We start from the raw sequence: 51,688 nt of genomic DNA, 5'->3' as shown, positions 1-51,688 counted from the left end.
GTTGTGCACAGCTGAAACAGTCAGACTCTGCTGCATTCATCATGGGTTCATCTCCCGGGGTTTTCATTCTGTGCTTTATAATATGTTCAGGTAATGAATCTGATTTATTTAACAGGAAGATCACATTTGGTGCTTCACTGCTTGTTTTAACACTGAATCTACGCAACATTTTTGACACTTCAGCAGTATCTCTGTAGGTTGTGAAACATAGCTGTGTTTGAAAAAGTCAGCTGACACGTAATTGTTCTCAATGTTTCAAAAATGAGAGAAAAAATGTTGTAGGAAGCATTGTCCTGAGTATGTAAGACAATTCTAAGGCTAAACTATACAGTTAAAAAAACAAAGTATAGATTAAAGACATTTTTTCTTTGTTAAAACAATAAACAAATTACTTATATTTAAATTATGAGAATTTAAATGATGAGAATATCAATCTTATGTGATTTCTATCCATGAAGAAATGTTTTTTTTTTTATGTCTTTGACTCCACCTTCTGTGTGAGAAATATTTTTCCTACATCTTTAATCGCCATGTACAGTTCATTCTGTATGTTTGCTCCGGTTGTTTGCTTTGGAGTGGTGTTTGTTTATCTTCTTTTCTTTTACCCAGACATGTCCAGAAGTTCACAAAGTACATGTGTGTGTTCTTGATGTGTGTTTGATGGCTCTGCTTTTCTGCTCAGTGGCTACTCAAGCTCCCGTTGTCTCTGTGGAGCCTCGAACCGCCACGGTGCGTCAAGGAGAGTCTGTTAGTTTCAGGTGCCAAGTGAGGAGCACCGTCCAACCAGTGCAACTGGAGTGGACTAAAACCAATTCTCAAGCATTGCCAGGTCAGAGCTGTCCTAATATTTTCACAGTCAGAACACTGATCAGTTTTAAGGTTTCATATACCCCGAGTCAAAACACAATTAAAAAGTGCAAATTGATTTGCATTGGGTGGAAAACTAAGTACCCCCTCATTCTATTTTTTGAACAAATGTAGTTTTATGCATTTAGTTTTGTGTCATCTTTCCAAAGTAAATTGGTCCAGAAGTCTTGGGGTTTGTTCAGATGTATCATTGCAAACTCAAGTCCGGAGTCCTTCTCCTGGTAGCCCTTCTAAACAAGCCACACTCGTTCGGTGTTCTTGCAGAAACTTTAACATTTAACCTGCTAACTGAGGCCCATTGAGTCTAGAGAAGTTTTGGGTTTCTGCAATTTTGTGAACTGGAAGGTCACTGGTTCCATCCGCTGTGTCCCTGTGTGTCAACGTCTCCTTATGTAAGACACGCGTCTGATATGCTGGTTATGTGTGAATGAACTCAAAGGACAATCAGCATGGGGGCGATGTATAGAGTGTGTGTATTAGTGAGTAACAATCACATGAAATTGTTCATTGAACAAAGTTCAATTAGGTACTGTAAGAGTGGAACAATTCCTGTTTTATAGTGTAAACTGGCTGTCATGTCCAGTTCTGGAAAAATTTACTGCTTATTTTGAATGTTTGATGTTTGTGAATAATTTTTCTCACCGTAAAGTGATTAAGTTATTACTTTATTAGTTATCACTTCATAACCCCTTTCCAGATTAAAGGACAGGAACAATTACTTTCTAATGCTAATGTCTGATGAAGCTGATGTGTCAGACCATCAAGGTGTATTTTTTAATATTACCAAGTGAGGAAACACTACATAACTTCTGAGGTAGTTGTGAATTTTATTGATATTTTATACCAAATTCCTGCTCATCTTTGAACAAGTCCTCCATGACATCATCAGGCGCTGCTTGCGAGGACTTTGCAGAAAACTTCAGAAGTAAGATCAACGCTATTAGATCCGGCATTTTATCTCAACAAAATGTTGAATTTAACATATGTCAAGCATTATTTTTACCTGAGAAAAAATGTGAGTTTTTTTCCTCGTTGATGGCTTTAATTGGGAGAAAACTTGACCAACCAACATCTGGCCTCTTATATCCAGTTTACACATTGCTTTTAAAAACAGCTTATGTTTTTTCTTTTAACCTTTTCAATATAGTAAATTATTCTCTTCAGACGGGTGCCTTCCCATTTGCTTTCAAAACAGCAGGTGAGGTCCCCCCTGAAGACAATATAATTTAAACCCCACCATTTTTTAAAACTACTGACCAGTATCCAACTTACTATTTTACTTAAATAATAGATAAATAATAGAAAAATATGTTTTTATCCAATTACATGAGTTTATAAACAAGGCTCACTCAGGTGGTAAAGCTGCTTGTCTTATGACCTGATGGTCTGTGCTTCGAGTCCGGCGCCCCTACGCTGCTGCAACTGATCGTTCACTGAGGGCCAGTCCCAAGCCTGGATGTATGCGGAGGGTCGCATCAGGAAAAGCATCCAGCGTAAACATGTTCAACACAGTTAAACTGTGGGCTGATTCGCTGTGGCGACTCTTTTAGAGGAACAAGCCAAAAGCAGAACAACAGCACCATGAGGTTTTTAAACAAACCCAGTAGTTTTTTTGAAAATTTGCAGTCTCAGACAAAACACGGTGCTGGGAAAACACAGAGAACCGGAATTTAGGAGAAGACCTTGAACCACCACTACAGCCCTCGACTGTGGACTTGCCTGTGAGAACATCTCAGGGCTGCAGAGGCTGTTGATGCTTTTAAAGAGACTGAAGATCTTTTTAGCTTAGCGTTTACCTGACTTTTTATTTGATTTTTGTTTGTCTACTCTATTTTACTTTGTTTATTTTATCATCATCTTATTGATTTATTTCATGCTTATTATTCATTATATACTTTTTCATTTATTTTAAATTCCACCTACTTATGTGACTTATGTGGCTTTCAGTGTTTTGTTTTATGCTTTTACTATTTAATGATTTATTCAACCTTTGAACTGAAAGAAGGCGTTTTAACATGACTATTTATCTGCAAGGTTTTACTGAACTTTTTTTCTCCCCCAACTAGACAATGTAAAGATTGGTCCTGATGGGTCTGTGCTGACAATTGCTAACGCTCGACCAGGAAACCAGGGCCAATACCACTGTGCAGCTGTAAGCCCTGCTGGTCGCAGTTCTGCCAAAGCTGTGCTGAGCGTCAAACGTGAGCTTTGTTTTAGTTGTTTTGCCTTTTAAAAAAGTGTTTCCATTTCTCTACATGTTTTACACCAGTGTGTTTAAGTGCAGCTGGACTCTCTCCATTTCAGCGACACAATTAGATATGTGAAAATAATATTAAATGGTTTGTAACACAATACATCTTCTGTTATTTTATAACGTTGCCCTGACAGTCAGCAAGCAGTGTTTTTATCATATGTCATGCCAGTGCATAGCTGATCACTTTCTAGATTTGTTTTGGCTGTAACAGCTTAATTTATTCGACTAAATTAAACAAAGCTCATAAAATGCTTAACTGTCATCAGATGAGAGCAGGTTGCTTCTAGTCAGTGAAGCAAATGAAAGTCAGATTATGGTACCAAAATCTTGCTCCTTGAGTTCATAATCTGAATATTTATCATGAAATGAGAGTTTTAATGCACTTTGCTGCCTTTTCAGATGCTCCTAAATTACGTTTGACGCCGGCAGGACCCCTACGGGTCAGAGTGGGGGATGCTGTCTCGGTGGAATGTCGCTTCTCAGGCAGGCCGCGTCCAACAGTGACCTGGAAGCGCCAAGACTCCACCCTGAAGCTGGTCTCCACAGAGACAAACGATGTCAACACTATAAAGGTGAAATATTAAACTTGTACTTGAAACTATTTCCATATTTAGGATAATTGTTAAACATGATTCGTGACTGTTTTTTTTTTTTCCTTCAGTGGTCTGCAATACACCCAGAGGAATCCGGAGTGTATATTTGCCAGGCTGAAAACAATGAGGGGGTCTCAGAAGTCAAAATTGAGATCATTGTCGAGGGGTCGCCTGGATCGCCTGTGGCTTCAGTGAACTTTGAAGAAATAACAGCGGTGGAGGGGCAAACAGTCACAATGGAGTGTCAGGCAAAAGGTAAGGTGCCAATATGGCTGCAATATGTTACAATGTCTCTTACATCTGCTCCCGTTTCTGAAATTTATGTCACTGTAGGTTCTCCTGCTCCTGACATCTCCTGGTCCAAGCTACGTGCACCATTGCCATGGAAACACACTGTAGTCAATGGAGTTCTAACTCTGACTAACGTGGGACGGCAAGACTCAGGACAATACATCTGTAATGCAACCAACATACATGGCTACAGTGAGGCGTACACGCAGATGGAGGTGGACAGTGAGTGGATGACACAGATATGAAACAGCCCCAGAATTTTATCCTGGGTCCAGATTCTCGGGTCTCTCTTCATGTTTATAGATTAATGATGTTCTCCCTCATGCAGCCCCTCCATACGCCACCTGCCTGCCTGACCAGGTGAGGCTCCAGCCTGGAGATGCCCTGCAGGTGCAATGCCTCTCTCATGGCTCTCATCCCATCCAGTTTTCCTGGAGTCGGGTGGGCAGGTCTGGTTTACCTGCTGGAGCAGAGACCACAAAAGATGGAAAGCTGCTGATAGCCCATGTGAGACAGAGTGACAGCGGAACATACAAGTGTGTGGCCACCAACCATGTTGGCTCCAGTGAGGCTCTGGCAAAGGTCGTTGTAAAAGGTAAGCTGGTAAGGATTAGTGATTTTGAACACATTAAAATTGTTTTTCTGTTTCTCTTCCTGTCTAATCTTTCCTGATTTTTGTTTTTGTCTGTTGTCTTTGCAGCATGAAACAACCGGTTCATACAGTGTGTGGCTCACAAAAAAACATCCATGCAGTAAAAATGATATTTAACAAATCTGTATATTTAATGTATATCATGCTACTGCTTCTTGCACATTTGCTACTACTGCATACAGGTTAATTTTGTCCTGATAGTGTTCCTTTTGTTGATGTGATGCTTCTAAATGCATGCATGTGAGGATTTTTCTTCATGGATTACAGCTTGCTCTCTTTCATACATATAATCAGTTCTACTATTATTCCAACTCTTCTGACATTATGACAACCGCATAAAATAAACCTTAAGACTAAGGCTGTGTCTGAATGTCCACCCTATTCCCTACATCAGGCCTCTTCAAATGGCGGCCTGCGGGCCACATGCGGCCCAGAACCAACTTCTATGTAGCCCAGGTTATGTAAAAGAATAAAGATATTAATCAAGAGCTTTCAGTCATTCCTACGCTGATTAAGTTGCCTACAATCCTACAGTTGTGCAGACCATGAATGCAACATCTGGTTGCCTAGCCACATCAACCCCAGCGTGTGTTGTGTTTTGAAGTTTCAAGAGTAACGAGCATGTAGCTCTCTGTCCCAAAACGCAAAATTGTCAACAAAAACAGCAGATTTAACCCCGCCTGGACTGATAAGTATTTGTTTATTTTGCCGTCACATTCGAGCACCAAACCGATGTGTTTAATATGCAATGAGTGTGTGGCGGTGTTTAAAGATTTTATTGTATATTGGACCTTTTTATGTTAAAAGTTAGGAAAAAAATAGGTTCTGACTGGAATTTTCATTATTTTATTTTGTGCATTTGCCCTTGTCATGTGGGACTGAATTTAAAATAGAGAAATTAATAAACTACTTACTTTTCAAAATGCAAATGTATCTTATTATTTATTTATTTATTCATTTTGACTGATTTATTTTACCTTACTGTATATACTGGCTCTGATTATTATGTTTTTTTTTTTTGTTTTTTTTTTTTACTTGAAAATCTGGCCCATCTGAACATCTAATTGAGTAGCCCTGCCCTTCATAGTGCCCTATATAGTGGTCATGCCATTTTCTAGAGGTGTCTGAATGTCCAGAGAGAAAGAAGTAATGGACTCAAAATGACCCACAATGCATCTTGAAAATTAGTGAGCGTTGGTGGTTGCCATTGTGGTGAATATAGGCCACAATGCATTGGAGACTGGAGCTTAAAGTGGCGCAAGTGACACGAATGTCAAAGCAGGTAAAGAAAAAATTTTTTCATTATTCATTTTACATCCTTATTTGTTGAATAAACATGCAACAACAAAAGAATAAAATACAGTTTTAGAAAATAATATTTTCATACAAGTTTGGATTGGATTCCCATGGTAGTTGTCATGGCGACAGCCGGTAGTCACATGATCAGCAACGAGAAAAAAATAGCCAGCTTTGGGTCCGAGTCACCAACAGAATGGGTGCACTACATAGTGTGCTATAGAGTTTAGTCCCATATAGTAAATGAAGGTTTGGGACGAGTGTGTACATTAAGACACAGAGCATATAAAAATATAGATTAGTGTGAGTCTATTACGTACTCCTAAAGTGTGTTTAATGACGAGGCTGTGTAAGTTAACAGTAAACACTTAAAAATTAAAAGTAAATTTTAGGAGTGTTATTGCTAATGAAATATATGTTTTTGTATATTCCTTTGAATTTTATTGAATTTTTTATGTATACGTGAATAAATGGAAAAGACAACAAAGTTGTAAATGCTGATAATACAAGTCAAACACTCAATAATTTAAATCTTGGCCCCTTGTAGATCAATCATCCCAGCTCAGACAACTCAACATCAAAACAAATCTGTGAACCCATCAGTAAATATCCCTTTGTTATAATATAAGACATACAACTGCTGTGAAATAAATCATATTCAGAGTAGAATGATTTATCATTTTATTCAAACTTGTCAGCTTCTTGTCGGTGTAATCATTCAAATGGTCGAACTGAGCTCATCATCACATTTGTATTCCATTTAGCTGGCAGTTTTGGCCTTTTAACTTCATTAGCAGCATTTATTATCTTGGAGTTAAAAAAAAATCTTTAAAAAAATTTAATGACTGGGATGGATTTGCTTTTCATACATTTCTTCTCTGCCTCCTTCAAATAATGATTTTAAATCTGTTGATAAAAACTAATTTCTTCCACCACATGGTGGCAATATTTTCCTTTAAGATACCCACACACACCCACATTGCCTTCAGGCCAATGAAATTATGTTAGCTGTCACACTGGTAATAAGTGGAGGGACAAATGCAGTCCACATTTAATCTTTTTTCTTGTCTTTCAAGGTAGCTACTGAAACATTTATAAATTACAGAAACCTTTGACCAAAAACTGCAGCTCGCTGTGTAAACGTGAACTATAACCCTCCCCCGGATAAAGTTCTTCTTGACCAAACAAACGTGTTGCAACATGTCTTCATTGACAGTTGAGCTCTTATGCAACATTGAGAGCAGCTCTGCCTGTATTAGGTGGCAGTTTCACATTAGGGGTTTGTGGTTATGGCAGAAAGAGGGACTGTGACCTACCATTTCCAAGTCTGCTGCCAGAATGAAGCTGATATCTCCTGGGCGTAACTGTGACCTACCTCGTAAAACCTCCATGGAGAAAAAGGCTTTTACCCTTTCCACTAGTCCTTTCTGCTACTTTACAAGCATTTCAAAGCTGGGGAGGAAACATCTGCCCTCCTGCACCTCAATCCAATCCCCCCACTGCACAGATAGTATGAGGAGAGTTGATTTTAGAGAGGATTTCAAAAGAGGGATAGTTAGATTTATTCTTTTTTTTCAAATTGATAAAAAGTCTTGAACCCTTGAAGAAAAACTAGGAAGAGAAGTCAAATTTTTAAACTCTGAAGTTGTTATTTGGCCCTTTCGACAGAATTAGAATTTTTTTTTTTTAGCATTTATTACTATGTGATAGGTCAAAATTGTAACGTTGTGTCTTCTGATTCTTAGTATCTATTAGGAGACAAGAATTAGATTGTGTCCAACAGGGTTTTGGCAAAGTGATGAAAAATGTCTCAGAAAATGTATGTTTTAAAAATGGCTTCATAGGGTTAAAGTGGAAAAAAAGAAAGAATGAATGTATCAACAATGAAGAGGAAATACAAATTCATTAAATCCTTTCCCCACTCTGTGCTCGGTCTTGCATACATATTAACTAGACTTGAATTTATGGTCTCTGATGGACCTTCATATAAACAGAGAAACTCAAGATGATGTTTCGCAGAAGCCATATTAATGCACACTCACACAGACCACCACCTGTCACAGCTTCAAAAACATTACAGATACAGCCACTTAGAATGGCTGGCTTCTTTACGCACAAGCAGAGGTATCTGAACATTATACTTTTTCATTTCAGTTGAGAAAGAGAGAAAGAGCGGGAGAAAGAAAGACAGAAAACTGATGTTGCATCAGCCCACAAGGGCAGTAAAATCCTCTTTCTTGACATCATCATGAACTTTTACTGGATTAGGATGAAAACCAGTGAGATGTTCCAGCAGTAATAACACCGTCAGAACCGACCATTCACGAAGGAAAAAATGAGACAAGAGCTTCCCCAGGAAGCGATAGGTGGAAGAGTGGGCGTCTGCTGAATCTGTTGCTATAGGTTTCCACCTGGTGGAGTAGGATAAGCCATTGTGGGGCACTTTATAGAAACAACAGTTCATTCAGGATGTAGGAGGGGAAGCTGATGGGGCAGATAATCCTTTGAGTTCCTTTACTGTGTTGGCTGCAGAGCAACATGAATACCAGAGAGCAGAAAATCACAACTGTGTCTGATCTTACATTGTGTCAGAGTATTTTTCCTGTTTTTACCTTGTGAAGCAGGACGCGGCAACAATATACCTTGTTTGCTATTCTGAAATTACTTCATATACAGCACTGTGTGAAGTTCTTGAGCTACCCCTCAGTTTATTTTTAAATTCCGGCCATGTATGTTTTTTTTTCAGGTGCCTAATGCTGAATCATTAAAACATACAAAAGTTAACTTCTTTTAGACATATATTCTTAGCTCTAATTAAAATACCACTATAAACCAAGTTAGTAACAATGCCAATATTCACTTCTTTTAGTAGTAAGGTTCCTTGGTTCATTTAATGATTTTGCAGTTTCAGTTAATCTGGACATAAACTTTGAACTGATGTTGCTTTTATTCATTCGTTTTATTTATGATTTTACTGTAATTTTGGCTATTCATGCTGGATTTTCTTCACCACACTTGTAATGCTTTTGATGTTTTTTATGTAAAGCCCTTGCAGTTGTTTTGGACATGAAATGTGCTATACAAATAAACTTGCTTTTCCTTAAATGAATGTTTTGCAGCGACTATGGTACTGACACATGAACTGTAATTACAAGACATTTACAATATCTAAACTTGAGAAAAGAAATGACTACTGGTTCTGAGTCAACCAAATATAATTTCATTTTGAGGATTCATTAGCTTAACATGTGACCCTGAACCCACTAAAATTTAATGTTTTTGTATCTTGCAGTTTTATATACCTGTGCATTGTTCAATCTAGATAATTAAATAAAAGAAGTAGCATAAAATAAAGGAAATGAATCACAATATTAAATGAGGGATAAGGATACTGAACTGAGTGGGGGTCAACAAGTTTTCAGCTTGTAACATATTGTTCGTTGTGCTTACCGACTGGTACAAAATGAAATACGTGTGTCTCAGTTTGTAAAAAGCAACTGCAACTGTGTGGTTATGATCCATGCATTTGTTTTCCATGTCAAAGCCCTGTTTGCAGGTGTGTGTCGGCAGTTCACTACACTGAGGTTTCTACATCTGTTATTGTTTCCTTTTGGTTTGTCCCTCTGAAGGGGTCACCACAGCAAATCATCGCACATTGCCACATGTTTTACACCGGATGCCCTTCCTGATGCAACCCTGTGCATTTATCTGGGCTTAGGACCAGCCCTCAGAGAACAGTCGTGTCCCCCTCAGAGCTGCAGCACCATAGGGGAGCAGGACTCAAGCCACAGACCCTCACTATTGTGATGTAATAGAAAGGCAATGCTATCAGAGGCATGGCAAGAGAAGGAAAGGAGGGGGGTATTTCTGTTAAATTTTGCTGGCACAGTGACAATGTTCCAGCAAAATTTAGCTGAATTGAGATGGATTTTGTGAGTCTTTGTTACAGTGGCTGGAGGGAGGTGGACCCAAATGCAGGAGTCGGGGCGCCAGTCTACAGAACTCAGGTTTATTCCCAGGGCAGAGCAACAAAATGACAACTAACAGAATGACAATTAACAGAATGGCAATGAACCAACAAACACAACTGAAACCGAGGGGTATAAATACACAGAAAAACCAAACAAGAAACAGGTGAAGCAAATTAACTAAGTGAACGCAGGTGAACTCAATGACCAGGAAATCAATAAAGCTAAACAAACAAACAAGGGAACCAAACAGGAAATACTACCAAAATAAAACAGGAACCCAGAACCAAGGAAAAAGCAAACCACCACATCATAACAGTACCACATCATAACAGTCTTGACTTACGGACACCCATTATATGAAGCTCCCACCTTGAGTTGGTCACATGACTAGATTTAGTTTGATTGAGCTGAATTAAGACAACGGTACACTATGTTTCGGACGGTGGGTGTTAGGACCACTGTTTTACAAGCGGCAGTGTTTAAGGATGTTCATTTTCTACAGTGAAATATGTCAACAGCTATTTGTAGGTTGCACAAGTGTAATTGTGAAATAAAAAATGACACCAACATGGTGAAATCAGTTGTGGTTGAACACACAGCTGTGCATGCAACCGTCCCTTCTCAACTTGGTCGTGAGGTTGACCATCGCCGCAAGCGCCTTCTGACTGTGGCTTAATTATATTAACGACTGCAGCATTGATTCTCATATCATGAATTATATTTGCAGTACTATTTTAGGAGAACTTGAAATGTGATAGTATTCCATATTATTATGTATTCAAAACATATAATTTTACTTACCTCACTCTTTTGATGGAAACAATTTTCAACCCTTTCCCATGTTTTATATTATGGTTTTTCAAACATATTTGACTTTATGACGGAGAACAATGAGATTGTTGGGATAGTCACATCCCCGTATGGCTCCACCCCTGCTCACACAGTGTGCAGTTGCATTATATTCCGCTGTCTTCCCAGAGAAGAGCTTCAAGAATGAATGAATTATTCCAACAAACTTTGCAGACAGCTGGAGAAAAACAGATGAACATGTTTCCTTTGAACCATTTCCAAACTCGTTTTATTTGCCAGTTGACATTAATGTTGCACGAAGGCAACTCCCACTGTGTGCTTTGACAATCCATGCTGGATTTAATGATTAATGCATTAAAGAGATAATCCAGTGATTTACTGGAAAAAAAAAAAAAAACAAAAACAAAAAACTGCTGGGAGAGTTATAAGACATAGGGGTATTTTGACTTCCAGTCCCTGGTTTTCATTATCTTTGAAGCTGGGAATTCCCATTTTCCTCGGTAGCTTCCGAGATATCTGGAGGATCATAAGCATAAAGCTTCATCAGATCTACCAGGGAACTGAATGTCTTTTTAAAGACTGAACTGAAAATTTTGCCTGTTACAGACTAAGAGTAAAGCTAATTCACTCTTTGGAGGTTTAAACAACATTATGTGCATCTTTTCACTTTTCACACAAGCACAGTGACACATGTCTCATCTGAGATCCAAATGAGCTGGTTCCTGAGTTGAAATCAGAAACAGCTGTTGACACTTCATAAAATGAACTTTTCCAGGATAAAATGGGAAAATGAATCAAAGGCTGGACATGAAAACATTACAACACTGGACAACATACTGAAAAATGTAAGAAAACAATTGCAGTTGACTTGAGTTTGTTGTGTCTTAAGTAGGTGATGCTTCTCTCTAATAAAGTTATTTTGTTCTGAAATATGTTTTGATATGTTTTTGTGAAATGCTCCTCATGTTTTCTAAAAAGTCTGAAAAGTTTGTTTTTAAAATGCCTCTAGTTACATCACTTTTCATTGCAATGTGTGTGACATGTGTGACGTGGTGCTGCAGGTGGTTGTCTACACATGGATACTAAAGATTAGCTCACTGGTCAGCTGTTTTGTATTCACACACAGACCGCTTCTGTCAAGAGGGCGACGAGAGGATTGTTTCAGTTTCTGCTGTTTTGGTCAAATGACAGTGTGTCACACACTCACATGCAAATCACAACTAGAAAGTAAACTAAAGGCCAACCACACATCTTTTTGAAAACAGCTTAAACTGCTACATGTATAAATAACATTTTCCCTATGACAGATCACATTTTTCCCACACAGCTCCTTCTTTTAGATGACTGATAGTCACAATGCACAGACGTCAATAAAATGCATGTGGGATTAATGTTCAGTGGTAGCCAGCAAAAGTACATGCACGCACACACCCTCACACACACACACAAGCTAGTACAACTATCCTTATTAGGACATTACGTTGACTTCCTTTCACTGTGTACAGACTAACCTCCACGCTGACTTAATTTCACATCTTGGACTTAACCAGGACCCCCAAATGCTGTTTGGCATCAGTGGATTTGGGCTTTCATCTTAATAAAGATGAGTCATCATTCCAGAAAAGGACCTAACGTGGGAACTAAATAAAAAAATAAAAAAAAAACACTCACAGTCTGGATCTTTCTTTATAGGAGCAAACATAAGATATAAGAATGCAGTTATGGATAAAGGTACTTGTTTTACACAACCATACCAAAGCCCTCCCCCAGCAAAGGCAGACAGACAGATACACACATACACGCACACACACACACACACACACACACACGGGAAAAAAAAGTCTGCTTTCATTTAGCCTTTTGTTTACTGAAGATGCTGAAGAAACATAAGCTCATCCTCTTCCTGCTTACATGTGCGTGTAATTTGTGTGTCTCCATGTGTCTCTTCATTTGTCTCTATCTGTCTGGCCCTCTGTCTGCGCTAACTTAATAAAAAATGTGAAAATTAATGAGACTCAAGATGTTGATTCAGAAAGCCAAAGCACAGACAGACAATGCCAAACCAAAAGGAGGAGAAAATAAGTTACATCAAAAAGCTTTCTTTCTCAGCTCAGAAAGAGATGAAAAAGAACAAGCAGTTGTGCACGTAAATCTTTCTGTGCAGCCCCATTGCATTCGCCAGAAACCGAAAACTTCTCATCTTCACCTATCATTTGCATGACGCACTTAAGAAAAAGACTGGTGGTAGGAGATGTTTTTGTACACAGTGCCGTAACCATGACAACAGAGATAATCTCCGCACTCGTAAAATGAAAACTGTTTGTAAGTTATGTCTTGATCTTAGTTTAACCATCATTTTCCTCTCATTCTTACTTGTTAATTCTGTTTCCTTCCACATTTTCATATAGCTGCTTTTCTTCCCTTTGCAACTGAGCTTGTTAGTATTCTGTCTTCTTGCAACAGATTGGAAGCTGAAGCAGACCTCTACTGACAGTTTCATACACTTCCCTATCAACAGTAATTTTTTAATCAACACCAAGCAGGCGTTCAGTTGTCAAGCTTTGAATTTCTCCACAAGATAAAGATGCATATGGGAACTTGTAGTGTGAATAATAGTCCGGATATAAAAAGTTCGATGTGCATCTTACCATGTCAAAAACCGAAAATAACAGGAGGAAGTGGTTGAGCCGGTAGTAAAACAGGCACACAGCTGATAGGTTAAAAAAGCTTGTGCAGCAAGCTTTTTTTTCCTGTTTTCTTTCCTGGTCAATCAGCTCATGTGACTACAGGGTTATCCCCAGTACAGAACCAGCTAACCTAATCAGTTTGCTATTGCAGCCTCTGACTCTGATGCAGCTGTCCCTACAGATAATTGCAAAGCTGGTTGCACTATCCACGACATGCTGATAGAAGAAGTGCAGCATTTTGGTGCAGGCATTGAATGATCTTAGTTTCCTTAATGAGTAGAGTCTGGCATGTCCCTACCTTTTAGATGGCCTGTGTTGCATTTCCAGTTTAACCTGTTGCCTAGCTAAACTCCAAGGTGCTTGTATTCCTCCACCTCCCGCCCCTCCTCATCTTTTCCCAGGATGTCGACAATGTTTTGTGTACTTTTCTTCCTCCTGAAGTCAAACTGACTGACCAGTTCTCTGTACTCCATGTATGCTTCATGTCCATCACTGATACAACCCACAACTGCAGCATCATCAAAGTATTTCTGCAGATGACAGGACTCAGAGTTGTCTTGCGGAATGAGTGCAGACTAAAGTGAAATGGTGAGAATAAAGTCCGGTGTGATGCTCCTGTGCTGCTGACCAAGCTCTAAATGATAAGCAAGCTGTAATGGGTTATAAAAGCTGCTTACCTGCAGGTGAGCCAATAACAGTCTCTCCAGGACTTTCATGACGTGAGATGAATTCAACAACTGATCTGCAGTCTTGAGAAGATTTAAGATTTAAGGTACCGTACTGGAACAAGGCACATTTTTTTCCATGGCACAGACTACAGGTGGAAGCAGAGGAGGTCTCAGAATGTGTGGATGTGGAGGGAGATGAGTCTGTAGTGAGGTCCACGACCAAGTGGAGATGTAACAGAAAAGCTGTGTGAAGCTGGTGATCTTTTTCCTTCCCGACCACACAGCCTTCATGTTGTTCTGCTTTTTAATTTTTTCCTGTAGTCCTTTTTGTACTTCTTAATCTTTGTATTGAGTTGCTTTTGTGTTCTTTTCTATAAATCCCCCCCCAACTCCTCCAAAAGATTTGTTTTCAATATTTAGTAGATTGTTAAAAGCTTTTTTAATATTAAAAAATTATAATAAAAAAATTAACGGTGTTCAAACAGAACTTCATACTTCATACAGAGTCAGTAAGAAACAAAGACACACGGCAAAAGCCAAAATCTTGTAAGCTCATCAATCTTGGCCGCAGAAGGAGCTCATATCTTATTAGCAGCCAAGGTTTGAGGCTGCACCCGTTGTGCTGACTGTATCAACTCTTATCTAACACAAAAAGCACTTGTGAAGCAAGTAACACAACATGATAAACTAACAAAACAGTCGATGTTTAAAACTGAGCCTCAAGCAGATGTTTTTCCCTTTCTGACTGAGCTGCGAGTCTTTAGGCCATTAAAAGTTAGTCGCCTCATATGCTTCAACTGTTGTTTAATAATGCAACAGTTGTTTTCTGCATAGGAATGGGATTGCAGATAATTAGCCTCCTAAACAATTAAACAGTAACATTCATTTAATGCTGAATCCAGCTTTTGGGATGCATACAGAAAGTGCTTTGGCAATTTATTGCTGAATTGGAAAAAGACTCAGCACTGAAACCAAAATGTCCTCATTTTAGTCAAACCTCCTAAAAAGCAAGAACTTTTCTCTCATATTTTCACTTAGATGAAGACTTTAAATGATTTGCAAATCCCAGAAATGTCTTTTTTAAAATAATTTAACTTTCTTACATCACAAGTTCATAACTGCTTTTATAACCTTTAAACTACACATAGGGGTCTTGTAAGGGTCATCCTTTACATCCATCATCAGTGTAGTGTCTGGGGGTGGTGGGGGTTGAGAATACACAGAGTTTTCCTCTGGGAATGGGTGAAGGGCTAAGTCCCGTGGAGGGAAGGGGGAGGAGAATTTGGAGCGGATATAACATTACTTACTGGCAAAACTCAAGTATAGCAGCAGCTGTTTGGACTGAGTGTTAGTCATGTCCCTCTTTTCAGACCCCCCTCCTGCTTCTGTCTCTCATGAAACTGTTGTGAATAGCTTCTGAAATAGAGGCCACTGCAGTGTACAAAAGGGAAATGTGGAAAAATGGCGTAGACAGAGTGGGGGTTTGTGTGTGCAAGCAACGTGATACGGTGCCAGTGTGAGAAACGTGCTCACAAGAAAAGATTTGGAGTGAAAGAAAGAGTGGCGCAAGGGGCACAAACCCACAGAGACAAGCGTGGGGGGGGGGGGGGGGGGGGGGGGGGGAGAAAGTAGCAGAGGCAGAGAGGGGTGGGGCATCTCACAATACTAAATCAGAAAGAGGAAGAAAGCTGGTCAAGGTTCAGTCTTCCTCTCCCGCCTCATATACACAGATACTCCTCTGTAAGGACAGGGCTTTTTAAAACCAACTTTTTGTTTGTCTTCTCTCATACTTTGTGGATCTTAATCAAGCTTGGATTACTTTTGTGCTGCTGATGATTCATCTTTCTTTAACCTGAAAGGATCTAAGCTTTTCATTTTTGAAATAAAAGCCACAAATATTTCTTATTTTTCTAAAGCTTTTCTGTTGTCCGGGATTATTGTTTGCCATCAACATGTGGTTTGGGAAGGAGCTGCTAATGCTTGGTAAGTCTACCGCACTAAGTCCATTTGTCTGAATACATGTCTGTGTGACTCAGTGGGTGTGTGTAGGATGATAAAAAAAAAAAAAAGAAAGAAAAAAAGAAACCAAAAGTGTAAAGTACTTGAGAAATACCCAACGTTTAAGTTGATGTACTGAATTGTGTCTGATAGTTTGAGCTTTTTAGATCTTGTGAAATTGTAGAAATATTTTAAAATTGCATCACCATAGCAAGATGTCAGCCAATTTGGTTATTCTGAATATTATATACCAAAGCTTAATAATCTTAAAGTAAAAAGAGAGCACCTTGAATGCAAGCTCACATTGATAATGTTAATAAGCATCTTTGCTTTGCCAGATAACTGTTCAGCAGCAGTGTTTTCTATAGTGGTTGTGGTCAACACGTTACTAATTAAACTACTGTCATCAAACCATTGACCAGTCCTGAGAATCCAGATAAAAAGCAATAATCTTTTCACCCGTCCTAACTCAATAAAAAGGTGCCGCAACTATGTAGTTGGAATGCCTCATGTGTAATAATGTTGCAACAAAAAGTTAGATGTCAAATGTTCACATTTACAGTAAGCAAAGTAGGATAGGATTTTGTATTTTTCTTGTATTTATTGATTGCATCAAACTTTGGTTTTCATTTGAAAAGTGATATCTTTTTCATTGATCATCTAAGAACTTCACTGTGTTCTCAAAAACAAGTCAATTGTGAAAGAAACTGTACAGAGTTAGATATTTCTAGCAGAAGCGGTTATAGATCTGAAAAGAAAATGGCAAAGTCAAGTAATTATTCTTTATGTTGCATTGTGTGTGCTAAAATAACAACTGTTGCAGACTGTTTGGCGACAGCATCTTCCCAACAAAAAATGCAGGTCTATGTTCCACGACATGACCTTGCATGTTAAAAGTGATGGTAGAACTAGATCAGAGTAGGATGTTTTTAAGGCAAAGACTGTCTGTAGCTTAGAAGGATTAGATTAGAAGGATGTAGATTAGAAGGAAAAAAGTGTGGACACTTGCTGTGATTGTTAAGCTTTCTGTATAGAGTCTTGTGTTACCTACTGCAGTGGAAACTATACAACAAAAGCAGTTTTAAGTACTCAGATGTCTGTGTCTGAGTTAGTCCGGGGACTGATTGAGTAAATACAACTAAAATTCTTTCCAGGATTGCAAAAAGACTGATGAAGGTTGGTGGAGTAGTGTCCAAAAGCAAAAAGTACGTTTTTTTTTTTTTTTTATGTCTGTACGATGAACCTTTTAAACCAAACAGTGTTTCACAATTTGTACCTCTAGTGTATGTTTAAGAAAGCTTTAAGCAATATGTCTCAAATAACTCACCTTTTGTGTACTATTCTGGAGTTGACTGACGTATCACTGGTTGCAAGCTTTGCTGACGCCACTTTGTCGCTGTGGTTTCATTTGAACTTTGCATCACCATTGTCGACCGTCTTTATTATTTCTTATCAGCTTCCTCAAAGAAGAAGCTAGCTGCTAAAGCAGATCCTCCTACTGTCCCACAGATATCCTAAATAAAGCGGCCATGGTCCAGCTTTAGATCCTGGATTAAACAACACAACTCCCCAAGTTCTCATCTCTTTTCTATTATAGCATGCATCCAGTGCCTCTTTTTTGTCTTTTATTTTGCAGCATCAGTACACGGTTGTCATGGCTTGCCATTTTGCAAGTTTGTTTCAGAATTTTCTGCAATTTTGCATCGCACTTAGTTTGAACAAACAGAAACATTGATAATTATTTGCAATTTTATATTGTTTATTTGCATCGGCCCTGGCCTTCGGCCTGACAAAAAAACCTCACATGGGATTTAGACTTTCAAAGACTTTACCTGTCACAGTCACCTAAATACAGCTGTGAAACTGCCAGAGAGGAAAAAGATGTCTTGTGTCAGGCACATAGACTCAGGAGTCTGTTGGTATTTCAGCAGAAGAACTGTTTGTATCGTCGCAACTGCTTGCAACAACAAACAAGACTGACCTAAAACTGCACAGTAGGAAGATTTTATATGTCATTCACATCTGCGATGTTATCAGCAAGGTCTGCTGGCTGGTGCTGAGGCCGACATATCACCCACAAATGTTCAAAGAGTAATCTTAGTGGTTGCTGCTGCACGAGATTTCCACTTTCATTCATTCATTCATTTTCCGAACCGCTTATTCCAATTCAGGGTCGCGGGGAAGCTGGAGCCTATCCCAGCCGGCTTTGGGCGACAGGCAGGGTACACCCTGGACAGCTCGCCAGTCCATCGCAGGGCCACACAGAGAGACAAACAACCACACTCACACTCACTCCTAGGGGCAATTTAGAGTGACCAATTAACCTATCATGCATGTGTTTGGATGGTGGGAGGAAGCTGGAGTACCCAGAGAGAACCCACGCATACACGGGGAGAACATGCAAACTCCACACAGAAAGGCCAGCCAAGGATCGAACCAGTGACCTTCTTGCTGTGAGGCCACAGTGCTAACCACTGCCCCACCGTGCAGCCTGAGATTTCCACTTATTTGACAAAATAACACAGACACACAGGATGAAGGCGATCGCAAACATACTAACCCCAAAACCCCAATTCTTTTACCAAGCTCTCTTCAAAGATTAGAGGTCTTAAAAAGTCTGCAACTGAAGTAAGGTCCTGTTTTTGCAAAAGGGAAACGGTTGCAACAGAAAGAGAATCAGAGAAATGCAAGACACAGTTTACAAAGAAATACCATGAAGAGAAGACACATAGTCAAGGCAGTGAATTATACTTACTGATTAATGGAGTCTGTGAGCTGAGCACAAAGTTACTGTCTGAATGCAGGGTCCTGTTTCCATCCACAGATACTTCATCATATAATTAGACACAGTCACAGTGTTTCTCACACTCACTCCTACTGTCAAGCCCTGTCTGGTTTGCTTGAGACATTAATGCGGGACTCCAGCCTCAACATGGAATAACAGGAGGCTCATTGTGGTCGAAGAAGGGAAACACAGCGTAAAGAGCTAGGAATGTTAAACGCCATGTGGACGGGTTGCTGTTTTCTGTTTTTTCAATGACTCCTTAGTCACCATCGTGCCTCTTTTCTATCAACCTGAGGGTTTGTCATGACTAGAGCGGAACAGGGAAATAGACAAATTACAATAATTGCTGTGTTAAAAGACAATCCGAGCAAGTACAGATGCCAGCACTAACTTATAAACAATCTACAAGTGAGAAATATAATTGGAAGTGGAAATGTAAGCTAAAAGCAGACGAAGGGAAGAAAAATAACCTGAAACACAAGAAATGCTGACAGTGAGATGATAGTTGTTTTTAGAAAATACAGTAGCAGCAAGTAAGCATAAACTTGGAGCTGACCAAAGCATTTATTCAAATGACATAAAATAAAGTCTACATTATGCAGACCAATGATTGCTGTATACTGCCAAGTGGAAACTTTAAGGGTACCATGATGGGCAACCTGTAATTACTCCCAGTTTATCACATACTGGTGCTCCAGGGGCTGCATTGGTTTTAAATCCAGGAGGTTACTTTTGGATGTGTGGGGTTTTTCTTAACTGGTAACATGAGGTGCATTGCCATGGCAACATAGAAAACATTCCAAATGTTTGCAATATACATGTGTGTGTGTATTTTAACACCAAACAGTGATGTTTTGTAAATTCTAACTAAAGACCTTTTAATGACATTTAATGCAGTGGGATGCAGAAGTAGAACAAATGAGGTCAGAAGCATAACAAGCACATTCAAAAGATAAATTAATTAATGTTTCCTGTTCAGGGTTGTGAGGGAACATTGGAGTTTAAGTACCATTGAGACAGGGGATGCACTGATCCACTTTTTGGGAGTTCTGATCCGACACCGATTTCTGAAACTTGAATATCTGCCGATATCGATATTTGCCGATACCAAATCTGTTTATGTGAACATTATTGTGACTATGCTTATTATTGCTACTATAACTGTGTAAGATTTTATTGGGTTGTAATAAATTACCCATCCTTTCTGAAGTTACCTCACCAATACAAATATAATAACTTTACAGATCTGACAATTTCAAAGAGTTTTATTCTGATTTGGCACATTTCATCTAAATACAACTATAAATGTGTGGTTTTGAAACAAAAATCTAGCTTTTAGTGTAGCAAAAATTTTAACTTTTTAACATTCAAGGCACTTATTTCTTTTAAAACATGTCCGAAGCATGTCATCAAACACATCTGCGCTTGCTTGACTAGTGTGGTATCGGTTGTGTTATCGGTACACTTTTATTAATACCAAGTACGATTACAGATGCTTGGTATTGAGCCGAAATCAATACTGGTATCGGTATTGATGCATCCCTACTTGACAGGTTCCCAGTCCATTAAAAGGTGAAGGGTTCAAATAACGGCCAAAATAAAGGAAGCAACAAACAGTAGTATCAAGCCTGGAGTTGAACATAAACTACTTACATAATCTGTGCTAGTTGTTTATGACTCAGCAGCACTACAGTAGTTGTTTGCTATTTGAGCATCTGGTGCATCAGTTGCAGGATAAACATGGAAATGTAGCTGTCGTTCCCAGTTCATTAAAATCTAATACATTAGGGTCTTTATGAGCAATATGTGGTTTTTATAAAGCCCATACATGTATAATGCTCATGCAGAGGAGCTTAACATTACCACAACATTTAAAGCTCTTCCTTTGGTTGCGTGTAGTTTGAAGAAAACTTTCACATTTGTCTAAATAGCTGTCTAAACTCTCTGACAGTTGGGAAGTGGAAGATCAATCAACCAAGTCTTGCTTTGGGCAAATTTTCTAACACAAACTGTGGGGGTGTACTAGAAACAGGGGTGGGGCATGACTGGATGACTTCTTTATTACAAACAGTAAGTGAGATAAAATGAGAGTGAGCTGAAATATAAGTTGGTGCAGTTAAACTTAACCAGGTCCAAATCCAAGTAAACTTGAGCTGTGACATAAAGCGTTGCCATAGAAACATCTCCATGCTGTAAGTGGGACACATGTACTGTTTTTATGTGTCTTTATTCTTTTTTTTTTCTTTTTTTTTTTTTTTTTACCTCTGCCCAGCATTTTGAAGTACTTTATAAATAAACATTGATTGATTGATATAAAAAATATACACTTTGTAGACACTTGTTTTTTTTCTCAAATAAATCAGTTTACCTGGTACAACATACATTTGTGGCTCAAATTAATTAATTCATTCTCAAATAGTTATATCAGCCCTCTCAATAATCAGAAAGGTCATTTAAATGTGAGTAAGTGAGTTATCAGGCACATCATGTCGCAGGAGTGTCCTAAGTCAGTCCTCACTGTGGGCCAGTGCCAACCTGACGACAGACTTGGACCACCTTTATATCTTAATTTTGTTTGGTTAATATGTGAGGTTTAGGTAACTGATTTTGTGTCTTTCTCTGCAGGGTTTGTGTGTGCAACGTGGAAATCTGTCTCCGGTGATTGTGGAAGCGGTCAAATCGAAATTAATAACCAATGTCAGGGTAAGTTTTCATTCAGCTTTCCTTTTAAGTGTACTCCATATTGAACCTACAAGGGTCAGCAAGAGTGGAGTCTACACTCTGTTTTCTGTCTACTTTTGTTGATAAGAAAAACTCACTTACACAAATAGTGTTATTGTCATGAAATACCACTTTGTGTAAATTAGCAAATCTCATAAAATAGTCTTTTAGACAATGTTCCTCTTTTTTGTTACAGCTTTTTAATTTTATATTTTTACTATTTAAGCTTTTATCCAGACCATAAAAGCTTTTTAATTACTTAAATCAGGATAACTTTAGGCAAGCAGCTATTAAGAAAACTACTCAGTGGTACCCAGAGATGGAATATGGAGATTTACTGACACACTAAATATCAAGATGTAGTTTGTGTTGATCTGTATTATTTATGTATTTGTTAAAACTACAGAAATTAATGAGTGTGAAGATTACCCAACTATATGTGGAAACAACTCAAAATGCTACAACACAAATGGCAGTTATTATTGTCAGTGCCTCAATGGGTACAGAAACACTCGTGGAATAAAGAACTTCACACAGATGGAAGGACAGTGCATTGGTAAGTGTGTTTGTGTGAGACCATGAATATTGATGCCTTACTAGTGCTACTCTGAACAGCTGTCTTGTTACTCTGTCAGAGCTCAATGAATGTACCGAACGTGACAACATCTGCGGTCATTTGGCCACTTGCACAAATCAGCTCGGGAGCTACAAATGCACCTGCAAGTTTGGGTACATCAATGTCAGTAACAGCAGCAGTCCTGCACGCTGCGAAGGTAAGTGGTGATTTTTAATTGTGTAAGTGTGCTGTTTGTTATTAAATGTTACACGGTAGCTGGTTAAACTCTTGAGCTTTCAACAAACCCGGACTGTCTCCCACAGATGAAGTCAAGTCAGTCCTGCGTCATTACGTCATCTATAACATCTATCCATAGACCCAATCCACGACTGCCTAATCTTAAGTTACAGGAAATATCCCCTTCTTACAAAGTAGTACTGACATAAAACCCTACACTACCAGGTCTAGTTGGTTTTCTGGCTGGTTTCCGAAAATAGAATTTAATACAAGCTGAAATTTCTGATTCTTCTGGTGTCCCAGCCTCTTTTTCTGATCACTGAAATCTTTTCTCAGTTTCTCAGTTAGTTAGCTGTTTGATGGTATGGCAGTCATCTCCATTTGTTGCTGTTCATAGACAAGCTTTGTCCGAATGGTCCCGTTCAATTTATTCTGTATTTCAGCAGACAACCATAATGCCAGATGACACTAAGTCTCCTCTTTGGATACATTTAGTTTGTTTTTAAAATCAATTACTTTATTGGTTTGAAGATGCCGGTCCATGTTGCCCAATGCTCCAATGTTGGCTAAGAAACCTCACCCCCAGCTGTTGATGCAAGGATCACTAAGTGGTTCTTCACTTTAGCCCAACAAAGATTTGGTGTCTGTTTAAAGGCAGTTTTGGGAGACAGGAGCCAGTGCTTAGCTGGTGGAAAGTTAAAGAACTGGTGCTTTGTTAGACTTTGTCTCTGAATGAGCACTGAAACCAGGTCGGTCAAATAGGCCTTAGGTTGTTTCAGTTCTTATTGATTCTCACCTGATAAAGATCTGGTTCTTCCTGTCACAGACGCTCTGCTTTCAGTTTTAATTGATTTTTTTGTCAGACAGCCATTCATGGCATGCATAAACATGGTGCACCAAAGATGCACTCAGACGTGACATTGTGCGTTTTATCCCTCCGAGATGTTTGAGATAAATGCTGAAACATAGTGTAACAATAACACATGCAGAACAAAAAAGAACAGGTCCAGTCATTTCTGTACACAGAAATGACAGAACACACCAAGTAAGGCTACAACACCAAAAACCCCTCATAGTTATTTTGAATGTCAATAGTTTCAAAGAAGGAAATGGAATGGGGGCATGGACTGTGGTGATGAATAAATATGTACAAATTTATACAAATAATGTGTATTATGTGAGCAACTGCTGTGACTGCGTTGCTGACTGTTGCTCTGACTGCAATAACATGAATCATAACCTAATTTATTTAAACAACAATTTAACCACAGCACGCTCTGACTTAACCAACAAAGCTATTTCCCACTTCCAGTTTGTTGTAACTTGTAGATCTTAACTATCTTAAATAAGGAAGACATCATCTTATAACTGCACATGTCAGAAAAGTTCCATGCTGATTTTATCGTTAAATTCACCATCAAACAAGACTCACAACCACAAATGACACTGATGAGGAATGATAATGAGCTCAAGCAAGAGCTTCTCAGTTCAGAGTTTTATCTACCTGCCCTGTCAAGGTAGTTGCTGTTGAGGAATGCCAGTGATCATTTATCCCCCCTGCTCTGTCTTTACACAGATATAGATGAATGCATGGAAGCTAAAAGGACAAATGAACCCATCTGTGGAGAGAAAGGGACTTGTGAGAACACTGATGGGAGTTATTGGTGCAATTGTGCAACAGGATATACCAATTATGGAAATGAAAGGACCCAGTGCTTAAGTAAGTACTTTACCTATTGTTTAAAATGTTCTTTTCCTGTCAGATGTGCATGCCATTGCTTTAATCTACTCTTATTTTCAGTTCTTTGTTGCAAATCCTTCTGAAAATGTTGTCTCATTGTAATGGATTTCTGTCTGCACAGTAACTTAGTGAGCTGTGTTTTATAGCAGGGCACAGAAAAAGACGTGATGTGCTTGTGTGTTAGACTTTATCTCCTGGAGTTTTATTATCCATTATCCATTGGGCCTCTGTTCCCTTTTTGCTGTGAACACTTCCACTACCTTTATTCCTGTTTCTTTGCTGACTAATTCAATGCCAGTGGTCTGTGGTGTCTCACATGACAATGCCAATCAGTAGCTATTCAGTGCTTCATTTTTGCTGATTCTGTCACATTTCTCTGTTTTAAGTGAATGTTGCAGTAATAAATAAGAATCCACTAGTGTGATGTTCATCTTAATGTTTGGCTCTATTTTATCTAGGACTCAGCTGTGAAAGTTTCAGTGTTGACAACAGGCCTGCACAAGTAAGTGTGTGATGGGTACACTATTACTGATTGCAGAAATGATCGAGTCCTTAATTAATGTACAAAGGGTTTGGTTCATATAAACCCAACTAATCAAAATTGAACAACTTGCATGAATTTGTCTGTTATTCTTTAAAAGAAATTACTCTGTGTGCTTTGACATTAGTCAATAGGAAGTTGAATAGTCTCTTTATTCTATCTGTCTGTGATTCCCAGTTGCTCGACGGCCTGGCAGACATATTGTCCATGATGAGAAACAGCTGTTTGACTCTCACCACTTCTGGTGAAAAGAAAGCTGATGGAGAAGCGTTGCTAGAGGTCAGCAGTGGATACAAACACAAACATTCTGACACCACATGCAAATCATGTGTTACACCAACCAGAGGTTTCTACCACAAAGTTCAGATGCTTTTTTTCCTTTATGCAAGTGGAAGCTATACGAAAAAGAAACTGCAGATATCCAGATTGAATGGGAATGATTTATCAATCTAAAGTATGTAAATGGGCTTAACCATAACTTTGAGCACACAATTGCTCAAAACTTTTAAACTTTGGAGACATCTGAGTATTAAACAAAAGCTTTGGTATTTACTTCCTTCGTGCAGCATAGGGTGTGTGTTTTTTTTTTAAATCTACAAAATGTATTTGTCCTAGTTGTCTAGACATGACCAAATTATTTTCTTTTAGAAGAATAGACATTTTAGCTAGAAACCTTATGAGTGCAAGACTCTTAAAACATCCATCCATCCATTTTGGATGCACAGTAGCAGATGAAAATTTGGACAAACATTTTGCTTAAATCTGATGGAAAATTGTGTCTAAATTTTTCACTGATGCCGTGTGCATGAATTAAACAGAAGAGCTGAGTGGAAGCCTCTTCACTCGTAAACTTAACAATTTAATCCAAAAGGTGGAATCTAACCTGCCCTATGGAAAAATGGCTGAAACTGGAGCTCTCCATCATATAGATTCATCCTCCATCTGCAAAATAAATAGTTTCAATAAAACAATTAAAACTAGCAATATGACAAAATTTTCAAGAACTTCCTGCATTGAACTTGAACAGTATGTTTTCTGTGCGTTTGGATATAGAAACTTTTCACAGCGACAGATTTGATCTTGTCTCCTGGACGTGTGGACACCAGTGAGGGTGTCAGTGGGCTGCTCGGTGCTGTGGAGAACTCAATATTACTGATTGGACCTCAACTCAAACGCAACAGCACCAAGATAGAGACCGCTGAGACTGGTAACAAGTTTGAATTCATCATCTCAGATTGGTACATCTGAAAAAGTTTATAAACTGATTCATTTTTAGGGGGACTAAGTTTCTGTTCATGTTCCTGCTGCAACAGATGCACATATTACTGTTCAAAGAAGCCAGTTCCGACCAAATGGAACAATCCATTTGACCAATGACAATGCCAGTCTCAGCACCGACTGGGCGACAGCAGCCGGGACAGGAAGATATCCAGGTAAACTTCTCCTCTGTTATAAATAAGTAACACTTCGCACCAGCATCCTAATATGACTCTATGTGTTGTTCAAAGGTTTTGCCATGGCTGCATTGTTGAGCTATAAGAACCTTGAGGGGTCTGTAAACAGGTCTTTTGAGGAACTTGAGCAACAAGAACCTGGACCGTCCTTCCAGATCTTCTCCAAAGTTGTGTCTGTTGTGGTTTCCAACCCGTCAACTCAGAATCTGAACCAGCCTGTCAACATTTCTTTCAGACATCTCCAGGTAGTCACACTGATAGTCCAATTTTAACAAGGTCACTTTTTTTTTTATTAATTACTGTTAAAATACGTCTTAATAAACCACAAGTACATCTTACTTAAATTTATTATCTGTATCATACTTTGGTTCCTGTTGGCTTGAATATTAGAGCTTAACTGTATTTCAGCAGCAACACATCTTTTGAGGCTGTTTGCTGAGAAAGTTTCGAGCTGTCCTCAAAATTACATACAGATATAAATAAAACATGCGGCCTAACCTTGAGGTATTGGATTTTGGTTTGTGCATCAGGACAGAAATGAGTCCCCACAGCTGAGCTACATCTGTGCCTACTGGAAAGAAAAAGGGGCCTGGTCCACAGATGGTTGCTCTCAGCAGCAGTCCAATGCCACACACACTGTGTGTACATGCAAACATCTGAGCAGCTTTGCTGTGCTTATGGCCCTCTACCCTATGGAGGTGAGAAACAAATACTCAAACCTTAACTAAAATCTAACTAACATGCCCAGGACATTAAGCCTTTTTGACTTAAAATGTGTAATTTGTAGAGTTTCAGCAGTTTTTTTTTTAAAAACAAACTTTTATTAAGTTGGTATCTTTTATTTGATTAATTTGTTTGGTGCAAATAAAGGCTGAAACACAACCTATCATTCTGAAAAAGACTGTGAGAGGTGACTTTGTGCAATGTAAAGATAATAATTTATAGAACTTGTGAGTTTATTTAGGTTTTGCGGCCTGCAGCTAGCCTTGTTTGGATAAGTTGTCACTGATGGAATTTATTTATTTATACAAGTTAAAAATATTAGCGTGATTGAAGTACTTCTCAGACAGTTGTGCCCTTTTCCTGCTTCGACTGCATCTTTCTTCCTGTTGGTAATTACCGAGACAAGAATCTTTGAACTATCAACTATTTATGTAGATTTTGACTTGCTTTAACTTGTTTCTGATTTTTACTGTTATGTGGAGCCTAAACAAAGTGAATTAAATCTAGTTTAGTGATTGGGACACAAAATATCTTCTCTTTCCAGCCCAACTTTGGACTGCTGGTGGTGACCAAGATTGGATTGGTCATCTCAGTTCTCTGTCTTGTTCTGAGCATCCTGACATTTAAGTTCTGCCGCTCCATACAAGGGACCCGCACCACCATCCACCTGCACCTCTGTATCTGCCTCTTCATGGCTGACCTCGTCTTTCTTGTTGGAATTTCTCAAACTAAACCTGAGGTAAGCTAAAACAAAAGGATTTGTGACTCAAGTCAGTGCTGCTCAATTGATCTGTCACAATAACATGAATTTATGTTTACGAATGACAAGGATGTTCCAGTCTTTGCTATTTTTATATTTCCAAACTGCCAAGATCACCACAAAGTTGGACATTTTGTAACTCAGTACATATTGAAAGCATCTTCTTGTGTCATTAATGGGTGGAGGATCCAGCTAAATGTGTTAATCTGTAAATTATTTGCCATCTAAAACATAGGTTGTCAAAATGCTATTAAAGTTTCTTGGTTGCATTCAAGGTTGATTTATTGGTTGAAATAAAACCCACGTCTGTATTTCTGCGAACGCACAACTGCATGACATATTGACTATGGCTTTTATTACCTGGAATCAAACCAGTGCAACATCTTGCATGCAGTGGTTCTACCAACACATTCTCATTCCCAAATAGTCATAAAATAATGCTTAGTCAGGAGCTGTGTCAGTTTCCAACACACTGCGCTACATTTATGGGTTCGGATGTGCTTTATATTAGCATCTGTTGTTAAGTGATACCAATAGTAAATACTGATGGCAAACACTGAAAATGCCACTTCACAACATTTGCTGATTATAAATAAAAGGGGTTTAGTGGAAAAATCTCAGATGAAAAAAAACCTTTTCCCCCCTTAATAAACTTCTCTGGTATTAAATGTAGTTATCACATCTGTATGAATTAAAAGTACCTGGGAGCTTTAAGTTTTTTAACACTAAACCAAAAACCATAACTAGTGGTGACCCGAAGGGCCCTGCAGCCTCCGTTCATGATGCAAGACTCTGGAAATAAAAAAAAAAACGAACAAAAAAAACAAGTATTCAGTATTTTCTATTGAGGAATCTAATGAAGCAGGTAGCTAAACCCCACAAATCATGGCCAAAAATTCTGGACGGGTTAGAAGAACATGCACTAAAACACACTGTTTAATACTGGAAAACAACCTGTAAATTTTACACATAGCAGTGATGATGTCCCTGCGCAGTTAGGACAGAGAAATATTCTGCACATTCGCCAGGGGTAAAGGGAAAGGGGCCCCCTACATTAAAACATTGATATAAAGGGTTACAGTGAGGAGTTGAAAGAGATTGTGGATTCAAGTTATGTGCAGTCACAGTATTTTGGAGTTTGGTGGTAGCTGCTGTTGAGATGGTTGTAACTAACTATATGGTACATACTGAACCATTAGTACAATGATACTCCACATGGCTCTAAAGTATATTTAAAGAGTATTTATTAATAAGAAATTTATGCAAATTTATTAGCTTGCAAGAAGAAGAAGAAATTTTGGTGGTTAGACTTTGATGCTGCCTTAAGACAAATAATCATTGAAAAACTCAGACTGTGGATCCCAGTGGTGCGCTTGGAGGAAGCAGAATTCTCATAAACTCCACTTTAGCAAACAGAGAAGGTAGTCTGTATAGGAGGCAGGGATGCGTGCTGCTGCATGGTCTGGAAGGAGAATAGTAGAAGTGAAATGAAATAAGAATGGAAAATAAAACTCAGTGTGGATATATAATTTAAACATTTACTGAACATATGCGGGACATGTAGAGAATATTAAACCTGCTTTTTGTAAAAGAAAATGGCATTCTGCTTCTCCTCCTACTGATCTATATTGATCATTTAATCTAATCTCAGAGATAAACACAATAAAAAAAAAAAACATCTGACATGATTGAAAGTCCTGTACTTGTGATGTTGTGATCTCACTGAACTGTTTTTCTCTGTGTGTGTTTTGATATCACAGGGAGGCTGTAAGTTTGTTGCAGGACTGCTCCATTTCTTTTTCTTGGGTGTGATCACCTGGATGTTGTTAGAAGGAGTACAGCTATATCGCATGGTTGTCCTTGTATTCAACGCCACCATTCGACCCCTCTACCTGTTCGTCATTGGTTACGGCACGCCTCTTGCTATTGTCATTATATCTGCCTTCATAAGACCAGAAGGATATGGAACTCCCCACTAGTAAGTCTTTAAGGGAAAGGGGAAATTAAATGGTTTTTTTTTTCACGTTTGTTATTTCTGGGGGCGGGGGGGTTAGGGTTACACAATATTGCTGTTATCAATTGATGACATCAATAATCTGACGTGAGTGTATTTCCTTCCTCTTCAACCAAGCTGCTGGCTGTCCCTTGACAATGGCCTCATCTGGAGCTTCTTTGGTCCTGTTTGCTTTATCGTTATCCTCAATGTATTTTTCTTCATCATCACTGTCTGGAAACTTGCGCAGAAGTTCGCCAGCCTCAACCCAGACCTCTCCAAGCTGCACAAAATCAAGTCAGTCCTCATATTTATGGATGTATACATATGCAACAGTGATGGTCTTGCTACTTTTTCCCCACCCATGTGTTAGGTAACACATCTCCAATACTCAACTGAAAAAAAAAGGAGTAAGATTTAGTGCAGCAGCTTGCTATAGGGAAATGCTTTAATGGAAAGAATGCGAATCACTGTGGAAAAATATTTAGAGAATGTTTTCATTAAATGGATGTCCCACTCCAGTCCTGTCTAAACTTATGCACATTTTTCTACTCAAATAATACAGTAGAAACTCAAAAATATGCAGCTGCAAAACAGATCTTAGCTAAAAAGTATCCATGCAATGCATCAGCCCATTAGTGAGTGATGGGTCTGTGGAATTTCAGTACCAATGAAGAGAGAGAGTTTCTCCAGTTTGATGAAACTCCAATACATTGAAACCAAAAGGTTTCTTTGTGTAGAAAAACAAGCAACCAGCCCACACATTAGACCTTTTTGTCTGATATGTAAATAGTTGGTTAAATTGCTGAATATTTGACTCACTGTCTGATTCTGAGGAACAGAGTTTAAACCTACATCTTCATTAAAAAAAAGAAAGTGAATACTTTCTTTTTGTATGAATACTATTAGGCGAGCATGAGCACAATGTTAGGGACTGTTCTTAGAATAGCTTTTTTCTATCTTTGTTATCTCTAATTTGCCTTTAGCTTTTAAACTCATGCAAAACTGTCTATTTTGTAGCTTCTTTGAGCATTTTTCTTCCTCTTTAATCTCCAGGGGCTTTGAGACAAGCAATAATTAACTGAATGTCTGTGTGTCATCTTTTACCAAGCTCTATCTATTTCCTCTTACATTCCATCCTCTTATCCCCTGCAGAGCTTTCACAGTAACCGCCGTAGCCCAGATGTGCATACTGGGTCTCATGTGGGTGTTTGGAGCTTTCCTGTTTCAAAAAGACATGCCAGTGGTGGAATATATTTTCACTATCCTTAACAGCCTGCAGGGTGCTCTGGTTTTTGTCATGCACTGCCTGCTGTCTAAACAGGTAGGATTCAATATGTGAAAGTGAAGCTGGGTGTTTGTGGATTCGGGGCAAAGTTTAACATTTGCATGAAAATAATTTTAAAATGATTTGATTTAAAACCCATGAAAAGGGAAAATGTTGGTGACAATTAGATTGAATGTATTATAGTGTGCGATTCTGAATGGTAGTTACAGAATATTTTTCTGGTGTTCTGCTTCCCTCTACAGGTGAGAGATGAATATTCTAATTTCCTCTCATGTATCTGCACACAACAAAAGAAGAGATACTCGGACCTCAGCACCACCAACCCCTCCAGTAGCCAGTCACATGTATGTATGGTTTTATTTGTCTTTGCTACATGCACTTAGTTGGAAGTGGAAACATCTAATGATTTTCTGTAGTAGATGTTTCTAAACCAGGGACATTTGGACTTTGTTGTTCATTTGTTGCAACAAATGATGGGTTAGAGATGGCTCCTGCACAAATAAATTCAGAAAAATCCTACGATGGCTGCACCACAACAAAATAAATGAGGCAATGCTATTGATATAAAATCATATAAAATCTGTGAAAGAGGGTAATTTGTGCTATGAAACATAACAAATGTGTAAACAAATGGAAAATACTATTTTACTCGTGCGATTCAGTGATTTGCTATCCTTCTCCTGATTTATTCTTCATCTGTTTTAACTGAAGCGGTTCCATTTTTCTCTCCCTCCGCACAGCCAAACACCATCTTGCTTTGGTTTCACCATTTCTCTCTTTTAATATTAGTATTGGCCAGAGTTCCCAAATCTCAAGCTCCATTTACTTTTCCTTGAAGTCATAAACCAAATAATAAGTGATAACGCTGCATTGGAAAAGCTGAAGAATGACAGGTCACAGCCAGAAAGAAATATCCACAGATCTCTTGTATTGTAATTTATTCTCCTGCTGCAGAGAGCCATGCTGGAAAATAATGAGGAGAAGGGAGCAGCAATACTGTGAACTATACAGTGAATCGAGAAACAAAAGGTAATTTTCTGTATGCATCCCTGAAGTTATGTTCTGGAGCTCAAATAGCAGCGCTCATATCTCTGCACAGCAATGGAGGAAGGTCACCAAATCTGATGTCTGTGTGTGACTTTTAAATTGTATTTCAGCAACTTAAAAGACAAGAAAATTTATAAAAAAAAGAATTTGGCATTGCAGCAAAATACATTTTATTAAGACATACAGCCTTGCTTATAGACATTTGAAAGACAGAATAAAAACTTAAGCATAACCCTCCAGATGTTAGCGATGTCCTCAGCTGCAGAACAGCTACCTTTACCAGGTCAGGGCTGCACAGTTTTCAGAGCAGTAATCCTCCTGAAAACAAATCTGTTCTCCTTGCCGTTTAGTTCTAGGTAGACAAGTTGTCTTGGCCTTCTTAAAACCTTTTATTTAAAGTTATCTCTTTATTTTACTGTTTTTTTTTATTATCATTGTTTGTTTATAAGTAAATGTAATCTTTTTCTTTTTATTGTTGTCTGATGTTGAGCAGAACTTTTGTCAACTAAAGTTGTTTTTAAATGGGCTCAAAAAATACAGAAAATCTGACTTGACTTTAATTAATAAGAGTCAGTGTGATAACTTCATAAATGATTCACCTGGAGGGAATCAAGAGCCAGCTGCATAACTAACGGGAGTGAACAAGGAAGCAAGTTCTAGAAAATAATCCTGAAAATAAAATCTGAAAACAAGCTAAACACAAAACAGGAACTTTTAAAACTAATATACACATGCAAGCAATAGAATAAACCCCACAAAGCCAGGAAAATTTGACCAAAAGTAATCATTAAAAACCATTGCACTGAACAGATTGGTGTCTGGTGGGTCTGGAAACCTTGGTGGAACTTTTCACACAGTTCTTTGAGCCCTTCACAAAGCTGTTCTTGGAAAGGGGCGGGACTAAGGGGGGAACTGGAGGAGGATGTACTACCTCAAAAATGTGCCAAACCTCCCCTGCACCAGGTGCCACTGAAAGAAAGACCAATCAAATTCTATCAAATATTCAATGTAAACGGACCTTTACCAGGGTAAAACCGAAGATGCCCAATTACAAATGAAAGCAGCATGTAATGTACCTCTATGTGTTGTTGTACCTAAACCCTATTTATAAAGCATCATCTTACCTGGCTAATGTCTACATGTGCCACCGCCTGGGCCTCTATCAGAAGTTTTGACCATTGCGGCATTGTGGCTGTGATTGATCTGCAACATGTTTCAGAGCAACTCATCATCACTTTTTATTCCACATTCAAAGAGACAGACATTTTTCAAATGTTTTCTGGTGATTGCCGTCAAGGTTCTCTGAAGCTGTTTCACAGTTTTGTTCAGACATTAATGCTTTTTCCACTTATCTTGAATCCCATCTTCGTTCCTGATTATTTTCAAAAGAATGTGCATGTTTTTTTTTTCTTTTTTGAAAGCGATGTAACAGTATCTGATAAATAATTTACACATGAAAAAACTACCTTATTAAAGGGATGGACCAGAAGAAACAAATTTTTCTGGGCAAGAACAAAACTTCATTACGGTGCTGTAGATGATAAGTGTGGAAACAACATCCATGGATACCAGAATGCAGGTTTTACCATCAGAATGTTGTACTGTAACATGAACAGTACTCACCCAACTTGTCAGCTGTTTTTAACATGTCTACTCATGTATGTATACATACTCATCCTGTCTGTGTTTCACTCTCAGTTTATATCCTGCATGTTTGATACAAACGTCCAATCAGTAACAATGAAAGCTTTTATAATCCTCCGTCATTATATTCAAGAAACACATTGCAGAAGACTTATAAGATTATATGAAAGTTAACAACACTGATAGTGATATTCTGGTGTTACTTGGAAATGTTAATGTGTCACTGTGAGATTATATCATATTATGATAACAATAAGAAAGGACTCTGTCAATGTGTTGATTTAAGGCTGCAATCTGTCATGAGATGATCCTTTTTTTGGCTACTTTGCCTAAATGATCTAATGATGTGGTTGGTCTCCCTTTAGGGTTCCCGGAGTGGACAGCAGACAGGAGAATCTCAAATATGAAGAGCTCTACTTATGATATGTCCTCAAAGAGAGACCATCGCACCTCCAGCCTGTTAGGGGTGAAAGTGTGACTCACCTCTAATTCCCAGTATGACTGTTTTAGTTTATCACCTACAAACCAGATTCTCTGCTGATATGTAATTAAATGAGTGACACCTAAAACATTTTGTAGCTACCAAAGCTTGCAAAAACATGGGTGATTAATGAGTCAGAAAAGAGGATATAGTGTACTGTATAAAACTGATGAACTTGGCGACTACAACATTTCCCACTGGTATGTGGATTTGGCTGTTACATTCACGATGCACAGTAGTGCTTTTTTTCTGACTGTGCTGAGATAATTTCAAACAGGAGAATATTACCTCTGAAATTTAAGAAAGTATTTTCAAAATTTTGATTTTTTGGTACTGATAACCTGCAAAGTGTTTATGTCACACATATTGAGGGAGTTGCTGCAGTTAATGTGACTGTAATTATCACATCATACATTTGGTTGTTTTTGGATATTTTTCTTAGTTTAGATTTTCATACCTTATTAAAATAATGGGACCATTTTTTTTTTTTTTTATTATTATTTTAATTTATTATTGCTATTATGTAGAGCTGAAAACCATAAACCTAGATCTGTTAAAGTGAATAGTCTGGTAATATCTACCAGTCAACAGTACTGCTGGTCATGTTTTATTGATCCAACCTTTTAAGTCACTTTTCTCTTAAATTGTCTTATTTGACAGTTCCCGAAGATCTAGTTGTGTGAATTCAGTTCAAATGACAAATAGAAATATGAGTTTAAGTGTTTATTTTTAAGATCTTTGAATAAAATTGAAGCTACTTGAGTCATTTGTCAAGAGCATATCATAATCATATAAGCTGTATTCCCTTCAAAGTGATGGAAATTAAATGTCTATGAATATGTATTTATTTTAAACTTCAGACAGTAGCAGTCTATATACCTATTAGCACGAGCAAGTAGTTTGCACTGTATTTTATATAAATGTTAAATGTTAAACTATGGGTCAGTATGCTTTTTGTTCATGGGAGCTTTTTGCTTTACACAAACTTTATTTAACAGTATGATTTAATAGGATCCCACCAGTGTCTATGTGGGATCCTGTTGTTGCTTTGGTTATAAACAAAATGAGAAATATTTTTTATAAATTTCTTTTTAATCCCTTGTGGCTATTTTTAAGGGATCAAACTTGGTTTACAATTGAGCTGTGCTCTTTTTTTCTTAATCTGGCATATACAATATTTTTAGTTTTTATTCTTGTAATTGTAAACGAAGCAAACAAGTCTGGGACAAAATGGCTTCATGGGCAATTAACAAACAGACCCACCCTTCTTCTATCAGGTCTGCAGCTTCCTGCAATCAAACTGTTTATCAAATAAATGTCCAATTGTGTAATGTGTTCTCATTATAGCTGTTTGCCTGTGCTTTCACAAGATGTTACTTACTGTAAGGTTGAAGTATCACACCAGAAGTAAGAGGCTCAGCAGTAATGAGATCTGTCCAGACATGACTTTGTATGTTTTATTGCACTTTTACATTGTAAGAATGATGATCAGCATGTTCACCCACAAAGCGTAATGATCAAGAAGACTTGAGCTGCAGCCTCTTTCAGAGGACTGAGTTGTTTCTGCATATGCATTGTCATCTCTCTAGATTTACTAAAATTGGTAAAAATGTGCCAAAGATAGTAACTTTAGAGAAAAAGGAAAGATAATGGTTCAGATCAGTCAGCAAGTCATTTAGTCTTACATTTTGTCGACATTTAAAATCCCGATAAACAGTCAGATGTGAATTCTTTTTAACAGATAAATTATTCTTTGCTTTATAAGTGGGACTGCACTTTTTATGGTCATCAAAACCTTTGATTTTATCTTGATTTTTTTTTTTTATGTTAAAAAAAAGCTAAATGCATTTCGCAGCTTGTTGTGAATGTTAAAATCCTTGTTATTAGGATATACGAGTTTTATTTACTTATTTTTGTACTTTGCTTTGTATATTATTTGGTACAGTTTTTTTTCTGAAAATATTCACCACAAAATTTATTAAAGCTTCTACTTCATCTGGAAAATCATCTTCATGAGTGTGTTTACTAACATGAGTGCCGTTTGGTTGTTAGACAGCTTCCGGATCTTTATGTGGACAGCGAGACATTTTGAAGTGAAAGTTCAAAGTGCATTATTCAGATAGAGTTTGCCTTTTGTTCAAAAGTACTTGCCCACAAACTGATGCATACATCAAAAAAGGATGTAATGCTGAGACAGTCACTGCAACAGGCCTTATTACAAAACTGCGTCCTCAGTGTGGGAAGACCAGATTACACAACCTCTGCTTCACACACATGTATATAATATAGGAAGATAGGTCAAAAGCTGTGGTATTTACATAATGTGTAAAGTAGAAGTGGACATATATGGTATGCAAACGGACCATGTTATGTTCATTACATGTCTGGTACAGTTAAGTCATAACAGACCACACATTGCTGCAGTTTAGTGAGATGAGCTGAATTAGCAGCCTGTTTTTCTGTGTATGAATGAAACTTTTTACTTTGGAGATGAAGAAAAAACTTACTGTTTTCTTTTTGTGCAGTTTTGAGTTAGTTATTCTGCAACAATACATTAAATGTAAGCTTGTTTTGTTTCATTTGCAAATGGACACCGTTGAAAACTTAGCTATTTTCTGACATCAGCACCTTCATAAATTTGTTGTTGATGAAATCAGATTCTCAGTAAATTGTGATGAGTCATTGTTTTGGCTTAGTATATTTTTAGTCATTTTTATTTGTCCTTTTCACTGTTGGTTTATTTTAACAAACTTACTCAGCAAACATCAGTTAACATTCCCGTAAGAGTTATTCTTCCACAACACAAGTATGACATTTTGCCTTCAGGGCTAATGAGTCGCTCTCACTGCTGTGACGCATGTCATATGAGTTGTAACCTGCTCTGATCTCTGCTATGTGCTGCTTATCAGGCATTTAGCGTCTGACAGCTGCTCTGTAAACATCTGCTTGGAGCTGCTGCTGGGGCTGACACTGTGGCTTACTAGAGAGCAAGCTCTTAGGGACTAACGACTGCTGTCTCATATATCTTGTTCTTAGAGGCGCATTTTAAAGATCCTCTGTAAGGTAAGTTTTAACTTTCCAAATCGAAATTTGGTTTTCTTTTATCGCATTTGAGCTTAAGGCCCCTGTTTGCATTTCCACAGATAATGAATCTGATGAGTTGTGTGATTTTGAGCCTTACTGTACTGGGGACTGCGTGGTTGTCTTCCCTCCCTTGGCTCTGCACCCTGTTAACAGGGCTGGGACTCTTCACTGCCTGGATGGGATCCTGGAAGAACATTCATATTTTTCTGCACACCATCAAGAGAGACTTAATGTATGCAAGTACTTTAAGAAAAAAAAAAAAACAATGCAGCAAGTTATTTTTTTCAGCATACTTTGGTTAATGTATGCCTTTTCAGTCACAGTTTTTAACCTTCCACATTTCCTCTTCTGTTTAATAGGTGTTTGGCTATTATTGTGCGAGTGAGGTTTTCTATGTATCGTAATCTACGAAACAGGAGTACCATTCCTGCACTGTTTGCCCAGATTGTGAAGCAGCATCCAGATAAACCTGCCTTGGTCTATGAGGCTACAGGAGAGGTGAAGAGATTAGGAACAAATGGATAATCATAAGTATTTGCAACTGTAGTGAGATATTGATTAAAAAGATTAAATAAAGAAACACACAAACTTTCCATATCCCTATTCTCCAGGTTTGGAGTTTTAGGGAGCTGCAGGAGCAGTGCCATGCTGTTGCTCATTGGGCACTGGAACAGGGATGGGCTGAGGGTGATGTTGTGGCTTTATACATGCAAAACCAGCCTTTAGTGGTGGCTCTATGGCTGGGCCTGGCTATGATAGGTGTAGAGGCTGCACTCATCAACCACAACCTTCGACAAAACTCACTGCTGCACAGCATCAGTGTGTGTGGTGCTCGAGCATTGGTATTTGGAATGGAAATGTCAAAAGGTAGGAACAGACAATGCAGCAGAAAAGAACGTGTTGTCTTCTCTGCATCTTCACATATATTCTGATTCTCTGCCAGCGGTGTCAGAAGTAACCGGCTCTTTGCAACCCAGCATGGTTTTGTTCAGCAGTGGTAATGAGGAAGATGATGAGACGGTTTGCAGCCCTCAAGCTCAGAGTTTGAATGTCCTGCTGGCTCGTTCTCCCAGACACCCACCGGACCACAAACTGAAGAAAGGATTCAACAGTAAGGCTCTCTTAGTGCTTGTCGTTGGGATACGGCTATGATTTCATTGTGTTAATAATCTTATTTTACATTTAGCAAAGAATTGATTGCAACACTGCCTTCCTTGTAAGCAAGTCTTTCATAACTCATTGCATTCCTTTCTCAGTAGTCCTCAAGTCTTTGCTTGCCTGTCAGGAGAAAAAGAAGCATGTTAGGAAATGATGAGTTACTCCTCGTGCATACTACCCATCTGCAAAACAGAAAGCAGACCATTTAGACACAAATAGTATTTAAAGGTTTATGACTTTTCTCCTGTTTCAATCCAGGTAGACTTTTCTACATTTACACCTCTGGTACAACAGGAATGCCAAAGCCGGCTATAGTGGTGCACAGTCGGTGAGTTATCAGCATTGATTTAGCGCTATACAACTTTTAAATTCCATTTTTCATTGATAAATAAAATATAATTTCTTTTCCACTACATTTGTTTGTCTTTTATGTCAGAAATATTTTTGCAAATAAAGTATTTTCATCAGAAGTCAGCAAAAAACACATTAAATCAAAGTTTTTTTAATGTGTTTTTTGTTCTTGAGCATTTAATAAAAGGCTCCCTGCAGTCAGTCAGATTTTAGACATCTTGAATTATGTCACTCTGAGGACTGAGATTTGATTTTTATTAGAGTAACAGGAATTTAAAAAAAAAAAGACTTTTCATTGTGGCTTAACTGCAGTGGAAAATACCTTGACTTACCAATGCTTTAACTTAGCATTCACATAAGGATCCTCCCAAATGGTTATAAAGTAATTTGTTACAGATAAAATCTGTGTATTACATCAACTGATTAGACTCTCCTGAGTTTTCCATATTCATGCATTCATCTTCATATAACTTGTATGTGAATTTTTTCTCAGAACTTTTTCTTTTAAATCCTGAAAAACATCTTGAGATAATGCAACAAGCATGAGCCAAAAAGCAAAAACAAAACAAAACAAAAGGAGCATTATGATCTGGTACCTAAATAAAATTTATGCTCCAGATCATTCCCTCACTCTCACTCAGCTGTCTTGCAGGTTTTTGTTGAATCCCTATTCCAACAAACCTGACTTCCATGAAATGGATCCAACAGCCAATGACTTTCTGCACAATGACTGATTAGTTTGAGTCAGGTGTGTTGGAACAGGGAGACATGGAAAACCTTCAGGATTGTGGCCCTCGGGGATCAGACCTGGGCATTCCTGATCTAAACTGTCACTTGTTTATTGGTTTTTATCTAAATTAAAGAATGCTTGTTGCCATAAATATAGCCTATCCATTCTGCTATACCCACTTAATAATCCTACAGGGTGACTCGAACCAGCTGCTACAGATTACATCCTGGACAGGTTGCCAGTCCATCACAAGACTAACACACAGAAAAAAAAAACCCTCAACAATTTACACACACAGTCATTGGGAGAATTTAGAACCACCACGTGACCTAGTATCTATGTTTTTGGATGGTGGGAGGAAACCAGAATACTCAGAGAAACCCTGCATGCACAGAATCCAGAAATCTTCTGTTCATGAGGTGGCAGTGCAAGCATTACATGGTTAGTGTTAGCAATCACACCTATTTTAAGGTTAGAAAATGTTCTAGGCTACGGCTGAAACTCATTCCAACTCCCAGCCACTGCCTTCTTGAAATTTTTACGCCTTTGCAGTTATTGTCATAACCACTAGAGGATGCATGTCCTATGAAAACAGGTCAGTTCTGCCCTTGGAAACAAGTCTTATGATTATATTTTAGGAAGGAGGACAGTGCCAGCCTGTTTATATGTACAAACCAGTGGAGACGAACCCAGTTTATTTAATCTAATTTGGCAGGTATTTCCGCATCACTGCCTTTGGTTTTCACGCTTCTGGCATACGTCGTGATGATGTTATCTACAACTGCCTTCCCCTCTATCACTCAGCAGGTAGGCCTAGCTCTGTTTGACTTGTGCATCATTTAGCTTTTACTTTAAAAGCCTAATCTTTTGAAATATTGTTGATTTACAATAATAATAATAATAATAATAATAATAATAATATAATAATAATAATAATAATAATAATAATAAGCTTACATTGTCCTATATTGTGACTAGTTGACTTCCATCTCTGTCCATTTTGTGTGAATATTTACAGGTACCATCATGGGAATGGGACAGTGTTTGCTGTTTGGGGTGACTGTTGTTATCAGGAGGAAGTTCTCAGCCAGTCGTTTCTGGGACGACTGCGTCAAACATAATTGCACTGTGAGAACACACTGCTAAAATAACTGTGTTTGCAGGTCAAAAGTTGTATTGATGTTTTCATAGTGTTTGATGTGTAATTGTGCCTGTGTGTGTGTGTGTATATCCAGGTAATCCAATACATAGGTGAAATCTGCCGTTATCTGCTGGCCCAGCCTGTTCGTCCATCTGAGGCTCATCACAAGGTTCGAGTTGCCATTGGAAACGGGCTTCGCCCATCTGTGTGGGAAGAGTTTGTCCGGAGATTCAGAATCCAACGAGTTGGGGAATTTTATGGTGCAACTGAATGCAACTGCAGCCTGATCAATATTGATGGAAAGGTGTGCTTCTATGCAACTTCTTGGGAAGCCAGATGATTTGAAAGCAGTCTTGTCTCATGAGGTGTGTTTACACGTCTAGGTGGGATCGTGTGGCTTCAGTAGCCGCATCCTTCCCAGCTTTTACCCCATCAGACTAGTCAAGGTGAAGCAGGATCAGAGAGAGCTGCTCAGAGATTCACAGGGACTCTGTATACCCTGTCTGCCTGGTAAAATCTCTCTCACACACACATAAATAACACCTCAACGGGGAAAAAAAACCATGTTGCATATAATCAACAAAGGTTCTGTATGTGTCCACCTCTGCAGGGGAACCGGGTACGTTAGTGGGCCGCATCAATGACACCGATCCACTCAGGAGATTTGACGGTTATGCTAATCACGATTCAACAAAACAAAAAATAGCTCACAATGTATTCAAGATGGGAGACACTGCTTATATCTCAGGCACGTTTTATTCTGTCTCTTTATAATCACTATGGTGTTTTTTTTGTGATGTGTAAGTATTTGATATCCAGTTTTTCTATGTTCATTCAAAGGCATCCAATTTTAGAAAGCTCAATTACAAATTGCCCCAACATGTAGTGAGCCTTTTTCCTATTTATGATCATTTTCTCCCCAGTTCATGATCAGACATGCTTCTGTTCACTGAGCTTTTGCAAAAACAAGTGATGCTTATTAGACACTGGAATGTTATTGTTTTATTTTATTTCTGCAAGAAAACTCAGAAAAGTGAACAAATGATTGACACCAGGAGCATTAGTTTGTGCTTCAGTTAAGTCCTAAGAACATTTAGCTTATAGATGCCCCCCATTTACAAAACTGCTAAACTTGTGTTGTCCGAAATTTAAATCTGAGTGAGTAAATATCGAAAAATTTTGACTGAATTTCAGTCATTACAAAATACAATTTAATTAATGTAATCTCCTCCAGGGATAATGATGAACATAATTTCTATGTCTCTAATCATCAGGTGATGTGCTGGTGATGGATGAATATGGCTACATGTATTTTAAGGACCGTAGTGGAGACACATTTCGATGGCGGGGGGAGAATGTTTCCACCACAGAGGTGGAGGGGGTTCTCAGTGGTCTCCTGGGACATGCTGATGTAGCTGTCTTTGGGGTGTCTGTACCAGGTATGGATAAGATGAGACATTTAGAATGGGAAAAATGTACACTTCAAGCATGATAAACTAGAGTTTTTAAAAAAAAGTTAAAAGTTGTGTGGCAAAGCATTTATTGTTTCATCTGTCTGTATCTGTGTGTGAGCAGGTGTTGAAGGAAAAGCGGGTATGGCAGCTATAGCTCATTCAGGAAGTCACTTGGACCTTGATGCATTCTTGACTGCTGTACAAAAAGCCCTTCCCTCCTACGCACGGCCGGTCTTCCTACGACTCATGCCGTCTGTTGACACCACAGGTGAGAAAACAGTTCAAGGACATGAGCATGTTTCTAAAAAAAATAAAAAGCAACTTATTTTCCTCCCTTTTATTCTCAGGCACTTTCAAAATTCAAAAGGTTCGTCTGCAGAGGGAAGGATATAAACCACAAGACACAGAGGAACAGATCTATTTTCTAAACAGTCTTGCTGGATGTTATGAGGCTGTTACTGATGAACTATATAACGCCATTATAGAGGGTAAAGTGTCTCTATGAGACAAGAAGATGCCCAAGACACAGATAAAGTGCTCTCTTTTCACACAAAAAAAACTGAAAAAAACAAAAAGCCATTGCCCAATATGATGTATCATGTCCCAAAAATGTAGCTCTAAAATTATACAGGCTTAATGGCATTTTGAGACATGAAAAGACTTAAAAATTTTATATCCAATAAAGTGAGAAGAAAAAAAAAAAAAGAACTAAAGGAATCAGAGAGGACTGACCTCCACCTTGTCATTAAATGTGGACATTATTGTTATTTAGAAGTTAGGAGCTTGAAGTCAGAAGCTGTAATGACAAAATTATCCCCAAATAGAAAAGAATCCATTAAAAAATATCCCGGATCCAGGCGGTGATCCATCACACCCTAAAACCTAACAATTCATTTCTTACTCTATTTCTGAAATTTCCTGAAAATTTAATCAAAATCAATCCATAACCTTTTGACTTATGTTACTAGCAGACAGACAGACAGACGGACAGACAGACGGACAGACAGACAGACGGACAGACAGACAGATGGATGGACGGACAGACAGAGACAGACAGAAAGACCAACGCTGCTCAAGGCATGAGCTCTTCCTTTACAAGATAAAAAAAAAAACCCAAAAAACATGTAAAATGTCATTAGATAATTAAACGTCATTAGATAAAACCCATCTTTAATTAAAAGTGTGACTCCAGTTATAAGGCATAGCCATTCACACACTTTTCAAGTATTTTATTTTTGTTTAACACATAAAAAAATCCTACCTACGTATTGTCATTCGTCCTGAACTTGATAATAATATCCTGACACTCAAACTGTTTGATCAGACTCCAAAATCACACTTCAGTCCATTTCTTCTTCTTGGAACCAAATATTAAACACATTTTTTTTTTTTACTTCATATTGACAAAAAAAAACACCATATTTTTGTCATATGGTGCATTTTAAAAACACAACTCTGTTATCAAAATTGTCACTTCTGAAATGTAACTATACAAAATAAATGCAAAGCTGGATGTATTTGGAAATATAGCTTGTTACTTTAACGATGGAACATTTATTTTCTCAGTGATGCGCTCCCTATTGATGATTAATTCAGCATCCATTTTGCATCCTACCAGCTGTGAGTTCTCTCCAACCAGAGAGACAGTCTTATCTTGACTTTTGTGTTATTGCCTGTTCGGTCGCTTTCTCTTCCATTTCTTCTCCTCCTCTGATACTGTCTTGTCTTTTGGTGCTGAATCAGCCAAGGTGCTTATTCTAAACATCTGGTGTCTTTTATCTGTTTGTTAGCATGTGATGTGTGTTTACAGCAAAACTTGATTTGATTGTTTTTAGACAAATAAAATGATATCTAACTTTGTACCAATGATTTGAAATGGAGGTTATTGAACAGCTTTCCCTACAAGAAGGTGCTACCATCTCATATTGTAAGATGTTAAAACTTCACATTGTCTATAAATAATTATGGAATGATCCATAGCCATTTTTATCATGAAAGGCGACTCTACGTGACACAAAGCAACTGCTTACCATAACATTACCATTTTTAAGCCTAGACTGGGAATCTACTAAATGCTTAATGTATGGAGGAACACGCTACTTAACAATTCCTAGTACTGGGCTGTATTTTTACTCAGCCTCATCTGTTTTACTGACACAGTTGCCTGTGCAAGGCTTTGTTGTGATCAGGTATTTTTTTTAAAGTGTATTACATTTAGGCTACTTTTACTTCAGTGAAGAATCTGAATACTTTTACCACTAACTTTAATTTGTGAAGCTCATAAGATCAAACAACAGCATTTATTATAACTCATTTTCCGAGTAATGATATATTTAGAATAGTTTGGAACAAAGTAATGCCAGACATATCACCACTGCAACCTGCTATGGTTATGTTAAAATACACCCATCCAGTGTCTATTTTTGATATTACAATTCAGTGTGGCTGTATAACCCTGTTACTTTTAAAAGAGATAAGGATTCTTATGAACATTTATCAAGCTTTATTTATGGATGCTTGCTGCTTTCATTGTGCTGTTGTTCAGGGCTCTGTTCAGTGAAACATGGTAGGTCACATTGTATCTGGTCTTTCTGATCTGTTTACTGATAGCAGTTGTATTGTTTAATGTCTTCACCTTTTGGCTAGGATTTGTTGTATTCTCTGTCATGGAACAAATTGCTTTTGCTTCCTTGTCCTCAATCAAATGCATAATGTCAATTTTGATGGTGCTGTTTGAGTCATTAACAATATCTTTCTCTGTTGGAGATTGGCTTTTCAGTTCCTGGTCCTCCCACGTGACAGCAGGGCCTTCCACTGAGTCAAAATCTGACCCTAAGCTAATGTACACTTCTTGTGCCAACACAGCAAGACTACCTCCGACAGATATACTCTGAAAGTATGGGTACACTATTTCAGCAAAGCAATGTGTGAAGATAAAAATAAGTACACCAGTATCAGTGTTTATGAATTCCAGCATCCCTCCATCACAGTCCAGCCTTACATGGACCTTGCTGAGGTGCAGTGAGATGTCAAAGTTGAGGATCTGAGGGGGACTTGTGAGAGCTCTGAGTGCTCCATCTTGTTGGCTGATACACCAGAGTCCTGCCTCTGGACATACTTCAAATTCTCCATTTCTGGGAACTGAGTGAGCAGCCACACCAAGCGTCCAGTTGTCAATGTCACCAACCTGATTAAAACAACAACAACAAAAAGCATTTTCTTTTAAAACACCAAAGAGAATTTCTCCAGGAAAGCATGTTGCATGGAAACAGTAGATCCCAACCTGAACAGACATCAATAGTGTACAACCCCATGAATAATAAAAAAAAAAAAATTGGGTCACAGAGTAAAATTATGCAATGATTTGACTATATAATCTATCCATCCATCCATCCATCCATCTATCCATCCATCCATCCATCCATCCATCCATCTATCCGGGGTTTGGGTTGCGGGGGAAGCAGCCTAGCAGGGAAGCCCAGACTTCCCTCTCCCCAACCACAGGGAATCCCAAGGCGTTCCCAGGCCAGCTGAAAGAAATAATCCCTCCAGCGTGTCCTGGGTCTTACCTGGGGTCACTTCCCATAGGGACGTCCCTGGAACACCTCACCAGGGAGGCGTCCAGGAGGCATCCTGGCCAGATGCCTGAGCCACTTCAACTTCCTCTCGATGCGGAGGAGCAGCGGCTCTACTCTGAGCCCCTCCTGGATGACCGAGATCCTCACCCTATCTCTAAGGGAGAGCCCGGCCAACCTTGGGATGAAACTCGTTTCAGTTGCCTGTATACAAGATCTTGTTCTTTTGGTCACGACCCACAGCTCATGACCATAGGTTAGGGTAGGAATGTGGATTGACCGGTAAATCGGTCTATGACCGGCGCAGAGTCCGTCCTGTCGCAATATAATTAACTAATGTTTTATTCACATTGGAGCACAAGATGTATGAAATGCTGAAAGACATTTCTCTCTTTCGTGAACAATATCAGCTCATATTTAGTTCAAAGGTAACAGCATAGACATCTCTGCAAAGTTGGGATTAGGTCAACAAAAGATGGTAGAAATAAAGTGAAACCATAACATAGCACCTGGAGGAATATGTTACAAATGATTTGGCCACAGTTCAGTAACATGAGTGGTATAAATAGAGCACCTTAGAGAGAGTCTCACTAAGTTAAGATGGGCAAATGTTCCGCATTATTCAAAGTGCTGCATCTACAAATTGTAGAGCAATTTCAACATAATGTATCTCAGCGTCAACTTTTGAAAACTTGGAATGTTCTATAATCTACAGTAGACGATATCATCAAAATATTTTAAGAATATAGAGACAACTTTATGTGAAAGGGACATGAATAGAAATTAGTTTTGCATGTCTCTGATTCTTTGGCCCTCAGATGACATGGCAAAAAAATAGCCAAGACCCAAATCACTCCATAAGGATGGAAACATTCTTCTCCCACAGGTCTATCAACTGGTCTCATCATTTCCCAGATGCTAACAGTGTCAGTAAAAAAAAAAAGAGGGATAGCTGAGGGGATATAAACATAGAAATGTAACCTGAGATATGTTGCGGCAATTAAATTCAAGATGAGCTGGTATTTTTCATGAAACAATGAAACTACTTATTTTCAGTATCTGATGAGGCCAACACTGAATTACGGATAAAATGAATTAAGTGAATAAATTCATTTATAAGATTTCCAAACCATTGCATTCTGTTAACATTTTACACAAACAGACACTTTTTTGGAATTTCATTTGTAAATTTTAGCGATTAAAACCAATTTTTTCTCAAATATGAGCTCATGTCTACAGGCAGAATGTCAGTACCTCAATGTCCCAAGTGTGTACTCCTGTTTTAAAGCCCTCTTTAGTCAGGATGCAGGAGGAAGGGTGGAATCGTTCAGGGTTGGCTGGAACAGGGTGAATCTCACACATTTCCTCTGACAAAGGCCCAGAGGTGATCTGGACTCTGTTAAGATCAGGAGACACCCTCAGAGACTGGGCAGCTGTTCTGGGGTCCAGGGTGACTGGAGCTAAACAAAACACACACACACACACACACACACACACACACACACACACACACACACACACAGAGTTAGTCAGAGGCATTGAAACGACAAAAAGGACAATCAAATTGCATGCATGAGGGGACACTAACTGTAGGGGGCGATGTCTTTAATCTTCTTCCACACAGCATACAGGAGGTTACCCAAGTGTTTCGCCACATCAATTAGAGGTTTGCAAAACGTCTGTTGCATCTTGTGGTTTATCCATGTGCTGTAGGGAATTAGTGGACACCTATTTAAAGCTCTTTTCACATGTGTAGGTCTGATACAAATGAATTGTAATGTCAAATACCTGCCCATCGTGTCTTGGTAATGCTGTTGATAAGAATTTGAGTGGTTAAAGATATAAAACATATTATCCCAGTTCTCTGACTAACTTTACATCATTTGATTGTCGTCACCTGTAAAAATTCAGTTCCATCTCCTCCTGCATCGAGCTCCCCTTCAATCAGTTGGATCTTGTCCTCCAGAGATTTTATCACCTGATCCATCTTGACTTTTCTGTCCTCTGCCTTGCTCATCTTTTCCTCCTTTTCCTTCCTCAGAGCAATGAGCCTGGCTGCTTCCTCCTGTCTCAAAAACTGGTGAAATTTCTCAAATTCCTTTTTCATCAGTTCTTCTGTGAGCCTTGCCTCGGTCTCAAAAGAGAGGAAAAAGATCGATAACTCATGCGGAAGGGTTGCAAAATGAGGACATTATTTTCTCAGCTTAGTATGGAAGATGCACCTGATTGAACTTTGAGGAATGTTGACAGGTTTGAATGAACTGCTCAAAGAGATTAATCTTCATGGTCAATCTGTTCAGCAATGTTTTGAGCTCCTCCTAGTGTCCAAAAGAGAAAAGCCTTAAAACTACAGCACATTGCATTCAACATTAGTCAGAGGTTTTTGTAAATGTTAAAGGCCACAGGTAGCTCTTAAATAACATTTAGTGGTGGGTTACATGAAAACTGATGAGATATTGGATCAGTTTGAGGAAGTTATTTTACAGGTACTGTCCGTGGTTGCAAATACTAATGGAACAAATAAGTCTTTGTTCCAATTTTACCCAGAATTGAAGCTCAGTGAGCTACATGCATGAAAACGGCAGGAGATAAATAAACTGAAAAACAATTACCAAATTTGAAACACCACTGTTCTGACAGGCTGCAAGTTTTAAATCCTGTTCACTAATGTGTATTTGATATAAAAAAACAAAAAACAAAACAGCAACAAGGTCAGCTTTTCTGCACAATAAGCTTTTTAAAAATTACTTTTAAGAGCTCTTAGCTACTGTAGAAAAATATCTAAACACTGCATTAATGTCTCTCCTACTTATGCAAAAGCTTACAAAACATTAGTTTTCAATGAAATATTTTTACCACCATGCTGACACTCATAAGTAAAAATGTGGAAATGTCTTTCATCTAAAGCTGTGTTTACAGACTCGTAATTCTCTGTGGTACATTTCCCAGTCCATTATGCTGACAACATTCCAACATCACCAGATCTTCAGTGTTTATTGCTCCTGTTTCATATCATGTGAGACTAACCAGCCATAAGAGGCACAATGATCTGAACAGTTACCACTTCAGATGGGTATGCTCAACAAATCGCTATAAATTCAGCTGAGATAACTATAAAAAGTGTCTGTTTTTTAAAAAAAATGCCTGAATGCTTCTTGGCTCAAATATCCACTTGCTGTGGTTGCAGGAAATCTGCAAATAAAAAAAGAGTTATAAAAACTAGAGTGCAAGACTCTGAGTTATTGAAATCTCCGCAGTCATTTGATGTATTTGTGAGATTGTTTGGTTTGGCTTTTTAGCATTAAGCTACTGTAACTGGAATGCCATCGTTCAGGCACCATGAATGGCAATCATCTACCCTGTTTCCTTGAGGGAAATCAGTAAATTCCAAACAGCTGCTTTATCGGATCCCTCAGGATGCACCTTCTGGCTTTCTGTGCAAGAAGAAAGCCTGTTCCAGTGCCTCTCAGGTCTACTTTTGAGAAAAATACATGTTTCAAGGCACCAAAGTGACCTGAATAGAGAAGTTATTTTAAAAAGTCATTTTCTCTTGTTGCAGTAAGCTACTGACATTTCTTCAAAAAATACTCTGCTGTTAAAACATGTTGGCTGATGCCCTTATGGGCTCAGAGTGCAAGGTTCAGAGTTTAGATTTATGTGTTCAATTCATTTTCAGATTTGCAGCTGCAGCTCTAATGGCCAGATTCTTACCTTGCAGTCAATTGCTGCCTCAGTTAAAAGATAAACCCTGTGCCCTGCATGACTGTCAGCAGCACAGTGTTTACATAAGGGCTCCAAGTCATCCAGACAGAACACAGACAGGTACTCCTCGTGGTCTTCACACCGCTCTGGAGAGTCAAGGGATGAGGGAGTTGAGACGTCTCCCTCAGATCCATGGAGGGGTGCGGGGAGAGAGGCTTGGTCGCTCATGGTTGTTCCAGCACATCTAACACTAGTGTGGCTTGTCAAAACGAAGTCGTCAGGACAAGTGGGAACTGGAGAACAGAAAGGGGGGAGGTGCGCTGATGCGTTTTGGTGTCAGTGTTGCAATGCAGTTCCCATACACCATAAGTGACCTGCAACTGTGTCAAGCACAGAGGAACTAAAGTTCCTTCTAATATCTGCTGACAGTCTCTTCAAACTTAATGAGAAACCAATGTGCATCCACCAGATGTAGCCATATATCATCCCGCAGTGTCAATTTGAAATACTGACCCTGTGATTTATGATCTATATACATATCCCAGGGCAAAACTCATTTTGCACCTTTAATTCATTCTCAGCATAGAGGTATAGCTGTGCAGCGCTGATTAGATTCGGCTGACATTTTGTGCTAATAGTGTACACAGTCACAATTCAGTGCAGTTAACATCCCTGTTTAGCCCTCATGCAAGCTTCAAGTTTTCATAATACTAGATTTAAACCTCTTAGTTTCAAAGTTGAAAGATACGTCTGTAAGTTTGTCATCTGATCATGAAGCACTTCTGTTCGACATACAACACCTCTGCATGGATCTAGTTTCATTGCCCTTTAACTCTGGGCTGCTCAGGTCATTAAAAAAATGGTGGAACGCATCCGTTTCAGAGCTGAATCACATGTTATTGACAAGTGTGTGAAGAACGCCTGTGTGCTCCCTTGCACACAGTTGGTGTGGTCATTTTCTGTTTTTATTGCATTGCCATCCTTTCACTCTGAATTCTTACTTAATCCTGCACTGAACTGAGGAGGAGCCGAGAAAACCTATCATTAAGCGAGCAGCAGGACATTCCCAGGACAGGTCGTCAATCTCTCGTGAGGTTAACACAGACAGATAACTCTGCACGCTCAACTCATATCTAAGGCTAATTTAGAATCACCAGTTATTCAGGCTGTGATTTACTGTCCAGGACAACATGAAACATATCTTCTACAAAAAGCATCTCAGCATGCGCTTGTGTATTCTATAAATTTAGCCATTATGGGCTCCTTTATGTGCTTTCACATTCCTTCTCACCAGCTGAGTGTTTGCTCTCTAGACTGGCAGTCTTTTAAAAATAAAGCAGAAACTCTTTCAGTTCAAAGGTTGAACGCATCAGGACATCATGATCAAAAGTAAAACTAATAAGCTTCCAAGTAGGTTATTCTGCCTCTAAAAATGAAATTAAAACAGCCTTAAATGAACAGCAATACATGACATTACACCATGTCAGTCACTTATATCACAATGGAAGAATTTTGACCCACACTTCTGTACAACAGTTTATTTCCCCTAAAGAGGAACTTTTGTTTTTGGTTTTTGTTTATCTGTCTGTTTGTTTGTTTGTTTGTTAGCAACTACTACTGGACAGATTTTGTATCGATTTATTTTATTTTTTCTGAGAATGGGTCTTAGTCTAACCTGGATAGGGTCATTTTTTAGGCTATATGCATATGACTACATAGTAAATGTTCTGGATGCTTGGCTTAAAACAGATAAAATCCCAACAGGTATCAAATTCAGGATACTATAATCTAGAACAGGAAAAAAAAAATCAGGGATCTTTTGTAAGAGAACAGATTAAACCTTTGAAACCTAAGCTTATTTTGCTCAAAATTGCATTCTTTAAAGGGGACACTTGTAATTTATGACAAAACGTGTAAAATACAGTACATATGTTTCTGGTGAAAAAAAAGCCTTAAATTTGGACTCTTTGGGGCTCTAAAGGTTTAAATAAGCATTACAAGACAGCCAAGAAACTGTGTAGTCATTAATAATGAATCTGTGAATCTAGTAGTGTATACATAGAAAATGAATGTAGGACTAGAACATAGGGTGGAAATCACAATATGGGTGGAAATGAACTGCTTGGCTGGTGTCTGCGCTTTCTGAGTGCTTTTGGTGGTTTGTGGACATGTTTACGTCTTTCTTAAGGTCTCACCACAACATTTTAGTCAAAATAAGGTCTGGTTTTGACCCGAGTCACTGCAATATATTGTTTCTTTTCTTTTTCAGTGATTCGGCTGAAGACTTGCTGGTGTATTTTACTTTAGTTTGTTAAATTAATGAAACATCTGAAGTTGGGTTTACATAGTCTTAAGATTAGATTAGAATCGGATTATTTTTGAGATGATGTAACACTTATTATTTTCACATGAGAATAATCATGATTGGAGACAGA

The 51,688-nt window shown here is 38.4% G+C and overlaps 4 protein-coding genes across 6 annotated transcripts in view; 3 read left to right on the top strand and 1 right to left on the bottom strand.

Annotated features, from left to right (window-relative positions):
* The window catches only part of sid4 (secreted immunoglobulin domain 4), a gene marked incomplete at both ends in the record, with an annotated part of 12,417 nt that extends 7,707 nt beyond the window's left edge, over positions 1-4,710 (top strand). Inside the window, 7 exons of the mRNA XM_079262815.1 lie at positions 683-829; positions 2,934-3,068; positions 3,521-3,693; positions 3,783-3,969; positions 4,048-4,227; positions 4,334-4,600; positions 4,706-4,710. Coding sequence (XP_079118941.1) covers positions 683-829; positions 2,934-3,068; positions 3,521-3,693; positions 3,783-3,969; positions 4,048-4,227; positions 4,334-4,600; positions 4,706-4,710 — 1,094 coding nt within the window. The remainder of the gene's footprint in view (positions 1-682; positions 830-2,933; positions 3,069-3,520; positions 3,694-3,782; positions 3,970-4,047; positions 4,228-4,333; positions 4,601-4,705) is intronic.
* An 11,071-nt stretch (positions 4,711-15,781) lies between these two features.
* LOC306774512 (adhesion G protein-coupled receptor E5-like) lies at positions 15,782-36,020 on the top strand. Of its 2 annotated transcripts, none has more exons than XM_079264589.1 (17): positions 15,782-16,072; positions 21,498-21,575; positions 22,000-22,149; positions 22,229-22,366; positions 23,963-24,106; positions 24,586-24,629; positions 24,846-24,947; positions 25,722-25,875; positions 25,982-26,101; positions 26,177-26,367; positions 26,653-26,820; positions 27,390-27,584; positions 29,366-29,583; positions 29,737-29,895; positions 30,754-30,922; positions 31,129-31,230; positions 33,943-36,020. In XM_079264589.1, the coding sequence occupies exons 1-17, from the start codon at positions 16,042-16,044 to the stop codon at positions 33,982-33,984; spliced, it is 2,205 nt and encodes a 734-aa protein (XP_079120715.1). In that variant the 5' UTR covers positions 15,782-16,041; the 3' UTR covers positions 33,985-36,020. The 2 variants fall into 2 exon arrangements, with proteins under 2 accessions (XP_079120715.1, XP_079120714.1); XM_079264588.1 differs by lacking the exon at positions 33,943-36,020 and adding an exon at positions 31,841-31,907.
* A 1,184-nt stretch (positions 36,021-37,204) lies between these two features.
* On the top strand, positions 37,205-42,949 carry LOC306773079 (long-chain fatty acid transport protein 1-like; the record flags this gene model as incomplete). The annotated part of the gene is made up of 13 exons (XM_079262803.1): positions 37,205-37,374; positions 37,502-37,640; positions 37,754-38,009; positions 38,086-38,253; positions 38,559-38,628; positions 40,097-40,188; positions 40,400-40,509; positions 40,617-40,826; positions 40,906-41,032; positions 41,133-41,270; positions 41,797-41,961; positions 42,098-42,244; positions 42,324-42,949. The coding sequence occupies 13 exons, from the start codon at positions 37,205-37,207 to the stop codon at positions 42,479-42,481; spliced, it is 1,950 nt and encodes a 649-aa protein (XP_079118929.1). The 3' UTR covers positions 42,482-42,949.
* LOC306774515 (E3 ubiquitin-protein ligase TRIM35-like) lies at positions 42,949-49,490 on the bottom strand. Of its 2 annotated transcripts, none has more exons than XM_079264592.1 (7): positions 49,263-49,490; positions 47,774-47,869; positions 47,449-47,685; positions 47,340-47,362; positions 47,140-47,258; positions 46,806-47,011; positions 42,949-45,163 (listed from the first exon to the last, which is right to left on the bottom strand). In XM_079264592.1, exons 1-7 carry the CDS (start codon positions 49,479-49,481, stop codon positions 44,480-44,482), a joined length of 1,584 nt encoding a protein of 527 aa, XP_079120718.1. In that variant the 5' UTR covers positions 49,482-49,490; the 3' UTR covers positions 42,949-44,479. The 2 variants fall into 2 exon arrangements, with proteins under 2 accessions (XP_079120718.1, XP_079120719.1); XM_079264593.1 differs by lacking the exon at positions 42,949-45,163 and adding an exon at positions 45,678-45,729.
* Positions 49,491-51,688: the final 2,198 nt, after the last annotated feature.

Source organism: Telmatherina bonti (genome assembly GCF_933228915.1).
Source record: "Telmatherina bonti genome assembly, chromosome: 3".
NCBI lineage: Eukaryota > Metazoa > Chordata > Actinopteri > Atheriniformes > Telmatherinidae > Telmatherina > Telmatherina bonti.
The sequence above is the reverse complement of the archived record's forward strand: the minus strand, read 5'-3'. Positions and strand labels throughout refer to the sequence as shown.

Bases quoted from the DNA above. Each gene is read 5' to 3' on its own strand.
- LOC306774512 (XM_079264588.1), top strand. From the start codon at position 16,042: ATGTGGTTTGGGAAGGAGCTGCTAATGCTTG. The intron at 26,102-26,176 runs GTAAACTTCTCC...TGTTGTTCAAAG, and splicing joins CGGGACAGGAAGATATCCAG to GTTTTGCCATGGCTGCATTG. The intron at 29,584-29,736 runs GTAAGTCTTTAA...TCTTCAACCAAG, and splicing joins GGATATGGAACTCCCCACTA to CTGCTGGCTGTCCCTTGACA.
- LOC306774515 (XM_079264592.1), bottom strand. From the start codon at position 49,481: ATGAGCGACCAAGCCTCTCTCCCCGCACCCCTCCATGGATCTGAGGGA. The intron at 47,870-49,262 runs GTAAGAATCTGG...TTTGGACACTAG, and splicing joins AGGCAGCAATTGACTGCAAG to GAGGAGCTCAAAACATTGCT. The intron at 47,012-47,139 runs GTTAGTGTCCCC...TGTTTTGTTTAG, and splicing joins TAAAGACATCGCCCCCTACA to CTCCAGTCACCCTGGACCCC.